We start from the raw sequence: 50,754 nt of genomic DNA, 5'->3' as shown, positions 1-50,754 counted from the left end.
ATATGTGGACAGAGTTGGCATTGGGCTTTGTTACAAGGATAGGTTCCAGGGTCAGTGTTTTTGTTCAGTGATGTGTGGTTGCTGGTGAGTATTTGCTTTAGGTTGGGGGGTTGTCTGTAAGCGAGGACAGGTCTGTCTCCCAAGATCTGTGAGAGTAAAGGATCATCTTTCAGGATAGGTTGTAGATCTCTGATGATGCGCTGGAGAGGTTTTAGTTGGGGGCTGAAGGTGACAGCTAGTGGTGTTCTGTTATTTTCTTTGTTGGCCCTGTCTTGTAGGAGGTGACTTCTGGGTACTCGTCTGGCTCTGTCAATCTGTTTTTTCACTTCAGCAGGTGGGTATTGTAGTTTTAAGAATGCTTGATAGAGATCTTGTAGGTGCTTGTCTCTATCTGAGGGATTGGAGCAAATGCGGTTATATCTTAGAGCTTGGCTGTAGACAATGGATCGTGTGGTGTGTCCTGGATGGAAGCTGGAGGCATGTAGGTAAGTGTAGCGGTCAGTAGGTTTCCGGTACAGGGTGGTATTTATGTGACCATCGCTTATTAGCACAGTAGTGTCCAGGAAATGGACCGCTTGTGTGGATTGATCTAGGCTGAGGTTGATGGTGGGATGGAAATTATTGAAATCATGGTGGAATTCCTCAAGGGCTTCTTTTCCATGGGTCCAGATGATGAAGATGTCATCAATGTAGCGCAAATAGAGTAGGGGCGTTAGGGAACGAGAGCTAAGGAAGCGTTGTTCTAAGTCAGCCATAAAAATGTTGGCATACTGTGGGGCCATGCGGGTACCCATAGCAGTGCCGCTGACTTGAAGGTATATATTGTCCCCAAATGTGAAATAGTTGTGGGTGAGGACAAAGTCACAGAGTTCAGCCACCAGGTTAGCTGTGACATTATCGGGGATACTGTTCCTGATAGCTTGTAGTCCATCTGTGTGTGGAATATTGGTGTAGAGGGCTTCTACATCCATAGTGGCCAGGATGGTGTTTTCTGGAAGATCACCGATGGATTGTAGTTTCCTCAGGAAGTCAGTAGTATCTCCAAGACAGCTAGGAGTGCTGGTAGCGTAGGGTCTGAGGAGAGAGTCCACATAACCAGACAAGCCTGTTGTTAGGGTGCCAATGCCTGAGATGATGGGACGTCCAGGATTTCCAGGTTTATGGATCTTGGGTAGCAAATAGAATGTCCCTGGTCGGGGTTCTAGGCATGTGTCTGTACAGATTTGTTCCTGCGCTTTGTCAGGGAGTTTTTTTAGCAGATGGTGTCGTTTCTTTAGGTAATCCTCAGTGGGATCAGAGGATAATGGCTGGTAGAATGTGGTGTTAGAGAGCTGTCTAGCAGCCTCTTGGTCATATTCCAATTTATTCATGATGACGACAGCACCTCCTTTGTCAACCTTTTTGATAATGATGTCAGGGTTGTTTCTGAGGCTGTAGATGGCGTTGTGTTCAGCATGGCTGAGGTTATGGGGCAAGTGATGTTGCTTTTCCACAATTTCAGCCTTTGCACGTTGACGGAAGCAATCTATGTAGAAATCCAGTCTGTTGTTTCGACCATCCGGAGGAGTCCACGCAGAATCCTTTTGTTTGTAGTGCTGGTAGGGGGGATTCTGTGGGTTAGTATGCTGTTCAGAGGTATGTTGGAAATATTCTTTGAGTCGGAGACGTCGAAAGTAGGATTCTAGGTCACCGCAGAACTGTATCATGTTCGTGGGTCTGGAGGGACAAAAGGAGAGGCCCCGAGATAGGACAGACTCTTCTGCTGGGCTAAGAGTATAGCTGGAAAGATTAACAATATTGCTGGGTGGGTTAAAGGAACTACTGTTGTGGCTCCTTGTGGCATGTAGCAGTTTAGATAGTTTAGTGTCCTTTTTCCTTTGTAGAGAGGCAAAGTTTGTCTTGTAAATGGCTTGTCTAGTGTTTGTAAATTCTATCCATGAGGAAGTTTGTGTGGAAGGTTGGTTTCTTATGAGAGTATCCAGTTTTGAGAGCTCATTCTTAATCTTTCCCTGTTTGTTGTGTAGGATGCTGATCAGGTGGTTTCGCAGTTTCTTTGAGAGTGTGTGACACAGTCTCTCAGCATAGTCTGTGTGATATGTATCCTTGTAACAAAGCCCGATGCCAACTCTGTCCACATATCTATTCAAGTGACACCATCATAGGGCCTAATCACATCAGCCATACCATCAGGGGCTCGTTCACCTGCACATCTACCAATGTGATATATGCCATCATGTGCCAGCAATGCCCCTCTGCCATGTACATTGGCCAAACCGGACAGTCTCTACGCAAAAGAATTAATGGACACAAATCTGACATCAGGAATCATAATACTCAAAAACCAGTGGGAGAACACTTTAACCTGTCTGGCCATTCTATGACAGACCTGCGGGTGGCTATCTTAAAACAGAAAAACTTCAAAAACAGACTCCAACGAGAGACTGCTGAGCTGGAATTGATATGCAAACTAGACACAATCAACTCAGGGTTAAATAGGGATTGGGAATGGCTGAGCCATTACAAACATTGAATCTATCTCCCCTTGTAAGTACTCTCACACTTGCTTCTTATCAAACTGTCTGTACTTGGCTATCTTGATTATCACTTCAAAAGTTTTTTTTCTCTTACTTAATTGGCCTCTCAGAGTTGGTAAGACAACTCCCACCTGTTCATGCTCTCTGTATGTGTGTATATATATCTCCTCAATGTTTCACTCTATATGCATCCGAAGAAGTGGGTTGTAGCCCACGAAAGCTTATGCTCTAATAAATTTGTTAGTCTCTAAGGTGCCACAAGTACTCCTGTATTTTAAAGAATCCTTATTGCGGTTGCAGGAACAAACCATCCCGATGTGTAGAAAGAATAGTAAATATGGCAGGCGACCAGCTTGGCTAAACAGGGAAATCCTTGCTGGATCTTAAACAAAAAAAAAAGCTTACAAGAAGTGGAAGATGGGACAAATGACCAGGGAGGAGTATAAAAATATTGCTCAGGCATGCAGGAGTGAAATCAGGAAGGCCAAATCACACTTGGGGCTGGTCTACACCCAGCCGCTAGTTCGGCGTCTGGGGATCGAAGTTCCGGGTTCGACTTATCGCGTCTGGTCTGGACGCGATAAGTCGAACCAGGAAGTGCTCGCCGTCGACTGCGGTACTCCAGCTCAGTGAGAGGAGTACCGCGGAGTCGACGGGGAGCCTGCCTGCCGCGTGTGGACCGCGTCTGAACCGCGGTAAGTTTGAACTAAGGTATGTCGAATTCAGCTACGTTAATAACGTAGCTGAATTTGCGTACCTTAGTTCGAATTGGGGGGTTAGTGTGGACCAGGCCTTGGAGTTGCAGCTAGCAAGAGATGTTAAGAGTAACAAGGAGGGTTTCTTCAGGTATGTTAGCAACAAGAAGAAAGTCAAGGAAAGTGTGGGACCCTTACTGAGTGAGGGAGGCAACCTAGTGACTGAGGATGTGGAAAAAGCTAATGTACTCAATGATTTTTTTTGCCTCTGTCTTCACAAACAAAGTCAGCTCCCAGACTGCTGCACTGGGCAGCACAATATGGGGAGGAGGTGACCAGGCCTCTGTGGAGAAAGAAGTGGTTCGGGACTATTTAGAAAAACTGGACATGCACAAGTCCATGGGGCCGGATGCGCTGCATCTGAGGGTGCTAAAGGAGTTGGCGGATGAGATTGCAGAGCCATTAGCCATTATTTTTGAAAACTCATGGCGATCGGGGGAGGTCCCGGATGACTGGAAAAAGGCTAATGTAGTGCCCATCTTTAAAAAAGGGAAGAAGGAGGATCCGGGGAACTACAGGCCAGTCAGCCTCACCTCAGTCCCTGGAAAAATCATGGAGCAGGTCCTCAAGGAATCAATTATGAAACACTTAGAGGAGAGGAAAGTGATCAGGAACAGTCAGCATGGATTCACCAAGGGGAAGTCGTGCCTGACTAACCTAATTGCCTTCTATGATGAGATAACTGGCTCTGTGGATGAGGGGAAAGCAGTGGATGTGTTATTCCTTGACTTTAGCAAAGCTTTTGATACGATCTCCCACAGTATTCTTGCTGCCAAGTTAAAGAAGTATGGGCTGGATGAATGGACTGTAAGGTGGATAGAAAGCTGGCTAGATCGTCGGGCTCAACGGGTAGTGATCAACGGCTCCATGTCTAGTTGGCAACCGGTTTCAAGCGGAGTGCCCCAAGGGTCGGTCCTGGGGCCGGTTTTGTTTAATATTTTTATTAATGATCTGGAGGATGGAGTGGACTGCACTCTCAGCAAGTTTGCCGATGACACTAAACTAGGAGGCGTGGTAGATACATTAGAGGGTAGGGATTGGATACAGAGGGACCAAGACAAATTAGAGGATTGGGCCAAAAGAAACCTGATGAGGTTCAACAAGGACAAGTGCAGAGTCCTGCACTTAGGACGGAAGAATCCCATGCACAGCTACAGACTAGGGACCGAATGGCTAGGTAGCAGTTCTGCAGAAAAGGACCTAGGGGTCACAGTGGACGAGAAGCTGGATATGAGTCAACAGTGTGCTCTTGTTGCCAAGAAGGCTAACAGCATTTTGGGCTGTATAAGTAGGGGCATTGCCAGCAGATCGAGGGACGTGATCGTTCCCCTTTATTCGACATTGGTGAGGCCTCATCTGGAGTACTGTGTCCAGTTTTGGGCCCCACACTACAAGAAGGATGTGGAAAAATTGGAAAGAGTCCAGCGGAGGGCAACAAAAATGATTAGGGGGCTGGAGCACATGACTTATGAGGAGAGGCTGAGGGAACTGGGATTGTTTAGTCTCCAGAAGAGAAGAATGAGGGGGGATTTGATAGCAGCCTACAACTACCTGAAAGGGGGTTCCAAAGAGGATGGAACTCGGCTGTTCTCAATGGTGGCAGATGACAGAACAAGGAGCAATGGTCTCAAGTTGCAGTGGGGGAGGTCTAGGTTGGATATTAGGAAACACTATTTCACTAGGAGGGTGGTGAAGCACTGGAACGCGTTACCTAGGGAGGTGGTGGAGTCTCCTTCCTTGGAGGTTTTTAAGGCCCGGCTTGACAAAGCCCTGGCTGGGATGATTTAGTTGGGAATTGGTCCTGCTTTGAGCAGGGGGTTGGACTAGATGACCTCCTGAGGTCCCTTCCAACCCTGATATTCTATGATTCTATGATTTTCTCAGCAAAATAGACCCTTGGGTAGCGCCAAACCCTACTCCTTTTATTAATTCCATTGTTCGAGCATCGTGTCTGTATTGAACCCAGGCACTTCCTCACCTGGAATTTCTTTTAGTCCTCCCTGTAGCTCCTGCAGCAGGAAACTGCCATACCATGAACAGGTTGATACATTAGGATGGTTCATGATTTTTCCTGTTTCATTTATTGCTTTTTTCACTTCCTTAAACAGCTGTCCTGTTATCCTAGCATCCTGAACATCCTTTTAATCCTCCCCTTCATCCTCATTCTGTTGTTTATTTAACTTTATTAATAGGTTTTGTAAGTGAATTCTCGTTTTCTGATTTATCTCCCACAATACTGTGAAATCCATATGATTCCATGCTGATGCTCCAACCCCCCATCTTCTAGTACTGGTCCTGTGTCTCTTTTATCTCCCTTACCGTGACTCTTCCTCTTGGGCCACCAAATTTCCTCCAATTCCACCCCATCCATTGATTGTCTGAAATTTTGCACCATTTTTGCAATCATTTGCATATAGAAGCACACATATTTTGCATGCCAGAGCTGCTGTGGTAATGAAAAATTGATTAAATTCAATACGACGGGTATCATTTGGTACTGTATGTTATTATTCATAATCTGATGTTTATAATTTATCTTTAGTCCATTGTCAGGTCCTGCTTCTGTTTCTGGGCCTGGCTCATCATCTTGCTTCAAATCCAGAGTAGGAGGCATTGTTTCTCCTGTGTATTCAGGAGGGATAGTGCGCGGTGCTCTGCCCGTCCTTAATCACATTCAGAGAGAAGGTCAAGGTCTCAGGCACTTTCTTGGCATGGCGGGCTGGATCACGGGCAGCAATTCGATGATCTGCTAAAGTAACTGTAATATTTCCCGCGTGTGTTAACTGCGCATTATGCATGGTTAGGTTAGCCATTACCATCCCATTTAAACACAGCACCCCTTCTAGGTCCCCCAGACCAAGACTCTGCAGGTTCCTTATGCTGCAGGTTCCTCCACCTTGGCTGCAGTCCAGTCTGTACCAGAACACCATAGACTTTCCTGCATGAGTACCCGGAAACCATAAGGCCAGGGTGGCATTCTTCCCCCCGCGCACTGTCACCACCTCGTTTCTCTGCTGTGTCCCAAACTCCATGAATCCCATTTTATGCCTCTCGTGGTGATCAACACCTGAAAGAGAAAACAAATATTCTCGCTTCCCTATTTTTCCACCGATAGATTCACTTCTGTGCTTCCCTCTGTATGCTTTCAGCTGCATAGGGTGCAACCATTGATTCACCACCTCTTCTTCATGCTTTACCTGAATCAGATATACTGATGGACTAGCTTGTCCTTACATGGTAGGGAGCCTCCCAACTGGCTGTTGGAAAAGGGTTTTTATCTGAGGCCTGGTCTACACTAGCAAATTAGGTTGGTATAACTACATCGCTCGCAGGGGTGGAAAATAGAAAGTGGAAAGTGCTAGGTCCACAGAAGAAGTCTCCCAACCTAGCTACGGTTTTTCGGAGAAGTGGATTGCCTATGACAATGGGAGAACCCCTCCTGTTGGCGTACGTAGTATATTCGCTGAAGCACTACAGCGGTGCTGCTGCAGCATTTTACATGTAGACCAGCCTTGAGACATACTGCACAAGTACCTCGGCTATCAAAATATCCTTTTCATTTTTCGGTGGGTCTCCTCTAAATGAAGCAACTCACATTTCTAAACTGGCATTTCATTTTTGTATTTCAGCTTTGAATACATTTTTCACAGGTGAGAGAACCTTTTTTTTTTTTTGGCCAGGGCTCTGTGAACTGCTGTATTTTAGCAAAGTTCTGTTTTACAGCTGCTTTGATTTCTTTATTCTTTTCTGAATCTCAGCCAACTTAGATATCAATACTTCTGCTGCTCCCCTTAGACTGTTCTTCTGAAAGGCAGTGTTAGCTGCTGTGCTGCTCATTTTTTCTTATTGAACTTACTAGGGGTCTTTAAAAAAAAACCCAGCAGCATTCCCTTTAACACTTACCCTTCTAACTCTGGCACTACCCCAGACTGTCAAGTCCCTTCTGAGCTCTGTGGTGTTCTTAGAGTCTGTGCAAAACTCCTTTTAACTTCACATTCATTCAAAGACGATGGCGGCTGAAAGATTTCCCAGGAACCACATGCATGCAGAGCCAGGTGTGGAACAGACTGTGGCGGCTGGTTGTTCACAAGGGAGTGCATGTCTGTGGAGGAGCAGAGAAACTGCTGCCTGGCACAGTAGGGGTTAAAGAAAACCTGTGGGTTCAGCTAGCCTCCTCCCATTATACCTGCAGCCAATGCCAGGCCTGGAGGGGGGAGAAAAGAAGGGTGCCTGGCTCAGTTAGGGGCTGACTGGCGAAAAGGCAGGAGCTCTTGGTTTGCCTGCCTGAAGGCACGGACCAGACTGGCAACCTGCCAGCCAATGCAGCCACTGGAGGCAAGTAACCCTTCCCCTGCCAAGGAGAGCCTGCAGGTACGCCCCAACTGTGAGGTAATGGGACCAGCGAGGCCACACCCCAAACTAAAAGGACTTTCATAGGAAGCAGCCTGGGAAAACAGGTCCAGAACACACACTCTGGCCAGGAGAAAGATCCATCTCCGCTGTTTAGGGGGTTGAGCGACACAGGACTCCTAGGCCAGGACCTGGTGGAGAAGCAGGGTCAGGTCCCCCTCCAGCCCCCCGACCAATGATCCAGCCACTAGGCTGCCCAGCCACTGAAGGCCTTATCACAATGTCCTTGTGGGGAAGCGGCAGTGGCTGTGCAGGGATCTGGTGCAGATTGGCCCCAATGAGAGACACTAACTGAGCCTGTCTTGGAAATCCACAAGCTCCTATTTGCTTAAATAGAGACTGGACCCCAGGCACTAGAGCTGAAAAGCCCTGACCCTCAATAGGACTTCCCCAGGGACCCAAACAAGCAACGTTCTTGCTCCCTTTGAATTCTAACTGTAAGCCTCTGTACCTAGAGTATTTGCAACCTTTCCCTTTCCTGCGAGCCCTAGTAAAATGCCCTTTCCCTTAGCCATGTGTCTGAGTGGTAACTGGGACCCACCTGCAGTGCTTGCCGCTGAATTGTGGTGCATCTCTTCAATCTTACACTTATTCACCTGAGGCTGGGAAAAAGCAATTGACATTTGGAGGCATAAGGAGGCTGCAGGGCCATCATATGCCACCTGCTGATATGGACTTGGGAAGCAGCCCTTAAAACATTATAGCATTGGGAGACCCTGCTGAGCTTTGTGCTAGGGCCACAAGACCCAGCAATGGGACTATCTTCAGACAGTAAATGTGCTGGAGAAAGAACATTGTCAAAAATGTTCTATGCGTGAAAACAAGGATTTCTTGCTGTAGTGAGGTTGCAACCTTATTTACAGCATTTGGTGCTGCAAACATTACAAATGACATTAGAATTTATGGACAGATAACACAATAGGCAAGGCTTAAAACATACAAATTGCCTGCAAGGTACAGGATGTTCTATACCAGATCATTAACCATGTGATCTAAGCAAAAAATAGATCCGGGAATCTCACTGTTTTAAATCAGAGGGTATGTCTATACTACTCAATGGATCAGCAGGCAGCGATCGATCCAGCGGGGGTCAATTTATCACGTCTAATCTAGACACGATAAATCGACCCCCCCGAGTGCTTTCCCGTCGACTCCTGTACTCCACCAGCACAAGAGGCGCAGGCAGAGTCGATGGGGGAGCGGCAGCAGTCGACTCACCACAGGGAAGACACCGCGGTGAGTAGATCTAAGTACGTCAACTTCAGCTATGTTATTCACGTAGCTGAATTGCGTCACTTAGATCGATTCTCTTCCCCCCCTCCCCCAATGTAGACCAGGCCTGAGAGATAACAAAGAAAGAGAGGAATGTGATGCCAGACAGCTGGTAGCCCAAATCCCTCCTGCACCAAGTCCAAGTCGCTGGGCCTGGTGCCGGGGATTCCATGAGCGCTGGGGCTTGGGGTACCCCACGCTGCAATGCTATTGGTAATTATTTTCATTATTAAACAGTTTATAAGCCACCAATTTCAATCTAAGTTATACAAACACAGACCAGGAATAGAATATAAACCACTTAACATCTAAATTAGACACTTGTATGAAACGAACAGGAAATAAGCATGTCATGTCTCAAACCCTTGAAAGAAAACTGTTGGCAAATGTTGTTTCTTTAATGATTTACACTGCACTTGGCAATTCTGCTAACCAGGACCAACCCCCAAACCCACCTGCCACGCATCTGTAGATGTGCCCAAACACAACTTCCTAAATAATTTCCCCAGTGTCACCCTGTGACGAAGTGGGGGATTTTCATGCAGAGGGAGTGGGACTCAGTGTCCCTGGGTGTTACTGGTTTAACAAGGTGAGGGGAGAGGGGGTTTGTTGTTACAGAGGACCAGCGAGAGGACTTGGGACCCCAGCCGATGGCCTGGAGAATGGACACCCCAGCGACTGGTGACCTGACAACCCGGAGACGCAACTCAGGAGTCGCAGCCAGTTCTGGCCAGTGGGAGGACCATGGGCTGTAAAGAGATGACCCCAGTGACCTAACCAGCCAGTTCCAGCCAGAGGGGACCAGAGGACAGAACCAAGGAGAGGAGGCCCAGGCGACCCGGTTTACAACCCAATTTCCCTGGAGAGAAGACAATGGACAGAGGCGGGGCTTGGGGCCGGTGATATCAGATGCCCAGCTGGGAAGCAGGGGGGCTCTGGGCTGGAGAGGGAGAGCAGGCAAAGCCCACCTGGATGCAGGGGAGACTTGGATGTGCTGGGTTGAGGGAGGCCAGGCCTGAGGCCCTGAGAGTTTCCTGTGCTGTGTTCACCTCTCAATAAACCCTCCTGTTTTACGCTGGCTGAGAGTCACTCCGATCTAGAGAACAGGGTTGCATGAACCCCTTCGGGGGGTGGAGGCCCCGGGGGTCCAGAGCGAGTGGACTCCCTGAGGGGGCACACGGTGAGAGACAGACGTGCTAAAGCTCCGAGAGGTGCGGCTCCAGGAGGTGGGGGGGCCTAACCCCGAGAGAGAATGGACCCCCGAGAAGGGCTGTCTCACTGAAAGGGGCACCCCCCCACGGACCGCACGGGGCCAAGAGTGGGCACGATCTGTGAGTCCGTGACACACCCTTCTTTACAGACAGAGTGACAGAAACACATGCAAACTGCTGGCCTCTCATTGCTAGGAAACAGCATCTCAGTACAATGTCCTAGCCAGAGCCGTGTAGGAGCTGTGATGTCCTCTCTGTAAAGCAGAGCCATCCCCTGTGCAGGCTTCTAAAGGGCAGAATGGCACTCAGTGTGACCGGGTGCCTGGGATGGACCACACTGAGAATGCTATAGTCAGGGCAGACTGCAAGAAATAGGGCAGACAATCCCCAGAACTGGTGGTTTATTCTATAATTAGATTCACCAAGCCAGTAGCAGAAGAGCCTCTGCAGTACCACACTGGTTAACCAGAAGCCAAACACAGTCCCCTTTAGGCACTCCAGACCTTGACTCCCATCCAGACACAGAGATCTAATATAGTGAGGGGTGATTGAAAACCCAATTCACCATATGTGAGGTTCTTACTAATCCCAAAGGATCAGACACTTACTCTCAGATCAATATGTATCTCAGATCTGACCCAAAGATCACACTGTCAGCCAATCCTTAGTAAACTAACTAAAGATTTATTAAGAAAAGAACAGAGTTAAAATAGTTAATAGATACATATAAATGTATACATATAAATGATTCCAAAGTCCTTAGATCAGGTTTGTAGCAATGATGTTACAGACAGCTGGCTTGCAAAAGTCTCTCTGGTAACTTCCAAAAGATTGGACAGTGCTCAGTCCATAGTTCAAAATACTCCTTTTAGTTGTAAATCCACAGTCCAGAGAATTGGAGCAAGAATGAGGCAAAATGGAGATGTCTCAGGTGCCTTTTATATCCTCTGCCAGGTACATGGAAAGTTACTGTCCCAAGCAAAGCCCACAGCCCCTGTGTGTGGAAAGTTACTGGTCCAAGATGGAATTGAGGGTCACATGAGCATATCACATGCCCCTACATGTTTTGATGAATCACAGGGGGTGGCCATTGGCTCCTTGCTGTCTGAGGCATCCACAGGAAAAGCTATCTGGGTGGGATGAGTTTCTCCTGTGAGCCTGTCTAGAGGTCATAGAATCATAGAATATCAGGGCTGGAAGTGACCTCAGGAGGTCATCCAGTCCAACCCCCTGCTCAAAGAAGGACCTTTCTTTATACACAGCATCACACTCGGTTTATGGCAATTCTTTTTGCTGTAGTTGCCATGTCACACAACAATACAAATTTGAAGTTTCCATCACAACAATGGGTTTGGAATGAATTCAAAAAGAAATAAACTATGTTGGGAATGACAGCATATTTAGACCTGATTGAAGCCTGCTGTAAATTTTAAGAGTCTTTTCTGATAATATTTAACAATGTAAACATAAGTAGAACTGTGCATGTGTAAGAAATTGCAGCGTAATCATGTTTATTTTGTGTACATGTAAGAAATTGAAGAGTACTCATATTTGTGAGAAAAAGAAAAGATAAAGTAACTAAAAAGCTAGAAAAGCCCACCTTGAACTAACACTAACCCTGTACTGACAGAGGAGGAGAGTTAACATGGAAATGACACGCTAATACATATGCATAAGAAAAGTTAACCGAACATCATAAATAAGTCTGTGTAACAAAGGGAGGTTGAAGGTGTTTTGTCCAGCGCTGAAGGTGACTGCGATGAGATCATCCAGATGAGCTTCCCACTTGTAAATAATTGATCACTGCTTGCTGAGTGTTTTCCCATGATAAAGATTGGTTAGTTCCATCTGCTGAGTAAGTGAATCTCAATCCAGCAAATGACAGGTCGACTAATGGCAGTAAGAAATGAATTAGAAGAGCAGCCCATTGCGCCAGTGCTGGGGATGGACAGTTTGGCAGGGTTTCCAGGAAGTTATTTCCAGGCATTTTACATGTATCACGATGTGTAGCTGATCCCCCAACTTTGTTACTCCCACAATGAATCATCCCAGTGGTTGTTAAACCAGGCAGTGCATTCAGACAGGTGCAATTCCCCGAGTCAAGTGCTGATTTCACAGGATGGAAGAGTACAGCAGCACTGTCAGATTAAAGAGTCCTTTAAATATGAATCTTCAGGCCTTCTCTCTGCAGGCTCCTCAGCTGCTCTTCTACCTTTGGAGAGAAGTCGTTCAAACTCAATCTAGGAACAAAACGGAAAATACGAAGGGTTATTGTCTGGGAACCCACAACCCAAATGGGCATAACTCTAGTACTGTTACAAAGCAAACTTTGGACAGTAGTCCTGTAGGAATTGGGCGTGTTACCAGAGACCTGGAATATCTGTCTTCCAGGATCAGTCTGTTTACAGGACTCTATGTTCTTTGTCTTTCTGAGAGGTCACAGTTAACTTCTATGTCACACCTTACAGTTGTTCTGCAAAAACAACTCCATGACAGACACTAGTGTTTTACTGCAGGATTCATTCACTATTATCTTTATTTGTTAAGCACTAATAGGGTGCTTGGAGCTGCACAAGAGATTAAAGAGACCAAGTCCCTATCCCAATGACCATTGCAATTTAAAAAAACCGCCAGCAATCAGACATAAAGAACCTTTAATATTTGTGATAGAAGGAAGCCATGTTGGCTTGATATTGAGGTAGATTTATATCCGTGGGCCTTGCAGAAGCAGTGGGATTAAAATGAAAAGAAGATGGGAGTCTGGCACACTGGGAGAGATCATAGCAGATGGCATGGAAGGAGGCACAAACACAACAGTGGAAGAAAGTAACCGAAGAACAGTGGGGCTGCAACTGCTGGTGAAGTGAAAGGGGTGAGGTGGAATCTGATAAGCTACAAGATCAGGGATATCAGCCAGAGTAGAGCCTTGAAGGTGAGGATCATAATCTGAAAGTGACTTGATACTGTAGGTCAGAGGAGTCAGTGGAGAGATTTGAATACAGGAGTGGTAGAGTCCAACTGGTAAGCAAGGAAGGTGACTTTGGCTGCTGCATTGTGGGTGGATTGGAGGGAAGCAAGGCGGGGAAGATGCTAAAAAGAAACCACGCCAGTGGGCATGGTATAGAACTCTAGATACATTTGCTGGAGGGAAAAAGAGCCCTGAAAGGAAGAGACTAGAGTAGTCAAGCGATCAGCTCTTGTCCCTCTGATCAATCTTTGTGGATGCAGAAGAGGTCTCTTCAATGGGGTGCCCATGTGGCCCTATTATATAGTCAAACTCCAATCCAAATTCTATGTTTGGCCATTGACGTCATTGGTCTCCTGCACTGAGCCACCAAGATAGCCTAAAAACTTTCTAAATCCCAACCACCAGACTCCTATTACCACTGCTCATCTCTCCCCTATATCCCCAGAGTTCATGTATTGTCAATCAAATGAGTATGCACACAGGAATCCAATAGCAAGTCAGATGGGTTGGGCCAATCCTGAACATCTCCTTCCCAGACCGTTCTCTGATCAGAAAAGAATTCCACTGACAATCATTACTCTTTTTCATAAATCCACTGGGGAGGGGTATGGCGGGAACAGGAGTTATGACAGTACAAGGTACTGGATTGATGGCCCTGAAGACTTCATCCTTTGATTAATCCCAGAACAGACACAGCACAGGGAGCCCTCCCACACTCAGGCCCTGCCAGCATGCCCTATCCTTTGCCTGCAGAGATCCCCCCACCTCCAGCAGTGAGTGGGGAGTCCAGGATCTATGGCCCATTTAGTCGCTGGCTTTTCTGCTGAGTTTACCAGCAAAGGGGATGAACTGATGCCAGTTTGGGTGTTAATTTTTATGGTGTGATATCTGTGCACCAGGGACTGAATCAAACCTGCCAATTTATCTCACCCAGGTCACCCACCGGCCTGGGATCAAGAGGTGATAGGCTTCATAACGCAGTTCTCATCTCAGGCATCCCCTCTTGCATAACCAGATAATTTAATCAACAGATTTGCATATACATGAGAGACATTAAAAAAAAGAGCAAAAGCCACTTTGATTCTGAACTGTGGGAGGAGCCAGAAGGTGCCATTTTACCTGATGTTGGTGAGGCTGCAGCTGGTCCGGATAAGGCGACGCATGTCTTCTGCGCACCGATCAGTGTAAACATTCGCACTCAGGTTCAGATGCTGGAGGGTGGAGTTTCTGGAGAGAGCAGAGCAGAGCCTCTCACAGGAGTCATCTGATAAACCATTTTCCTGGAGGCTGCATCAGAGCATTGGACAAATCCATTAGAGAAAAGCCTCTGGGCTGCATTGACAGTTCATATCTAATCGCCTATGCCCATCTGAGCATCTCCCCACCATCGTCCCTGTATTGTTATTGTCATTGTTCATATTATGATAATGCCTAGGAACGTTGATCAAGGATCAGGGTTTCATTGTGCTCAGCATACAGCCAGGGCTGGTCAAAACTGTTTTTCAGTAAAAATTTGGGTTTTATTAAAAAAATTTTAAAAATTTGCAAAAAAGTGTACACTTTCCACAGAAATTTGTGGGGGTGGGGGGGGGACATTTTAACCAAAAAGCTGATGCTCTAGAAGACATTAGTGTCCTAAGGCAGAAGTGTCGCCGTCAGGTTAATACTTACACTAATTTCTGAATCTTGCATTGTGGGGTCTTAAGCACCTCTAACAGGGCATAAAGGCCATTGTTCCGCACTTTGTTTCTGGTCAGATCAAGATTGAAGAGGGTGTGGTTCTCCTTGAGGGCGGAGGCCAGGTCTGTACAGCTTGCTTCTGTGAACATGTTCTTCTCTAGTCTAGAGAGCAGAAAAGAAAAGAGAGAAAAATGTGAAGGGGAGAGGGAGGACAAGATAAAGAGGAGACGAGGAAAAAGACAATGACAAATCAGGAAAAGGAGTGAAAATAAAACAGTAGAAGAAACAGGAGGACAAAGCAAAAAGAAAAAGTACCCAGAATAATAGACAGTGGGGCAGGAGGGCGGGTGAAAGGAGTCGTGGACAATGAATGAAAGAAAGAATAGGAGAGAGGCCCCAGGAATCACCCAGATGTGAAGGAGCAGACAAATCAGAATGAATGAAAAACAAATGAGGATGGAATGCAAGAGCCACAATGCGGAGAAAGGATGGAAGCCGTAGGAGCAGAATGAGGCAGAAACAGGAAAAGGTTACGTTAGCTTTTCACTTACTACATGTTTGACGCTCCAGCACGACACAGTGTTTTTGAGAGCCAAGCTGGCTGCATGTTGGGATGTGACTGTGTCTTTGGGACTCTAGCAGAGGGACCAATACAATGCAATAAAAGGCAGTCCCAGGAAGCGTAACATTGAATTATGATCCAGTGTTAGACATGAGGCATCTGGTCCATGCCCAGGATGCTAGAGTACGATTGTTCCCAAACGTCTAGTCTCCAGTGCCTTGGCCATACTGATTGCAAAGTCTGTCTCAGCTGTTCCTGCTTGCTAGGTTTCTCCTTCCGATCGGGTATATGTATTTTGAATGATTTATCTTTGGATGTGTTAGCTTTGTTTGTACAAGTTGAACCTGAACTTCTTGTTTCCTGCCCATGGTTTTAATCTCTTTAGGTCCCTTTAGGCTTGACTGCAAATAGATTTGCACTGAAATAACTAAATTGATTTTAATTCACATCTTTTGTTATTTTGGTACAAGTCTGTGTGAACACTGATACTTTTATTTGGAAATATCCTATTTTGATTTAATTTAAATTGTTTTAAAAGCTTTTGGCTAAACTGAAATAGTATGTGTATATTCTGAGATAAGAGTATCCACACATAGATTTGCATTGAAATAATTTAATGTGAATTCATAGATTCATATATTTTAAAGACAGAAGGGATCGCATTACCCTTTCTGATTAATAATCTGTCCCAACTTGTAGTTAGCTCGGACACTCTGCTTCCTTCCCCAGATCAGAAGAAGAGCTCTGTGAAGCTCTAAAGCTTGTGCCTTCCACCAACAGAAGTTGATCTAATAAAAGATACTACCTCACCTACCGTGTTTTCTGTGTAGGTACTTATAGACGGTGATCAGTCATCCCTTAACCTTCTCTTTGTTAAACTAACAGATTGAGCTCCATCAATTTCTTTTCCAATCCTTTAAGCATTCTCATGGCTCTTCTCTGCCCCATCAGCCATTCCAGTACTTTGCCCAGAAACAAAGTTAGGCTGACAAACCAATAACTATCTGAGTCATCCCTCTTTTTAAAAATTGGCACAACATTGGCTTTCTTCCAGTCCTTTGGAACTTCCCTAGTGTTCCAGGATGTATTGAAATTCAACATTAACAGTACAGTGATCCACTCAGCCAGTCTTTTAAAACTCTCAGATGCAAGTTATGGATGATTTAAGAATGTCTGACTTTAGTAGCTATTAAAACTGATTCAGCTTTTCCAGTTAGAGTTTGTGTAGACAAACCCTTTGAATCATTTCTGTTCTCAAAGCTGTTTGCAACTCCTCCCAATGTACTGTGATCTCTGAATGTAATTAACATGGTCTTTACTCCCTGTTCCAAGCAATTCATTAAAATATTAAATAAAATGGGCCCTAACTCCAGTCCACAGAGTAAACCACAAAGTGCCTCTTCACAACTTTATAATCAGCCATTTATCATTACCCTTCCGCCCACTTCCATGCTATATACTGTCATTTGCAATACACTGTATCAAATGCTTTGCTAAAATCCTGGTTGTTTATATCTGCTGCATTCCTTTCAGATAGAAATTTGTTCAACCAGCTTTGAGGGTATAGGGAAAATCCAGTATGTTATTGCAAATCTGTGAAAAATTATGCTTCTCCGGTTACCAGTGACATGCCCCTCAATGTTTTATAAGACAAGAGGAGTTTGTATCTTAACTATTCTGAATTTGGACATTCAGAATTAACAAATTATAGTATTATTTACAGGAATCATTTCACTCAGTACTGAAATGCAGTCACCTCTGCAGTGGAGTACAGAAACTGTATAACAGTGCACAGCAACATCACATTACAGTTTAGAGCAGTTAATGAAGACTTTTCTAACAAACTGAAATAACAGAGGGAATTTATGGAAACAGAGTTCAATAGATCCAATTAGAATTTGACCAGGTCATGAGATTTGATACTTCTAATCTAGTGAAGGCTGCCATGGGAACTTTAATGGTCACAAGCACTCAGGAGGGATCTAAGTTTTGTCTCTCATTAGCATAGCCCTTGCTGGGATATCAGTTGAGTAGTGACTGAAAGGGAAGAGTGCCATGCCACATAGTACGTGATCATCCCCACTTCATGCAGCAAGTCACTGGGAAGTCACTCATCAGGTCCAATGCTACTTAGCTTTTTTGAAGATCGGACAAGACCCCAGAACAAGACAGTACAACTGCAGGCATATCACTTATTTGGAAATTGGAGACACTGAATTATTTTGAGGACACAGACAGAAAACAAGCATGAAGTTACCTCAGGTCTTCTAGCCTACAGTTTGGATGCTTTAGTACAGAGCAAATATTCTTCATTGCATCATCCTTCAAATCGTTGTCTGAGAGGCTGGGGGGGATATGAATAGAGAGAATTACAGGCTTGGACACAGAGACACATTGTGTTAGCTTCAAAGCTGAAATCCTGGGCTGAGCTTTCTCTTCAGTCCCTTGGAGGAGTACTATTTACTAAGACAGCATGGAGCTGTGGATAAGGCACGAGACTGACAAGCAGGACTTCTGGGATCCATCCCCAGCCCTGTTACAAATGAAAAAGTGCAATTTGCGCATGCTCAGCAGGGACTGGTAGAGCTTAACAGCTAAAATCTCCTAAGCTCCCATCCTCACTGAGCATGCTCCAGCCTCTCACAGCTCCTAGTGCTGCCCAAACTGCTCATGCACCATCCCCTCAGAGCAAAACTGAGCATGTTTCCAGTTGCTCCGGGCTGGGGTGGAGCCAAAAACCAGAACTCAGAGCAAGGAACCGCCCCTCAATGTCCCCCTTGTCTCCCCTGCTGGGGCCCAGGCTGCACAGAGGAGGAGGATGCCTGATTTGAATGCAGAAAAGACAAAAGCCAGACCAGGGTGAAGGAAAGGAGTAGCCTGGGACAAGGAGTATGGTGAGACTGGGACTGGAGTGGGGAGAGAAACAGGCACTGGGGGTTGTGGGGGAGACTGGTAATAGCTGAGCAAGGGGACTGGGAGCTGGTGGGGGATAGGGTAGATTGGGACTGATCGCTGGGCAAAGAAACTGGACAAGGAGCTGGGGATGTCTGGGACAGGGCAGTAACTGAGTTTGAATGAGGAGCCAATGGAGGGAAACTGGAACTGGAAACCAGTGTGAGCAGAGGGGAGAGACAGCTCAGACAAGGAGCCGGGCAGTGGGAACTGGGACTGGCTGCACAAGGAGACTGGGACTGGGCCTAGGGAAAGGGAGAGACTGGGATTGTGGGGGAGGCTGGGACTGGACAGCAAGCCTTGAGGGATTGACTAGGACTGGCTGGGCAAGGTGACTGAGACTGGGAGGTGAAGCCTGAGTAGTGGAGCCTGGGACTGGGTAGGCAAGGAGAATGGAACTGGAACAAGGACCACAGGTAGAGAAGAGACCTGACCTGACTGTGACAGGTTGGAGGAAAACAGCAGAAGAGTCTGTGCCCACTAGAGCACACTCCCCTCCAAAGTCTGGAATGGACCCCAAGATTCCCGAGTCTAAACATTCCTCGGCTGTCAGCAAATAGCTGTAAAATCCAGTGGTAAAGTGTCTCATCCTCCTTAGAGGCCACACAGAGGGTGACAACCTACTACTGCTATCAGTTACTCAGTTAGGTCAAGTGGCAGAGGCCTGTGCAATGGATCTAAACCCTGCTAATAGCCTATGTGGCTGTCAATAAGAGGCCACACAATGGAATTTCTTGGGCGGGGGGGAGGTTCTGTTTGCTTTTTCTAAAACCTAGGAAATTGCACACACATAAAACACAGGCCTAAGTTAAAAGAACATTATGAAGGTTGCAAAGTCAAGCACTCGAAAGTTAGGAAATGCCAGACTTTAAGGTTGTCTGCGTAGTCTTAATTAGCCCTATATGCATATTCATTATGATAGGTGGGTTTGGTTGTATGTTATCGAATGGTGTAACCTCTGTATCAGTAACACTGTTGTCTACCTGACAGCATGGCTGAGGCCACTGACACGTCAAGTCCCTGATATTTTAAACTTTACACATGACCTCTTTTCCTACCTCAGTTCTCTGACTTTGTGCAGCTCAGGTCTGAGTCGCTCCAGGCCCTCGTTCTGGATGAAGCAGGAATCTAGGGTTAGGCGCTGTATTTCTTCACAGCAACTCAACACATAAGCAAGGACTGTGCAATCCACTGGCATGAGGTATAACTCTGAGAAGTCCACGTGGGCATCTTTACCCATCACGTCACGCACAAGTTGGCTGTTCCGGGATTCAAACAGCAAATTCAATACATTAATCAGCCTCCTCTTCCCCTCAGGATCTTCTCTGCTCTGCAGCTCCTCATAGTTCATCTCGCTGAGCCACCCAATAACTTTGTGAGTTGCCTCTGCAGAGGACTTGAGTTGCCCCACATATTTCTCCAGGGGCATCCTGGTTGCAGGATGGGAGAGCCCAGCCAGGAAGCGAGAGAAGATCTCATAGTCACCTTCCTTACAGGACCTGACTTTAGCCATTGTGTCTCTGAACTTCTCCTCCTTGTAATCTAGGTAATGCACGAGGGCAGCAAAGAACTCCTGGATGGTGAGGTGAAGGAAGGAGTAGGTCACCTGGGAAGAGCCCTCAGCTTGAGGGTTCTCCACCAAGAAGCCAGTGAGGAATGGAGAAAACTCCACATTGGCAACCTGTAAGTGATGCGGCTGAAAGACAAGTGTGCGATCTGTGATGCCGTATTCAGCCAACCATCCAACACTTATCAATGTATCTCGCATCCTCTGAGGCTCAGGCCGCTCCTGGGTGTGATTGGCCATAATATGGGTGACGTAGCTCACAAAGAGCTGGGTCACTGTTTTGGGTGCAGGCTGTGGTCTCCCTGCCCTGGCAATGAAGCAGGGTTTCAGGGCCGTGCATGTGATCCAGCAGTAAGACGGGTTGTAGCACAGCGTGTACAGAACCTGACTGTCCCTTACATACGCAAAGGCCTCTCTGGAGACTCGCTCATCTCCAAAGAACATGGAAAAGTATCTTTCCCTTTCCTTGGAGAGGAAGCCCACGATACTGGCCACTCTATGGAAGACTCCAACCTCCAAACTGGTCAACTTGCTGGGGCGGCTGGTCAGCAGCACAGAACATCCCTTCAGCAGAGTCTGTTTCAGCAGGCTGGCGACAATCACAGTAACTGGCTTCACATCCCCTGGATTCATACACAGCTCATGGGCTTCTCTGCTCCTTAATTTCAAATCTGTCTTGCTCTCATCCAAGCCATCAAAGATGAAAAGCAGCTTCTCAGGGTCTTCCAGGACTCTTGGGAGCTTGTCCCAGAGGGGTGGATATGTTTGACAGATCAGAGATTCTAGACTCATCTTTTCCTCATTCACTTCCCGGAACTTGAAGAAGAAAACAAAGGCAAATTTCTGGTAGTGCTTCCCAGTTGCCCAGTCAAAGATGAATTTCTGCACCAGGGTTGTCTTGCCCACGTCGGCTACTCCGCTCACCATCACAGACAGGGGGACACGGCGGGATCGAAAGCACCAGCGGAAGAGCCGGTCAGGGGCAATGCGCTCCAGCTCACTCTTCATTCTCCTCTGGAGGCGATATTCATTCAGCTCCCCAGCCGCGGCCAGGGCCTCGTGTTCCTGGTGTGTCTGCTTCTTGAAGTGACGGTCTGAGACCACCTTCAGCTCCACATAGCGGCTAGAGATGGGGAAAATCTGCCCTTCAGATTGCCCTGGGGTCTTGTTTTCCTTCATCCTCCCTGTGAGATCACGGAGTTTGGCTTTGTGCTCTACTTGACAAGCTGAAAAGGAGAAATACGGTTATTTCCCCTCTCCCTCGTCTCATCACTGTTCATTTTATTAGGGTTAGTAAATGGAAGTTTGATTGAAAAACTTCTCCTCTAAATTATACTCTGATCAGACAATATGGTGAGGGGATTAGGTGGATGGATGCTCTGGACTCACTTGTTTGTTTCATCTCCTCTCTCCTCTGCTGGGCCTGGTCATTAACAGTTCCACTGGAACTCGCCCTGAGTCTGACAGGACACTGCTGCACTACGTGGTCCAGCTTGTGTAATCCAGTAGGGAACAGAAACTTACCGGAATCCCTGCACTTGAGCAGAGGGACAGAGGTAAAGCAGAGATCCCCAGAGATAATTTGGATACCCAGAAAAGACTTTTGGGAAACTGGCAGTTTATTACATCGCTGCCACCATTTGGAATTACAAACTGTGACTCACCTGTGTGCAGTTTACTGGCTTTAACCTTTCAATAACTCTCATTTCCTTTTCTTAGCTAATAAAGCTTTAGTTTACTGGCTACCAATGTTGTCTTTGGCCTAAGATCTAAAGTACCCATTGATCTGGGGTAAGTGACTGGTTTCTTGGGACTGGCAGTAACCTGATGTGGTGTGATTTCTGGTTTAAGTGACCTTTTATCACAAAGTCTAGTTTGTCTGGGTGGCAAGATAGACTGGAGAGTCTGAGCGGACTGTCTGTGACTCTGTGGTAAGACTGGGATAGTGATCCAGGAGCTCACATTTGTCACTGGCTTGGTGAAATCTAATCATAGAACACACCGCCAGTGTGGGGTCTCTGCCCTGTTTTCTGACAGTCTGCCCTGAGGTGCGCACTCACAGTCATGAGCCACTTCTGACAGTGTGACTGGGGTTGCTCCCTCCTAGTGCTTCCTGGGATACAAAACCCAGGGGAGCAGGCAGGAGGCAGGGCTATGGTCCTGTCCTCCCTCTGTACTGCACACCAGAGCTGGTTGGGCACACGGGTATACACTGCACCCCTTGGAGGGGGAAGAAGAAGACATGCTCCCCCCACAGGCTGCAGAACTCCAAGAGGAACTGTGCCCCATTGAAGCACAACGCCTCTCAGAGTTCTCACTGGGGCCAGCAGCCTCCACACTGCCCCCAGGGCAGACCTGTGATCGAGCCCTTCTTGGCCTGACAAGAGACACAGTGTTGGCAGAGTCAAGTGCAGTTCAGTTTCCTCACGGTACCTTTCAGTTCTGGGTCGGGGGCATGTCCCGATTCATTCAGGAGAATTTCCTGTAACAGATTGTGACCTAAACAGAGAGAAAGATACAGACGGCACTGTTAGCTGGCATGGAAGAGTGTACCCAATTCTTGTATGTTAGCAGCTCCAATAGATCCAATCCATCTCTGAATTCCTCCTGTGGGGCTCCATGTTTTGGATATCAGGACCTGCAGACTAATGAGGTCTCAGCGACATCACACCCAAAGAACCATTGTGTTGCCCTCACTCCCCTACTACTGGCTGCTCTACCCTGTACCTCACATTCCCCTGTATTCCCCCATCCATCTCCTTCCTGCTCCCCACATTCCCTGCCCCCGTGACGGAGTGCTGGGCAGCAGCAGGTGGCCCAGCACTCTGATCACTGGATCGCCAATTCAGTCGCCCCAGACTAAACCTGGGGGTGCAAAGCTGTGCATAATTGATAGATTGGAGATGGGCTGGATTAGCCCAGAAAGTAGAAAAGTCCAGGAAGGGAGTGCTCAAGGGGCAAAGGGGGAAGAGGGTAACTAGCCTCGTGGATAGAGGGGAAGCAGTGGATATGGTTTATTTTGACTTTACTAAGGCCTTTGATATTGTCTTGCATGACCTCATAAACAAACTAGGGAAATACAACCTAGTTGGTGCTACTATAAGGTGGGTGCATAACTGGTTGGAAAACCATTCCCTGAGAATAGTTATCAGTCATGTGAGAAGGACATAACAAGTGGGGTCCCGCAGGGATCAATTCTGGGTCCGGTTCTCTTCAATATCTTCATCAATGATTTAGATAAAGGCATAGAGAGTACACTTATAAAGTTTGTGGACAATATGAAGCTGGGAGGGGTTGCAAGTGCTTTGGAGGATAGGATTAAAATTCAAAATGATCTGGCAAAGTGGAGAAATGGTCTCAAGTAAATAAGATGAAATTCAATGAGGACAAATGCAAAGTACTCCACTTAGGAAGGAACAATCAGTTGCACACATACAAACTGGGAAATGACTGCCTAGGAAGGAGTACTGCGGAAAGGATCGGGGGCTCATAATAGATCACAAGCTTAATGCGAGTCAAAAGTGTAACATTGTTGCAAAAAAAGTAAACGTTGTTCTTGGATGTATTAGCAGGAGTGTTGTAAGCAAGACACGAGAAGTAATTCTTCTGCTCTACTCCACGCTGATTAGACCTCAGCTGGAGTATAGTGTCCAGTTCTGGGTACCACATTTTAGGAAAAATGTGGGCACATTGGAGAAAGTCCAGAGAAGAGCAACAAAAATGATTAAAGATCTAGAAAACATGACCTATGAGGGAAGATTGAAAAAACTGGGTGTGTTTAGTCTGGAGAAGAGAAGACTGAGGGGGGACATGATAACAGTTTTCAAGTACATAAAAGATTGTTACAAGGTGGAGGGAGAAGAATTGTTCTTCTTAACCTCCGAGGATAGGACAAGAAGCAGTGGACTCAAATTGCAGCAAGGGCGGTTTAGGTTGGACATTAGGAAAAACTTCCTGTCAGGGTGGTTAAGCACTGGAATAAATTACCTAGGGAGGTTGTGGAATCTCCATCATTGGAGATTTTTAAGAGCAGGTTAAAGAAATACCCATCAGAGATGGTATAGATTATACTTAGTCCTGCCTTGAGTGCAGGGGACTGGACTAGAAGATCACAAGGTCCCTTCCAGTCCTACGATTCTATGATTCTATGAGTTGTGAGGTACACTGAAAATACTTCCTAAAGTCTGTATCGAGCCAGAGTTGACAAATAGGTTTTCTGTCAGATCAAAGATGTTTATTCATCTGTCCACATGTAAATTAAATATTGTAAGCCAAGACAATAGAAGCTCCATTTACATATGAAGTCAACAGGGAGGCAGCTCACCAAAGAATAAATTATGGGGGTTGTCCTGACTCTGGGGACAAACAATAAACTTTGGGAGATATAAGAAGAAGGCAAGGAAGATCCCCCCCCCTTTATCCTGCACTTAGGAAGTAATTGGGCAGTGTGATTACTGTGATGTGTCATTCCATATTCTTTATGAAAATATGCTTATGATATGAATATGACATAACTGAGATATACTTTATGCTGTTCCCTTGGGGACAGCAGACCTGGTATCACTGAGAGTGCTCAGTGGAGGATGGGCTGGACACTCCAGGGGGATGCTTCAAAGGGGGTCAGGGACTGGGGTGCACCTAGTCTTAGCCTGCAAGGCGATGTAAGGGCTGGCATAGCCTGGAGGAGATTGCTCGGGTGGCAACAGGCTGGTGGTGTCAGGGAGCTGACACCCAGTTAAGCACAAGCAAGACTCCCTCACGCTGGAGGCAGGGGAGTGACTTACAGTACTGGGTACCCCAAGAACCATCACATATGGATCTTGGCATACATGCCCAGGTAGCTGTGTCGCAGCCAGCTATGGCACCAGTGCAGACGCAGGGCATGACAGCACCGTAATGTGGTCACACTATGGCAGTGATTCTCAAACTTCTGTACTGGTGACCCCTTTCACATAGCAAGCCTCTGAGTCTGACCCCCCCCCTTATAAATTAAAAACACTTTGTAATATATTTAACACCATTATAAATGCTGGATACAAAGCAGGGTCCTGACCCCCAGTTTGAGAACCCCTGCACTATGGTGAGTTAGGCTACCACAGGTTAAATTTCCCCGTGCTTAGCATGCAGTGAAGACATAGCTTAAGATTAATTAACTAACCCCACAGAACACAGCCTTGATTTGAGGGCTTGACAAGGAAGAGCCTGTTGTGAAGAACATAGATTCCCATGGATTCCCCCAGTTGACTTGTTCCCCACTCTGTGTGATGGGTACGTTACCATTCTGAATTATTTCATCCAGCATCCCATTGAGATTGGGGTGAGCCCATCTGCTCTGCAGAGCAAACAGACACGTCCAGAGCCCCAGCCTCGCAGCATAGCTCACAGCGAAAATATCACGCACTAGCTTCTCTGCAGTGCCGGTTGAGTCGTGGTTCTTCTCCCAGTCACTGTAATCCTAAAACACAGAGGGACACAAGAGGCTGAAGACTCAGAAGCAGCCTGCAATGGCGGGGGGGGGGGGGACTTGTATAAAGTAATCAGAAGAGTGACATAGAATCATGGATATGAAGGACAGGAAGGGACCTAGATAGATCATCTACTCCAGTGTCTGACGCAGGGCTCAGTATTATTTAAAACTTCCCTGACAGGTGTTTGTCTAACCTGTTCTTAAACACCTCCAATGATGAAGATTCCACAACCTCCCTAGGTAATTTGTTCCAGTGCTTAACCACTCTGACAGTTAGGAAGTTTTCCTAACATCCAATCTAAACCTCCGTTGCTGCAATTTAAGCCCGTTGCTTCTTGTCCTATCCTCAGTGGTTAAGGAGAACAGTTTATCACCCTCCTCTTTACAACAACCTTTTACATACTTGAAGACTGTTATCATGTCCCCCCTCAGTCTTCTCTTCTCCAGACTAAACAAACCCTTTTTAAAAAATCTTTCTGAGTAGGTCATGGTTTCTAGACCTTCAATTATTTTTGTTGCTCTCCTCTTAACTGTCTCCAATTTGTCCACATATTTCCCAATGTGTTGTACCCGGAACTGGACCCAGTACTCCACTTGAGGCCTTATCAGTGGCCCATAACATCCTATGGCCAAGGGCTGCTTCCTAAAAGTGACCATCTGGGCAGTTGGGCCATGATTATAAGGGCAACAAAAGGCTCTGTCATAGCTGAGTGACCTGGTGGTGGAGTAAAGGCTGCATGTGACATTAATAGACCACCCCCAGCTCTCACTCCTCAAATCAACCAAGATTGGGGACACTGAAGCATTTCCATTGCTAGGAGAGGTGTGGGGTAGGGGTCCTACTCTTACAGAGCCTTCTAGTGGCCTCCTCAGGAATTATAATTAATGGAATGGAATTAATGGATTGTTTCTCTTTCAGAAAACACTCTTGCATGCAGAGACAGAGCCGACCCGTGCCTGCTGTAGCCGAAAGGGAACCTGAGACACAAGGTCTTGTATCAGAGCCCAGTATGGGGCCTGAGGCCTGAACTAAATAAATAAATTAATGGAGATATCCTATCTCCTAGAACTGGAAGGGACCCTGAAAGGTCATCGAGTCCAGCCCCCTGCCTTCACTAGCAGGACCAAGTACTGATTTTGCCCCAGATCCCTTGGTGGCCCCCTCAAGGATTAAACTCACAACCCTGGGTTTAGCAGGCCAATGCTCAAACCATTGAGCTATCCCCCCCGTAAAGTAGTAGTCAAGCCTTCCTAATATAAAGCAAAGTTAGCAAGAGACAGGCTGTGAGCAGAAGTCAGGCTCTGCATGCGTGCAGGCTCACTGAACCTGGCAAGAACAGGGCTGGTTTTACAAAAACACACACATTCCTGAGAAGTGCTAGGCACAGGACACCCACGCGAACACATTCCAGAAGGGTGGCACCAGAACACCCCGATACGAAGGATGATACAAATACTCCTCAAAGCTGATACAAGGACACACTGATCCCCAGTGTGATGGACAGAGATGTTTTGATCAAACCAACAAGTACAAGGTAATGGGTGGTAACAAACCACCTGAGGGGGCAGTAACTAACTTAGTCAGACAGGCAATACATAGCTTGTTTGTATTGGGGTATAAAAAGGTATCTCAGAGGGAGTGTCTTTGGCTGGCTTAGGGGGGAGTGGAAAGTCCTGCCACTGACTGAGCTGCGTCCATTGTCACAGGCATACATGTCATAAGTGTACTCGTAGCAAGTATAGGGCACCAGTACTATGCTTTGTCGACAATAAACCTGGCCGGGTGCCTTCGCTTCTAACGGGTCTGTGATTATTGGGCAGTTCGATTGGAGCCTGCTGTATGGGCTAGCTGGCCAGAGCCAGTGCAGCACACAGAGAGAGCACATACCCAGCCAACATTTGACCACACCTGCCGATAGTGGGGGGGCGAGGGAGAGAGCAGAGTGAGGGCAGCTGGCTTCAGTAGTGTTACTGAGCATGCTTAGTCTGTGTGAGCATGCTCAGAATAAGCCAAGCAGAAGTTCCTGGAGCCTGTTATTATCATAGAATATCAGGGTTCAAAAGGACCACAGGAGGTCCAACCCCCTGCTCAAAGCAGGACCAATCCCCAACTAAATCATCCCAGCCAGGACTTTGTCAAGCCTGACCTTAAAAACCTCTAAGGAAGGAGATTCCATCACCTCCCTAGGTAACCCATTCTAGTGCTTCTCCCCCCTCCTAGTGAAAAAGTTTTTCCTAATATCCAACCTAAACCTCCCCCACTGCAACTTGAGACCATTACTCCTTGTTCTGTCATCTGGTACCACTGAGAACAGTCTAGATCCATCCTCTTTGGAACCCCCCTTCAGGTAGTTGAAAGCAGCTATCAAATCCCCCCTCGTTCTTCTCTTCTGCAGACTAAACAATCCCAGTTCCCTCAGCCTTTCCTCATAACTCATGTGCTCCAGCCCCCTAATCATTTTTGTTGCCCTCCTCTGGACTCTTTCCAATTTTTCCACATCCTTCTTGTAGTGCGGGGCCCAAAACTGGACACAGTACTCCAGATGAGGCCTCACCAATGTCAAATAGAGGGGAATGATCACGTCCCTTGATTTGCTGGCAATGCCCCTACTTATACAGCCCAAAATGCCGTTAGCCTTCTTGGCAACAAGGGCACACTGTTGACTCATATCCAGCTTCTCGTCCAGTGTAACCCCTAGGTCCTTTTCTGCAGAAGGAATATATGGCTAGCAGCAGCCCTAGACTCTCTCCTGCCCTGGAAAAAGACAACTCTGTGTTCGCAAACCCTATCTGCCCTGATATCCAAGGACAAGGTTTCTCTAGGGAAATTGGAATGTCAGCTCGGACAGCTTTAGCCGGGGGTCCGTTGTTATACGGAGGACGCTGTACCTGGGCCTGCTGAGCAGTGATGACGGGTCTGCTGGTGAGTTCCTGCAGCACAATGGGAATGTCGTTCTCTATCACATAGACCATGTCGGGGCGGAAGTGCTCGCTCAGCTTCATCAGCTCCCAAGGGCTATAATTATCCATGTGTTTGCTGAAGGCTATCACGTCACCTGTGGAGAAGACCAGCACTTAGACACCATGGCACGTACTGACTGGCATGGACCCGTGCCTGTTCTGTGATCTCTAATCCCAGAGCTCAGGTCCTCTGGCTGTGGGGGCTGAGCTCTACTGCGGGCAGAGTGCTGCTTGGTCCATAATGAGAGGAGCCCGTCAGCCACACTCCTCTGTGGTCACAGCAGGTGATGCAGTAGGGAGTGGGGCAGGAGCACAAGCTGTGGGGAGCTCACAGATACTCTCCTCCCAGCCTTTGCCCAGATGAGACTATTTGTTGTATTAAAAAGCTTAGAAGTGGCTCATATCTAAGGCTGTAGTTTGTACAGCACCTAGCACAATGGGTTGGGGATCCATGACTGGGGCTCCTAGGCACCGCAATAATACAGATAATAAATAAGGCTACAATTTTGTCACAGAGGTTGCAGAAGCCACGGAATCCATGACTTCCAAAGACCTCTGTAACTTCACCCCAGCGGCTGGGAGCTGCACGGTCCCACTGCCTGGAGCTGTGAGGTACCCCCGCCGCCTGAGGCAGCAGTGCCCCCAAGCTCCCATCCGCCATGGGCAACAGGGGTATGCCACAGCTCACCGCCAACTGCAGCGGCAAGGGGACCCTGGCAGTTCCCGGCCGCCACCATGGGGCAGTGGGATCCCGGCAGCTCCCCACCACTGCCATGCTGCCATGGGGCAGTGGGATCCCAGCAGCTCCCTGCCTTCGCAGGACAGGGAAACCCCGCAGCTTCCCGCCATGGGGCAGGGGCATCCCAGCAGCTGCCCACCACAGCCATGGGGGAAAAGGCATCCTGGCAGCTCCCCACCGCCGCCATGGGGCAAGAGGATCCTAGCAGCTCCCCACCACTGCCATGGGGCATGGTGATCCCCACAGCTCCAATATATGGTGGCGGCAGGGGGATTCCCGCAGCTCCCCACCACTGGGGAGCAGGCAGGGGGACCCTGCGGCTCCCTACTGTGGTGGAGGCAGGGAGATTCCCGCAGCTCCCGGGGAAGGAGCAGGGGGACCCTGAAGCTCCTCTCCACCACAGGGGGCAGGGGAATCCTGGAGCTCTGAGCCCCCACGGGTGGTGGGGGCCCCAGAGCTCCCAGCCACCCCACAGCTGCCCAGTCCCTTCCCATTTTATCATGGATATTGTTAGTAAAAGTCAGTGACAGGTCACGGGCTTCCGTGAATTCTTCTTTATTGCCCGTGACTTTTCCTAAAAACATCCATGACAAAATCTTAGCCTTAATAATAAATAATACTCATAGTTGCCCCAACCAGATATTCTGAAATCAACATGAGATCACCTACTGAGCACCAAACTCCCTTCTGCCCCCTGGTTTTTCACAAAGACGTCCCTGCCCCACGGCCCATGTAAATAGATGTTTCTTGCAGTGGAGGGCCCCTCACAGGGAGTGCTCAGCTGCCAGCCCCCTCTCTTTTAAACCAAGGGGGACCAGCTCAGGCGCCTCTGCCTATAACCACTGTGCCAATCTGGTACAAGGAGAAAGGGGATCACTCCCCACCTAGGAGTTCACACGTCAGATCCAGCACCTTACTTTATTCAACCACAAACCAATCAGTAGCCAGAACAGATCAGAGCACAAGTAAAACATGCTGCCACCAAGGAGCATCACCTAAGAGATGGGCTGCTGCATTCTGCACCCTTAGGCATAGTCCCTTAGGAGGAAGCGCTGTAAGGAATGGGGCAGGGGCTATGGCAGTGGGGCTGAGCTCTATTGCAGGAGCAGTGCCGCTTTGTTCATGATTCGTAGATTCCAAGGCCAGCACTGTGATGATCCAATCTGCCCTCTGGTACGATGCAGGCCACAGAATTCCCCCAAATAATTCTTAGAGCAGAAAAACATCCAGTCTTCATTTACAAACTGTCAGTGACGGAGAATCCACCACAGCCCATGGTAAGTTGTTCCAGTGGTTAATTACTCTCACTGTTATAATGCGCGCCTTATTTCCAGTCTGAATTGATCTAGCTTCAACTTCCAGCCATTGGATCGTGTTAGACCTTTCTCTGCTAGACTGAAGAGCCCATTATTAAATATCTGCTCCCCATGTAGATATTTATAGACTGTGATGAAGTCACCCCTTCACCTTCTTTTTGTTAAACTAAATAGATTGAGCTCCTTGAGTAAATAACTATCAGACCTACAAAAGCAATTTTCCTTCTCTTGGTATTGACACCTCTCATCAATTATTGGGAGTGGACCACATCCAGCCTGATTGAATTGGCCTTCAACACTGGTTCTCCACTTGTAAGGTAACTCCCTTCTCTTCATATGCCAATATATATTTATGCCTCTATCTGTAATTTTCACTCCATGCATCTGAAGAAGTGGGTTTTTACCCATGAAAGCTTATGCCCAAATAAATCTGTTAGTCTTAAAGGGGCCACCGGACTCCTCGTTGTTTTTGTGGATACAGACTAACACGGCTACCCCTCTGATACTTTACTATCAGGCCTGTTTTCTAATCCTGTAATCATTCTCATGACTCTTCTCTGAATCCTCTCAAATTTATCAACATCCTTCCTGAATTGTGGACACCAGGCCAATGCCAACTATAGAGATGAAATAACCTCTCTACTCCTACTCGAGATTCTCCTGTTTATGCATCCCAGGATCGCATTAGCCCTTTGTGCCACACCATCCCACTGGGAGCTTGTGTTCAGCTGACTATCCACCATAATCCCCCAAATCATTTTCAGAGTCACTGCTTCCCAGGGAATAGTCCCTCATCCTGTAAGTACAACCTACATTCTTTGTTCCTATATGTATTGTGACAGACCCAGACCAGTGGGGTACAGGAGTCTAGTAGAGGGCAAATATATTGGTCACTGGATGAGTAGTTTTCTGTTCCCTGAGTGACCAGAGCAGGGGCTGCACTAGAGTAATCAGGAACCTGCTAGAGCCAATTAAGAAGAAGCTGCTAGAATCAATTAAGGCAGGCTAATCAGGGCACCTGGGTTTTAAAAGGAGCTCACTTCAGTTTGTGGTGCGAGTGTGAGGAGCTGGGAGCAAGAGGCGCAAGGAGCTGAGAGTGAGAGGGTGTGCTGCTGGAGGACTGAAGAGCACAAGCGTTATCAGACACCAGGAGGAAGGTCCTGTGGTGAGAATAAGGAAGGTGTTTGCAGGAGGCCATGGGGAAGTAGCCCAGGGAGTTGTAGCTGTCATGCAGCAGTTACAGGAGGCACTATAGACAGCTGCAGTCCACAGGGCCCTGGGCTGGAACCCGGAGTAGAGGGCGGGCCCGGGTTCCCCCCAAACCTCTCAATTGACCTGGACTGTGGGTTCTTCCAGAGTGGAAGGTCTCTGGGCTGTTCCCCAACCCACATGGTGAATCTCTGAGGCAAGAAAATCCGCCAATAAGCGCAGGACCCACCAAGATAGAGGAGGAACTTTGTCACAGTATACATTTAGCCATGTTAAAATGAATATTGTTTGCTTGCACCAAGCTTACCATGTTCTGTCCTCTTCATTATTTACCACTCCCCCAATTTTTGTGTCATCTTCAAACTTTATCAATGATGATTTTATATTTTCTTCCAGGTCATTGATAAAACTGTCAGCGTAGGGCCAAGAACTGATCCCTGCGGGACCCCATTAGAAACACAGCAGCTCGATGATTCCCCACTTACAACCACATGTTGAGACCTATCAGTTAGCCAGTTTTTAAGCCATTAACTGTGTGCCATGTTAATTTTATATCTTTCTAGTTTTTTAATCAAAATATCATGAGGTAGCAAGTCAAACGCCTTACAGAAGTCTAATTATATGACATCACCACTATTACCTTTATCAACCAAACTTGTAATCTCATCAAAAAAGATATCGAGTTAGATTGACAGGATCTCTTTTGCATAAACCCATGTTGATTGATATTAATTATATTACTTTCCTTTAATTCTTGATTGATAATGAGATATGCCCATCAGTCACACTCACCTTCAGTCACCATAGGCCTTTGTTTGGAAGCCATTTTACTCCCTCTGTGCCGTTGTCTCTCTGGAAAGTTTATGGAGAGGAAAATGTACATCAGACAGAGGCAGGGAGATCATATCGCTCTACAGCTGAGACAGTCTCACACTTGTTCTTAATGTTTTCCATCTTCGGCGAAATCTATGATGACGGTTGATGCCCTCCATAAAGGGCTCTTGTCTCTGAGTTAATAACACTCAGCATCTATCCCGGGATTCTCATTCACAAACCTCAGAGAGCTCTACGAAGCTCTACGAATCGCAGTATTGCTAACCCCAAAAGTTCAAAACCTATAAGATTGGCTCAGACATGATGGAATAAAAAAAAGATGACATCATGGGGTTTGGTCTGTCTGCGGATTGCTGACCGTCTCCCACCAGCCCTACTGGGTGTGACACCTAGTGCAGGCAACTCTCACACTTAGGCAGTTTCAGCCACAGGGGTGATGAAGCTGGAATGTGCCAGAACGGCATTCCAGCACTTTTGCCGCATGGAGGCTGCCATTTTGCTCACACAGTATGTCCTTGCACTCAACACACATGTGAGGTCATGCTGCATGGAGGGTGCGGGGGCATTCTGGTGCTGTACAGTCCATTCAGGATACAGCACTAGCTTTCAGCTGCTGCTGCAGGAGCTCTCATTAAAGGACCCACCCACGATTGGGACCCCATTGTGCTGGGCACTGTACAAACACATAGGAAGATACAGGGTACATCTGCACTGCAGCAGGAGGTGTAATGTCCAGCTTGGGTAGACCTACATGTGCTAGCCCTGAGCGAGCTAGTGCACTAAAACTAGAAGTGCAACCAGTGACCTGAGGGTGGTAACGCAGGCTGGCCATCTGAGTACATCCTGTTTGAGCCCCTAGGTATGTTCCTGGTTAGCTAGCCTGTGCCACTGCGGCTACACTGCTGTTTTTAGCATGCTAGCTCAATCAAAGCTAGCGCAGGTACATCTCACAATCCAATGCTAAGCACCTTGATGTGGGAGCTGGAATTTGGACCCACCAAACTCGTCTCCAGGCCCCCAGACAGCCATTAGATGGGAATAACTTTTAATCCTAGTTGTGCTGGGTAAGAATCGAACCGGAAACCTGCAGGTGAACGGCTCCATAGTGCTTGAGCAATGAGTTAACCAATCCCTGCTGGGGCCAACCTTCCACCTTTGCAAAAGAGGTGTCCTTCTGGCAAGATAACTTTGTTAAATCAAAGTGGGTTCTGACTGCATCAGGTTTTGAGTGGAGAACTGTGGTCTACAGAATGCTTTATATTAAATGGTCCATCCTAAATAGAACACATTTCCGTTCCCTGTCATTCCCTTTCATTTGCTCTAACTCAATGGTCAAATCTATCCAAGTGTCACTCCATGCACTTCCCTGGGCTCATGTAATCCAGTGATGAGTGTGTATCTCAAGTTCCCACTGTGCTGATCTGCAAAGGATATGCGGTGTTACAGACCCCAGCTACAACACTTTGGACCTGTACTTGGTCATGCTTTTTTTCAGCTCTAGATGTCCCTGGTTCAGTCCTTGGTGTGTTGGCCAACATGGCGACCATCAGCTTACACCAGGGGAGGACTAAGTTCCTTGTACCTGTGATCATCTCTGTTGTGAACAAGTGATAAACTGGGCCTGGTTTACCCTGCCACAGCTGTGTACACGTGTATAGTGGGTGCAAATGCTTCCCAGGTGTATGTGTCATAAGACAACTCTGAGTTGATAGGATTTGCACTCATTGCGCACGGGTGTAAGCAGAACAAGGCAAAGAATCAGGTTTATTCGGCCCAGTTCATGGGCTGTTGCCCCGCAGCCCAGGAGCAGGAGGCCCCAGCACAAGGGATGCTCCAGGGCAGGCCGGGGCAGAATGGCCCGTGGGCAGTATGTGGAGAAGAAAGCACACCGGGGCCATTGCAACCATGGTGCAATTTAAAGCAGCACCTCAGGGCTACCTTAACCTATCCTGGGGGCCAAATCAGCCTGAAAACCACCTCCACTCTGTCCTGGTGCCAGTGCTGGCAGCAGCCCTGGACTAAAAATGCTCTTTGTTATCCAAAATTCCTTGCTAGCCCACTTGGCTGGTGTCATCTCTCACCCTGGTTTTGCCCCAGTTTAACTCTGTTCCCTCCAGTGATGTTACTCCTGATTTACATCGGTGGGGAAGCAAGCCCACCAGGTTGCTCTTTTCCCACCATTTCTGCTTTTCCTGCAGTTTCTCACTCTGCACTTGGACCTTGTGCAGCCCCTTTGCCGTCTCCTCCTGCAGTGCACCTCCGCAGTTCTAGGGGTAGCAAAGAGTCCTGTGGCACCTTATAGGCTAGGTCTACACTACAGCGGTGTTCCGACCTAAGATACGCAACTTCAGCTACGTGAATACCGTAGCTGAAGTTGCGTATTTTAGGTCGGCTTACCTGGTGGTGAGGACGGGGGAAAGCCGACCGCTGCCGCGCTGCCGCCGACTCCGCTACCGCCTCTTGTCGAGGTGGATTTCCGGAGTCGACGGTAGAGCCATCAGGGATCGATTTTACCGCGTCCTCACGAGACGCGGTAAGTCGATCCCCAATAAACCGATTGCTACCCGCCGGATCGGCGGGTAGTGAAGACGTAGCCTATCTATACAGTGCCACAGGACTCTTTGCTGCTTTTACAGATCCAGACTAACACGGCTACCCCTTTGATACTTGAGTTCTAGGGGTGAATCTCTCTGTCTCTGAGAAAACTTCCAGAGCTCGGGACTTTGGGAGGCATCGTGTTTTGTTTTCGAAATAGTAGAGAAAAAACCCAGGAGCTAGATCATCCCAGTTTGTGCCATAGGGCCTGGAAAGATGATTTGCACGGGGGGGTCCCCGTTGTAACCTGCTCTCCCCACATAGATTTTCTCTGGGCTTCAGGAGCCAGGCCCAGCACAGTCCCCGTGTGAATCTGAACTGGCTCAGCAGATGACAGCCCGCTCTGGGGGGACAACTCAAAGCAACCAAAATGAAAAACACTCTCGGGGTTGTTCAGACAGCTCCTCAGACTCTTCAGACTTCATGGGACAAGGGCAAAGTGAGCCCTGGCATCAACAGGTGCAATTCACCTGGATTTCAGTGCAGCTCCACTTGTGTACATCAGGGCTGGGTGTAGTCCTGGTCCCCTGTCCCCTTCAGAGAGCCCTCGGGGGCTGACTCAGGCCTGTTTTCTGACCTCCTTCGCTGAGTTCATGTAAATGTCTCAGACTCCTTGGCAGAGGATGAAAAAGCCCTGCTGCAGCATCACAGACTGCACTGCCTCCTCCCGCCCAGCCCCTCACATTCACTTTCAATCTGCCTCCCACCCGGAAAGCTGCACTTCAGGGAGATTCTCCCCCCACCTCGTCCCCGATCTCAACTCCCCAGCTCTCCTCTGTGGGGGAGGGAGATGGAAAGAGCCCAGGGAAAGCCTGTCACTTAGCTTGCAGGCTGTGGGAAGAAGCACCATCTGCAGCTCCCTCCCAGATGTGTCCTCTGGTTCTGCGTGTGTCAGGGCAGCTCAGTGCGGAAGTGAAGCCCTGCTTCTGATTTCTTATCTGCATGCCGCTCCCTGGGTCCAAGGTTCACTGTACACTAGTCATGGTTTTAAACATGGTTCAGGGTTCCAAGTATATAGACCTCAGCCTGCTTAGCCCCCCGGCAAACCCACCATTAAAAATCTTAATAACCTTTTATTAAGGCTATAGAACAAGAGGGAAAACAATTAGCATTAGCAATGTAAAGTATTAAATAAGGTTGTCATTTTAACACTAACCCTTGATCCCTTAGCTGGAGAAAGTCTTTAAAAGGAACCCTCCCTTCCCACCCACCCACCCCCTATGTGGCAGTCTCTTAGGGTACGTCCAGACTACCCGCCGAATCGGCGGGTAGTAATCGATCTATAGGGGATCGATATATCGCGTCTCGTCTAGACGCAATATATCGATCCCCGAACGCGCTCCCGTCGACTCTGGAACTCCACCAGGGTGAGCGGCGGTAGCGGAGTTGACGGGGGAGCCGCGGCCGTCGATCCCACGCTGTGAGGACGGAAGGTAAGTCGAAATAAGATACGTTGACTTCAGCTATGCTATTCCCGTAGCTGAAGTTGCGTATCTTACATCGACCCCCCCACCCCAGTGTAGACCAGCCCTTAGTATGAAAAATTGTATTTACTGTCCTTTGGGGGGAAATTAGTTGAGATGGGCTGCAGCTGTCAGTGTTGCTGCTGTTGTTACAGTCTAATCCCATGCTCAGAATACAAGACAAACACACACAAGCACACACAGGGGATGGATCACTTGATGATTACCTGTTCTGTTCATTCCTCTGGGGCACCTGGCATTGGCCACTGTCGGAAGACAGGATACTGGGCTAGATGGACCTGTGGTCTGACACAGTATGGCCGTTCTTATGTTCTATGTTCTAAAAGAGGAAAGAAGAGAACAGCAAAGATAGAAAGGGCAGCGTCTGTCTCTGGAGTTGACTGTCACTTGCAGCCTCACTGCTGGAGAAACACAGGCCCAGCCCATGGTCCAATCAGCCACCCTGAGACCTGCCAAACTTGTACCAGAATCAGGCTGTTTAGGGCAGTGCTTTTAGTTGCCTCTCTAGTCATGGACTTACACCATAGTTGCAAAATATAGTCTTGGAGAGCTAAGCCAGACTCTCATTAGATTGACAGCAATAGCAGAGTATGATACGGTGTTTACCCCACACTGGCATAAAAGGGGTTAATAGAGCCCTAGGGAGGCTGTGTGGGAAGCAACCAATAGAAGAGAGGCTGCGAGGAGCAGCCAATCAGGGTCCAGCAGGCTCACATAAAAAGGGCTGCAGGGCCAGAGGTAGTCAGTTGCTGCTGGGAGTGAAAACCGTGTCCCTGGAGGGCTGAGAGACCTGTAACTACTTTGGACAGAGCAGCTGCTAGCAGGGACCAGGAGAGCGGGAGGGAGCTCCTGGCTGGCTGCTGGGACTGAGCAGCTGAGGGCACTAAGGTGAGTGCAAAGGAGGTGCTGGGGCAGTGGGGAAGTGGCCCAGGGAAATAGAAAAGTTAAAGTGGTGCAGCAGGAGGCTGCTATTTACAGGGTCCCTGGGCTGGAACTTGGAGTAGTGGTCCCCCTGGTCCTCACCACTGGGGAAGTGGCTGGACTGTAGGGCTGTGATATGCACACCTCCCCTGGAAGGGGGGAACATGGAGGGTGACCTAATGGGAGGGCTGAGTCGTGAAGAGGGTGCTGCGATTCCAGAAGCCAAGAGAGAGGCCATAGGTGGAAGCAGAGACAGAGTGATGGTGTGCAGACCGCGGAGGGCAGCATTGGCCTTGAGCTAATCCCCAGAGCAGCCAGGCGGAGGCGCCAGTCCAGCGGTGAGGGCTGCACCCCATGACAGAGAGTGGTGAAAAAAATAAGGTGGGAAAGACACATGGAGAAGAGTGGGCAGGTGTCTGAATGTAAGAGACAAAAATCTCACCTCCCAAGGGGTATTTGGGATTTAGCCAAGCTGATGAAAGTGGCAATGTCATTTGGGTCTCTCTCTCTGCCCTGATCCAACCAGGACAGGGTCAGGATGACAAAGGCCCAGTGGTGTCACAGTGGATCCCAAGAAGGGTTAGTGTGGCAGCCATAATGATGAAGTTCGCTCCTTCTAGTCCACCCATCTCCTGGTCAGCAGTTGCAGTGAGAGCGCCTGCAGCCGTTTTCCCACACACGCACCCATGGTTTTGTCTTTTAAAGACCCCAGAAGAAAGCTTTGGGTGAAACAACCCATCCCTTCATTATTTTATCCACCAATTAGACCTAATTTATTACAACACCTCAATTTTGGTCCATTGATTTGCATTCCCCCTCATCTCTTGTTTACCAAGCATGATCTTAACACAGGCCTTGAGTTATAACAGGAGGCCTTTTTGTTTGGACTAATTCAGTCCTTCTGTCTCCCTTTTTTACTTTTTTCCATCAACATTCATTGTTACAGGTTTCTGTGACCATTCTATGAACTTTCACTCGCTTCTCACAATTTGGGTAAAGGTGTAGGCCCAGTTATTACAACACCACTCCCCCAATCTTTGTGTCACCCACACATTTTATCAGCGATGGTTTTCTATTTTCTTCCTGGTCATAGATAAAATTGTTAAGTAGCTAGGGCCAGGAACCAATCCCTGGGAGAGCCCACTAGAAACACATCCGCTTGATTATGATTCCCCATGTAAAATTAAATGTTGAGATCTGTCAGTTAGCCAATTTTTAATCCCTATAATGTGTGCCATATTAATTTTGTGTCTTTCTAGTTTCTTAATCAAAATGTTGCATGATACCAAGTCAAATGTTGTACAGAAGTCTAAGTATATTACTTCAATACTATTACTTTTATCAGCCAAACTTGTAATATCAAAAAAGATATCAAGTTAGTTTGCAAGATCTATTTTGCATAGACCCATGTTGATTGACATTAATTATATTGACCTCCTTTAATTCTTTATTAATCGAGTCCTATATCAGCTGCGCCCTTATCTTGCCCAGGCCTATAAGTACCCACATTGTCCTGTTTACTCTTTTTAGACATTTACACAGTTTAATAATCACATAACACCCATGACAAACTAACAGTAGTAAAAATTGATTAAAACAGTTTAAACCACGGCAGAATTACAGAACTTCATTATAGCCACACATCTCCTCATCCACATCACCCTGCATTGCAAAGACGTCAGCACACTAGACATCCCTTATTCCCCTTGTCCCAGTGATGACAGGGGCACTTCCTTGTGTCCTGAACTGGGATTCCAAATCTGCAGTGTATTGAGACAGCTGCATGCAGAAACATTCGCCTTTAGCCTCACAGACGCTGTGCAGGCCACATCAGGACACAATCATACGGATGGTATTTTCCACACTGGCATGCAAACAGTTCTGTAGGCAGCACCAACTTGCCTTGAGACTGGCAAATGCGCACACCACCACCATCCTGTGACTGCTAAGCATGTAACTGAACCTGCTTTTGCCAGGCCTTCTGAGGCAGCATATGGTTTTGTGAGCCATGGAAGGATGGATAGATGGGGTCGCCTAAAATAGTAGCAGGCACCATTGTATTAATTCAGATAGAGTATAGGAGCCCAAAGAGTCAATGGTGCAAATATAACCTAGGCACTGTCCAGTATTAGACAGTTTTAAACAAGGTTTAGAGTTTGGTATGCAAAGACCTCAGCCTGCTTGGGACCAGACAAACACACCATTAAAAATCATTTAAACCTTTTATTAAAGACCCAGAAAATGAAGGAAAAACTATTCAAGCATTTGAAATGTAAAGTATTAAGTAAGGCTTTTCATTTTCATGTCCCTTATTCCCTTTCTCATTAGCTAGAGAGTTTTAAGAGGGAAAAAAATCCTTCTTGTAGTCTTTTAAATGGTATCAAAGATGGTAATAACTGTCCTTTTTGGGGAAAGAGAAGATAGTTGAAATAGGCTGCGGGTTATTGTTAATGTCCAATCCCATTTCCTAAGAAGACAAAACAAAACACACACAAAAGGGGAGAGACAAGAACAGCAAAGATAGAAAATGCAGCTTCTCTCTCTGATGCTGATCATCACTTGCAACCGCACTGCTGGAAAAACACAGCCACTCTGAGGCCTGGCAATGTAGGATAGCAGCACTGTGCTGTTTAGAGTATTGCTTTTAGCTGTATCTTCCTGGTCACAGGCTCACAAAAGTTGCAGTCTTGCCAGCTAAGCCAGACTCTTATTATATAGAAGGAAAAAAATGGAGGAGAAAGAGGAAAGAAAAGAAATAAGATAGGGAAGAAAAAGGAGACATGGTGGGGAGGGGCCAGACAAAGTTTCACATCCCAGGTTGTGTTCAGGATTTAGCCAGAGCCAGTGGAGGTGGTGATGTCATCTGACTCCCTGTCTCTGGCCTGCTCTGGTGAGGACATCTCTCAGGATTTTGATGAAGAAGGTTCAGGGTCCCAGGAGATAGTCGTGGCAGCAGCCATGATGGTGAATCTCACTTCAGTAGCCATTTTTTCTCCTTAAAGACAGAGCTTTTGGACTCCAAAAGGGAGTGATGGGTGGAATAGTCCAGCCTCTCATTATTTTGTCTACCAGTTAGGCCTACTTTCCAACACATCCATTTTGGTTCACTGATTTTTCGGTTCACAGTTAGGATAAATGTGTAGGCCCAATTATCACAACTTAATTGACACCCCTTTGAGAACAGTGTCATTAGGAGGGAATAAGGTCCCTGCTTGTCTCAGCCGGTAAACACCCAGTCTCCTCAGCACCCAGGCATTATGCACCTTTCCTGGACATCCCAGTGGTGTTCGTGAACATGCCTCTGTGGTTGGCCAAAGCCTGCAGAGCGAGGGTAGAGAACCCTTTGCAGTCAACATATTCACTAGCTCCTTCTTTGTGTCCCGCTCAGCTTTCACAGCAGGGTTAAGCACAGTTACACTGATTACAGTGCTCTTTCAAATGAATCTTCAGAACTTCTGTTTCAAGGTTTTTCAAATGTTTTTCCATCATTGGAGAAACATTGTTCTAAGCCAGGTTTACTCTCTGGTAACTGCTATCCCCCATGGACATGACTCAGCTATTAGTCTGTCGCGCCACCATATTGCTAAAGGACCTTGGCCACGGAGACAGGGACTATCTGTCTTCCACAAACAGTCTCTACATTCAGAACTATCGGATTTCTGTCGGAGATTCATTTCTGAGTCACCCTTTGTGGCTGCTGTGGGAGAACAGCTCCACCGCAGACACTTGTTTCATTACAGGATTCATCATTAATTATTACTTGGTAAGTACTGACAGTGCCTTACAAACCACAGAGAACCAGTTCCTGCCACTGGAAGCTAACAATCTATAGTAGGGAGCAGTGCTGGCCTACTAGTGACCAAATTCCTGGCCTTGCAGAAGAAATGGGTATTGAGGAGGAATTTAAATAAGTGATATTTAGAAGGTGACATCTGTCCACTAGGGCTGGCTCAAGAGCTCCCACTCTTGTCAGACAGGTCCCCAACCTCCTGTTCAATTTCTTTCAGCTAGGGTGGATGAAGGGCTGGAAGTCTCCCCATCCCATTCCCAGTGCCTTCACGCACCTCCCCATCACAGTTCCTTCCCAATCGAGGTAGAGAAATTGACCCACAGGTTTGCAAAGACACAGGAGATGTTTAGAATGGGAGAAAGAACAGCCTCTGTCTGCCCTGCAAGAGGAGCTGTGGGGAGGCATTTTAGAATCATAGAATATTAGGGTTGGAAGGGACCTCAGGAGGTCATCTAGTCCAACCCCCTGCTGAAAGCAGGACCAATCCCCAACTAAATTATCCCAGCCAGGGCCTTGTCAAGCCTGACCTTAAAAACCTCTAAGGATGGAGATTCCACCACCTCCCTAGGTAACCCATTCCAGTGCTTCACCACCCTCCTAGTGAAATAGTGTTTCCTAATATCCAACTTAGACCTCCCTCCTGGAATTGACACCTCCTCATCTATTATTGGGAGTGGACTACATCCACCCTGATCGAATTGGCCCTGTCATCACTGGTTCTCCACTTGTGAACTACTCCCTTCTCTTCATGCGTCATTATATAATGCCTGCATCTGTAACTTTCACTCCAGGCATCTGAAGAAGTGAGGTTTTTTACCCACGAAAGCTTATGCCCAAATAAATCTGTTAGTCTTTAAGGTGCCACCGGACCTCTTGTTGTTTCCCTTCACTGTCTCCTACCTGTCTCATTCTCTCTCTCTCTCTCTCCCCCTACCTTTATTTCTCTGCACCCCCTTGTTTCCACATGCCCAGGACCCGACAGATTCCCTCCTGTTCCCAGTTGTCTCCTCCCTAGGTTGCCATTTGTCCCAGTTTTCCCAGGATTGCCCCTTTGTGGAGGTAGCTGTCCTCAGAAATCTGGCTGGGCACTCAGTACACAGAGCCAGCTGTCTGGTGTGATGGGACATCCCGGCTGTGCTGGATTTGTGTACCGTAGAGGTGGCAGCCCTACCCCTTCCTCTAGGTGTCTCTCCTCAATCTCTTTTCTCCTCAACCCCTCCCCATTCCCTGCTTCCCCTCAAGTTTCATCTCCAGTTCCCTAGCCACAGAACCAGGGTGCAACCATCTTCCCTGAAGGAGGCCTGGCTTCACTCCCTTTGAAACAATGGGTAGCAGTGGCCATCTTCACTAAGGGCAACCTCATTGCCCCAGGCAAAACCTGGACCACCTAACACCTAGGGGAGCCTGTGGCTTCAGTGTCATTGAAAGTAATGGGAGAGTGTGGCCATTTTGAATTAGGGCAAAAATCCACAACCAAGCTGCAGGAGACAGTCAGAAGCTCAATCACCAAATATCATGAGACGTGAAACTCTGCCTGCTCCATCCCCTTTGTTGGGTGTGATTTTGTTATCTTGTTAATGGTTTATTAAGATGTGTGATGTTTCCTAATAATTAGTTTGTAAGGATATGGCAGCAATCCAAGATGGAGTCTGTACTGACATCTTGTAAACTCCATTTTATGACCCCTTTGTGCCCTGTCATCCTGGCTTAGTTATGACTGGATCAAACTGTTTTTTCCCACCACTGGGTGATCTCAAGAACATTTTGCCTCTGACTGTTTCCTGCCTTTCCTGGGACCATACCATGTTTTCCTGCCACAGACTGCATAAAAGAACTGTAACCACAGACAAGTGGAGCAGTCCATCCTAGTGGCTGTGCGTGCGCGGTTCAGGTCTTCGAGGCATCAGTGCATCATCGGAGATTACCACCCTCTCCTGAAGTGAAGAGAAGGAAGAAGTATTCCACCTTACCTGCTCCTGTTCCTGGAGACGCCAACACCAGAGGGTTCTCGGTCCGTTTCTTCCATCCCCGATCGACATCGAGGGACTCTCCAGTGTTCCTCCTCCGCGGGTTCCAATTACCCAAAGAATGTAGGTCCTGGACTTCACAGCCACCACAGACATGCTGGAATATAGTGAGATACAATCAGGGTTCTCTTAGTTGGGGTTTTATACGTTTAATTGCCAGGGTGGTTTATGTATTTGGGCCTGAGCTTTATGCTCCTTGGTAAAGCTGCTGTATTACGGGTTTGTGTTTTCTATAGTTACTGTTGTTCATGTTTACCCCTTCCCTTATTTGTAATTTATCCCTCAATACACTTACCTGCTTCTGCTCTTCTGAGTAAAAGGGGCTTGTTTTATATCCTGATGCCTACACCATTATACATACAGCGTTACCTTGGCTCCCCTTTGAGATAACACCTTCCCCCACCCGGACCGCAGATCTGGTCACCCTGGAGTGGGGAGCAGAGCTGCGGCTGCTTTTCCAGGAAGGCAGAGGGAGTTGGGAGGACCTATCCTTGGAGAGGGGGAAGGAAGCGGGGAGCAGAGGGTCCACTGTGGGCTGCCCTGGCTCTTCCTAGAAATGTGCAGCCGGCCTGCCTGGATCAGCTGTGCTTCACTGTGCTAAGAACCATGCCCGTCAGCCCCTGGCTCAGGGCCACACCCCTCTCGCTGGAGGTCCCACCAACTCCGTTCTGCCCCCAGGGGTGGCTCTCTGCTGCCAGCTCTCTGAGGGAAATCCCTGCTTCTCCAATGCCCAACTGACAATTTGGCTGCTTCCTGCCAAGCCCAGCTGCCTCCCCTGCCTCCCTGCCACTCACAGCCCAGGCCCTACCAAGGCCCCAGTGCTGCCTCCCAGCCTGGATACCATCTTCCCCGCCTGCTGCAGCTGGGGCTGCTCCCCCATGTGAAGCTGGGCAGGGGGCAGGGCAGCCAGGCAGAGTCCTCTTCCTCTAGGGCAATGCCCACAGACCCTGCCTCCCACTCCCATGCTTCCCCGACTCAGAGTGGAGCTGGGGGTGCTGAGTTGTGCTGGGAGGCACGGGGAGCCCTGCGCTGCCCTGGGAGCACCAAGGACACCAGCCTCTCCCTTCCCTGGGCACCAGGCTATGGAGATGAGCCTGCCTGGCCTGCTGGAAGGAAGATGCATACATGGACAGCCACCGCCCTATGCAGCCATGCAGAGTAGCCTGCAAAGAGGTACAGGACCAGGCATCAAATGTTCATTCTGAGGACCTTCTGGCTCAGGGATTTTCCACCCAGGCTATTCTGAGGGGGAATTTTCTGGTCATTGTGTGAGGGTTTCAGACTAGAAGGGTTAATCTCATCACTGCCACCCACAGGAGAAGAGAAGAAATGAAGGGGCTGGGTGAGGGCCCAGAGGTGCTGAGCATTTGCCACTCCCTTGGGAGGGAAGGGAGCACTGGGTGCTGTGGAAATCAGGCCCTAAGTGACCTGTTAGCTCATTTGCAGGCAAAGGGCATGCAAGAAGCTGCTGTTTTGGGAGCAATTGGGTTATTTGGGGGTTGAAAATGCTTATGGGCTGCTTCGTGTTGCCCCACCCCTGGACCCAGCCCATGGTCCACATCCCCTCAGGGGGCACCACATGGAGCAAGAACTCCCCCAACTTCTGGGATGGAATAGAGACGGGGGCGGGGGGCAGTGGGTGGGGGTAGCTGGACGGCCCTCCTCACAACCCAGCATCTGGCCCAAATGGTCCATCCACGCTGTGCTGCCAGATAATACAAGTGGTAGTAGTCGGTTCAATGTCAAACCCTGATGATGATGGGGTTGTTGTAGTTGCATATAATTTTATTTTAGTTTTTCTCCTTTAAAAAAAAAACTAGGAAATTACATATTAAAAACAACATTGAAAAGAATGTTCATTAGTTTGCAAAGTCAAAAATATTCAGAAGTTAAGACATGCCAGTTTTACTGTTGCCTGCCCAACTTCTGCCTCTGTGTAGGTGTGGATTATAAAACAATCCTCAATTACATGATCACATGCAATTTTTTCACAAGACCCCAGTCTCATTCAGTGCACAGGATGGACGCATCAGGGGGCAAATTTAAAAAATGCATGGACATCTCTAAATCTGGCATTTTTTTCAAGTGTTTGACTTTGCAACTTCATTAACATTGTTCTAATGTAGCTCTTTTGTATGTAGTCTAATAATTATGCGGAAGCTGGTTGCCACATTTTAGTTAAGATTGCATTCAAGAATTCAGTTTCACAGGAGTTTGAAACCTTAATATTGTGTACGAATCTCAAGTGGCAAAAACCATAGCATGTAAACTTTTAATAGAACTTCCATTTTTCATTGCTCGTTTGAAAAAAAATCATTGATACAAAGAAAATAATATGCATTCCAACATAACCTTTTGAACAGTTTCATTGGTGTGACTAGCTTTTATTCAAACTTTTTGCAAAATATTTGAACCTCTAGGCTCTGCACCATGTGTCACGCCTCATAGGCCAAATCCAGCACTGTCAGTTATGCACAGGTAACATCAGTCTGTGTTTCATCACTTTTGAGAAATAGCTCGCAATACAGGACCTGAGACAATCCTGCCGTCGTCAGCCATGAGGCTGTTCCATGTGTGCTGGACTCTCCAGAACTTAGGTCAGAAGCCTCAATGTGTCATGGTTTCCTGCACTTTAAGGCCAAAAGGGACCATTCGTTATCTAGTCTGACCTCCTGTATATCCCCGGCTGTTGAATTTCAACCAGATATACCTCTAATGCCCCTACACTGAGCCCAACTACTTTAGTTAGACTGAAGTATTTCAGTCCTCAGGAGACTAAATTGTTGTGTGCCACAGGCAGAGGACAGAAGAGACAGAGGTGCCACCAATGCCCAATGCCCCTGCTATGGCAGGGAATTGATTCATTGAGATGTGCCCAGGTGATCCTAGCAGGCGAGCCACACCCATGCTGTAGTTGAAGCATTCCAATCTTATCTGGGTGTAGATTCCTTCCTGACTCAGAGCATGTGGGCAAGACACACTACCCAGGTGTCTAAGAGGATTCACCCCAGAGCACTGGTCCACCATGTCCTCTGTCCCATCCCCAGCTGTGGCCAATCTCTGATGCTTCAGAGGAAAGCAGAGAAAAAACCAACAACAAAATCAGAATACATCTGGCCAATTGTGTATCAGGGAAGATATTCCTTCCTGATCCCTGCAGGCGATTGGCTGAAGCATGAGGATTGATTATGGTGGTTATCTGAATGCAGAGATCTAGTATTCTAAGCATGCTGAGGGCAATAACAAAAGTTGTGAATTGAAACTGACTTAGTTATTTCAGCACAGGTTTGTGTGTAAACCAGCCCTTAGTCACCTCTCCCTTCTGCTGGATTCTGTCTGGCAATGCACCATCCAGTCAGCTGGTCTGAGTTCTTTACACTTGAGATGGAACAGAAATGTCCTGGAGGCTGATGGGTATGGATATGATTTAGTCAGGCAGGTCACAGAAGCCACAGATTCCATGACTTTCCTGGACCTCCGTGACAATGGCTTGGGTTGTCAGAGGGGGGGGCCGGAGCCAGGGCTGTGCACCCCCTCTCCGCACGGCTGCGGCCAGGGCTGTGCACCCATAATTCCAGCCAGCTTTTCAAAAGCACTCAGGTCTCATGGAGGCTCCTAAAGACGAATCAGATTTTCAAACGTACTCAGCACCCAATGTGGTGACTACAGCAGATCTTTTAGAAAAACATCCAATCTTCATTTTAAAATGGCCAGTGGTGGAGAATCCACAACCCTTGGTAAATTGTTCCAAGGGTTAATTCATAGAATCATAGAATATCAGGATTGGAAGGGACCTCAGGAGGTCATCTAGTCCAACCCCCTACTCAAAGCAGGACCAATCCCCAACTAAATCATCCCAGCCAGGGCTTTGTCAAGCCTGACCTTAAAAACCTCTAAGGAAGGAGATTCCACCACCTCCCTAGGTAACCCATTAACCAATTACCCTCACTGTTAAAAATCTGCGCCTTATTTCTTGTCTGAATTTATCTACCTTCAACTTCCAGCCACTGAAACTTGTTACACCTTTATCTGGTAGATTAAATAGCCCTCTATTATCAAATTTTTGTTTCCCATGTAAGTTCTTACAGACTGTGACAAGTCACCCCTTAAACTTTTTTGTTAACGTGAACAGATTTTTCTCCTTGAGTCTTTTGTTGTAAGGCCTGTTTTCCAATTCTTTAATCATTCTTGTGGCTCTTCTCTGAGCCATCTCGAATTTATCAACATCCTTCTTGAACTGTGGACACCAGAACTGGACACAGGATTCCAGCAGTGGTTGCACTCCCTATTCCTACTTGATATTCCCCTGTTTATACATTCAAGGATCGCATTAGCCTTTTGGCTACAGCCTCACACTGGGAGCTAGTATGGAGCTTAATTATCTGCCACAGCATCTACGTTTTTTTTCAGAGGTACTGCTTCACAGACTAGAGTCCCCATCCCATAAGTATGGCCTACATTCTTTGTTCCTAGATGTATGACTTTAAAGTTGGCCATATTAAAATGCATACTGTTTGCTTGCACCCAACATAACAAGTGACCCAGATCACTTTGTATCAGTGACCTGTCCTCCTCCTTATTTACCACTCCCGCCATCTTTGTGTCATCTGCAAACTTTATCCATGATGAATTTCTGTTTTCTTCCAGGTCATTGATGAAAATGTTAAATAGAATAGGGCCAAGAACCAAGCCCTGTGGGACCCACTTGAAACACAGCATCTCAGTGATGATTCCCCATTTATAATCCATTTAATGTGTGCCATGGTGATTTTGTATCGTTCTGGGTTTCTTAATCAAAATGTCATGTGGTACCAAGTCAAATGCCTTACAGAACTCTATTGCATCAAGTTACCTTTATTAGCCAATCTTGTAATCTCAGCAACAAAAGATATCAACTTGACAAGATCTGTTTTCCAGAAAGCCATATTGGTTGGCATTGATTGGATTACCCTCCTTCAATTCTTTATTAATCGAGTCCCATATCCGTTCCATTTTTATTTCAAACAGATCCAAAAGTTAGTGATGTTTCCTGGGGTATCCTGGTCTGTGCCTCCCATGAGTCAGCTCCCCACCTCCACCGGCCATGGGCAAGACAAGCACTGCCCTGCTGTGTCTCTACGGGTTAGCGATACACAGGCCCTGCTGTGTCTCTACAGGTTAGCGAAAGGCACGCTCCATCCCCAGAGCCTGCCAAGCATCTTCCTGGAGCATCCAGCTCCTGATCAACACAATTCAATTAACAGCAAATAGAGGCATTAGAAACAAATGGTTACATACAAAATCCAACCATAACATATGATGAGAGGAAATGTGGATTGAAAGCAGCATTATTGGTTGGTCAGCCTCTAGCATTTGGCTCGAGGGCAGTGCAAAATTATGCTTGCAGGGAGACAGAATGCCTAGCCATTGTGTTGACATGAACCAAGTTTGAGCAGTATCCCTGCATATTTGCTGTCACTACAGAGAGTGACTGTCCAGAGCCTGGATTATGAGACTCTCAGCATATGCCAAGATGAGGCAAGGGAGAGGAGTTTAACCAGGCATTCCCTTGTCTAACAGATAAACAGATTCTGCAGCTCTTCCCAAACTGACACTGCTCTTCAGATACTCAGAACAGTCATATCAGGATTGCCAGACAGGAAGGAAGTAGTGTCTCAGGAGTACAGAACAAAGAAAGAACTGACAGTACAACATGGCCTTCTCTATGAAGTCAATAAGGTCATAATACATAATGACATGCATGCTGAACTGCTAATCTGCATACTCTCTGGCTACATTGATGCTGAAACATTGTGTTCGAGGATTTGGTACCTGTCTGTAATGTGTATTTAATACAGTCATAGAGCTGGTACGTAGAATTGGAATGTCTATCTCTTTAAGAGTCCAATAAATAAAACAGGTACAAACAGGCTTAGCACATAGAATCACAGAAATGTAGGGCTGGAAGGGACCTGGAGAGGTCATCTAGTCAAGTGACTCTCAACCTTTCCAGACTACTGTACCCCTTTTGGAAGTCTGATCTGTTTGCATATCCCAGGTTTCATCCCACTTAAAAACTACTTGCTTACAAAATCAGACATAGAAATACAAAAGTGTCACAGCACACTACTACTGAAAAATGGTTGACTTTCTCATTTTTACCAAATATTTATAAAATAAATCAACTGTAATGTAAATATTGTACTTAAATTTCAGTTTAGAATATACAGAGCAGTATAAACAAGTCATCGTCTGTATGAAATTTTAGTCTGTATTGACTTCGCTAGTGCTTTTTATGTAGCCTGTTGTAAAAGTAGGCAAATACCTAGATGAGTTGATGTACCCCCTGGAAGACCTCTGCATACCCCCAGGGGTACATGTACCCGTGGTTGAGAACCATTAATCTAGTCCATGCCTCCATTCTGAGGCATCCCATGTATACCTAGATTATCAGACAGATGTCTAACTTGTTCATAAAAAATGATGGGGATTCCACAACCTCCCTTAGTACCTGTGCCAGCACTTAATTATCCTTAAAGTTTTCCTAATATCTACTCTGCAGCTTTGGTAAATGTAAGCAGAGTCTGAATGAGCTCTCCCCTGACATCTAGTGGTGAGCTGTGGAAAAAGACTTCAGGAACTGATCTCGTTTGCATGGACAGATCCACCCTGCCTAAGTGCTCAGCATGAGAGGATTGCTTGCCCAAATGATCACTTGTGGCTGCTGTGGGATCCCCAGTCTCCTTGTTATTGGGGCAGGAGTAATAAAGCGTTGTTACCCTTGTTGTGTGAACCCAGGGCAGCAGAACTGTACCTGGCATACCCCAATGGAGGAACTCACCATCAACTCAACGGCACTCGCTAGGCAGGGGACATGGGTTCCAAAGCCCCATAAATTGAGAGAGGGTGGGGAGAAGGATTTGTATCCAGAGGAGTGGGTGCTGTTTAAGGGTTCTAGATAGTATTTAACCTTTGTACTCTCCCCATGATGTAAAAAAGAAGAGCTAATTTAGATTCAATTAAGAGTCTTGTTGCATGCTGCAGAGCTAAAATTACTGATATCTAAGTATTAGATCTACTGTAAGACAGTGTCTCTATTGCAAGAAGAACAGGAGTACTTGTGGCACCTTAGAGACTAACAAATTTATTAGAGCATAAGCTTTCGTGGGCTACAACCCACTTCTTCGGATGCATCCGAAGAAGTGGGTTGTAGCCCACGAAAGCTTATGCTCTAATAAATTTGTTAGTCTCTAAGGTGCCACAAGTACTCCTGTTCTTTTTGCTGATACAGACTAACACGGCTGCTACTCTGAAATCTATTGCAAGAGTGTGCCCAGTATGCACCAGCACTGGGACTCCCCCCCACTAACAGCTGAAATCACTGAGAGCTGCGTTAAGTGGGGGACCTGAAGACATCTTAGTGTGAGCAGCTGGTGGAGGGGTGTGGCCAGCAGGGCGGCTGGTGAAGAGGCAGGGCAAGTGGGTGGTTGGTGGAGAGGGCCAGAGGGGTGGTTGGTGGAG

At 47.3% G+C, this 50,754-nt stretch overlaps 1 protein-coding gene across 1 annotated transcript; it reads right to left on the bottom strand.

The window, feature by feature from the left end:
- Positions 1-11,189: 11,189 nt before the first annotated feature.
- On the bottom strand, positions 11,190-32,451 carry LOC112109608 (NACHT, LRR and PYD domains-containing protein 12-like). Its single transcript, XM_029912830.1, has 9 exons — positions 32,396-32,451; positions 28,268-28,434; positions 25,189-25,366; positions 22,345-22,410; positions 19,403-21,137; positions 17,650-17,736; positions 14,822-14,992; positions 14,270-14,437; positions 11,190-12,422 (listed from the first exon to the last, which is right to left on the bottom strand). Exons 1-9 carry the CDS (start codon positions 32,427-32,429, stop codon positions 12,341-12,343), a joined length of 2,688 nt encoding a protein of 895 aa, XP_029768690.1. The 5' UTR covers positions 32,430-32,451; the 3' UTR covers positions 11,190-12,340.
- Positions 32,452-50,754: the final 18,303 nt, after the last annotated feature.

The sequence above is a fragment of the Terrapene carolina genome, unplaced genomic scaffold, assembly GCF_002925995.2.
Source record: "Terrapene carolina triunguis isolate 2854851 unplaced genomic scaffold, T_m_triunguis-2.0 Scaffold249, whole genome shotgun sequence".
NCBI lineage: Eukaryota > Metazoa > Chordata > Testudines > Emydidae > Terrapene > Terrapene triunguis.
Note: the sequence above shows the minus strand (reverse complement) of the source record. Positions and strands in the feature narration are given on the sequence as shown.

What these genes read in the sequence shown, in the direction of transcription:
- LOC112109608 (XM_029912830.1), bottom strand. Translation starts at nt 32,429, where the DNA reads ATGGCTTCCAAACAAAGGCCTATGGTGACTGAAG. An exon ending in TGCAAGATTCAGAAATTAGT is followed by an intron (nt 14,438 to 14,821) that starts GTAAGTATTAAC and finishes GCTCTGATGCAG; the next exon opens with CCTCCAGGAAAATGGTTTAT. An exon ending in TGCAGCCTCACCAACATCAG is followed by an intron (nt 12,423 to 14,269) that starts GTAAAATGGCAC and finishes TTTTGTTCCTAG; the next exon opens with ATTGAGTTTGAACGACTTCT.